A 70,663-nucleotide genomic window follows, 5' to 3' on the forward strand; every position below is an offset into this window, starting at 1 on the left:
AGCCTGCTCTCTGCCTCTGAGTGAAATTTGAGCCGGTGGAAACTTTTGGAGGAAAGTATCACTGTCAGAAAGAGGCCAGCTGAGGTCTTTTAAAGAGCATTTTGCAAGAAAACACAACTGCTTTGCGGGACTCGCACCCCTCCAGCCTCATTTCCCCTGACAAGACAGCGGCGGCAGCAGGGTTGTTGGACCAGTGGAGTGGTGACTCTTTTCTTTCCCTTCCTGTAGACATTAACAACTGCTCTTTCCCTTTTAAACAAATCCACACAATAGAAGACAAGTTGTCAAGGAAGATTTATTCAGTCCTTCTGTAAAGTGTCCAAAGTGCAGACTTGGCTTCTGCATCTGAGAGGCCAAAATCTTCCCCAAGATGGTTTGTGCCATCACCCGAGGTGGTGGGGTCATGGTGCTGGGATGGGAGGAGAAGGTGTCCCCCTTGGGTAGCAGGCCATAGGTGGCCTCAGCACACCTCAGTTGGGATCCCGTGATGTGTTTTGGGGTGCCATCTCCCAGTGTTTAGTGGAGGTTTCTTCTCTTCCCAGTGGCATTGTCCACACTGGGACTCGGTAGTCCCAAGGCATTTGCCCCAGTGCTGCTTCCAACAAGTTGTATTGAAGCAAAACCGGTCAACATCACAACTCCAGAGGTTACTGAGACCTGCTGGGCAGGCAATTGATGCAGGGAGTGAAGTTGTGTCAGGTCTGGAAAGATCAATGTGCAGGAAGGGGAAGCGCTCTACAAATCTGGTGACTTTTCACTTTGCCTTTGCTTGTCCCGGAGACTGATCATATTGAAGGGGCCTAAGTCTGGAAAAAACAGGTTAAAACAGTTATCCGAGTTAAATATTTAACTCTTTGTTGAATTTTTAATCAGTAGATGACAAATGTGTTACAAAAGCTTCTGGTGTCACTGTCACGTTACAGGTGAACCTAACAAAACCTTTCTCCTGGTACTTTTGGGACCAGAAGGTCTGTGCGGGGAAGCCTGGCCCCATTGCGGCGAGGGCAGAGAGCGGGGCTCCGGCACGGTCCCTGGGTCACAGTCTGAGTTTGTCACTCTTTGCACCCCTCTGACGCACATGTCCCAGGCCATCGCTTTCCTTTTCTGCTCTCGTTTCTTCACTGACCCTCTGCAAACATGAAGCCATAACGGTAAGCATTAGTCTTACGGCATTGTGCACAGGCTTTACTGGGACATTTGCTTTTTATTCTTGCAGCGCAATTTTCTTGCTTCTTCCCCTTCTAATAAGAGCTGTGATGGATAGATAAGCAGTTAAAATAAACCAACCAAGAGTGGTTGACTGGTTGGCTTTGTCGTAACAAGCCAGGAGGGACCAAGCTTGGTGGTGCGAGGTGCGGAGCAGCAAGCGGGAGCTTCTCTGCGAGCGGTTTGGATGTGAAGTGTGTGACAGGAGAGCGATCAGTGGGTAGCATGAACTGGTGGCAAGATGGGGTGGGAGAAGAGGAGGCGCAGTTTAATAAGCCGTGTCCCCCAAGGGCAAAACAGTCTGCAAAACCAGCTGAGTCTCCCAGATTGTTTCTCAGGAGGGTGTTTGTGGGATAGGGACAATCTCCAGACCCACGCAGGTGGTGCAGAGAAACCTCCCTGTGCCTGAAGAGCCAGGGTGTCTCCACGTGGGGTTAACCTGTGGTGGAGAGCCAGTGAAGCTGTTCCCAAAGCCACATGGTGCACATTCACTGCTGCCAAAGAGGACTGGAGGACATGGCAAACAGGCCAGCGTGCTGGCTGGCTGGAAGCTGGCTTTCTCCCCGGAGAGGCTGCAAGCTGCCTCCTTAGCAGGGAGGGCTGGCCCGGTGCCTGGTCGCTGCCATCCCTCCTCCGAGGGCTCCTGGGCCACTGTGACAAGGTCCTTCTGAAGAAGGATGCCCATGTGCGTGACGTCCCCACACCCCACTCTGTCTGTCCCAAATCGGTGCCTGATTGCCACCGCGTGCTACCTGCTTAGTGTTCATCAGAGCAGCCGTGTCTCTAGGCTGTAGAAAAAGATGATTTTGTAGCACAGCGATGAGTCTGTGGGAAGCGTGGCCTGAACCAGACAGTCAAAAACTCAGCAGAGGGATGTGTGTGGGCAGTCTCTTTTGGATCCGTGTATCACCTCCTGATGTGTGCCCCTGCCCTGCTGTGGCAGATGCTTCTGTCCCATGTGCCACCTCAGCGATTTGGGCTGCATCGGCTGCCGCAGCGTGAGTGAAGGCACGGTCTGAGTTGGCTGGAGCACGCTGAGGCTCCTGCGGGCTTATCTGATCGGCAGCGGCTCAACAGGGATCCTGTGATAACAAGGATGCTCTGATCTGCCACTCCTGCTGCTGGATGTCAGCGTATTTTTAATGCCTCAAGGAGAGTATTTGATTAGGGAGAGAATTCCAGAAATGGCAGATTGTCCTCAATGGGTGATGTAATTAGTAATGTAATTATAAATTGCCTAATGCCAGAAGTATATCGTGGCTAATAACAGCCTGTGCCATAAGAACACGTTTGGATCCCAGCTCTGACCCTGGGTCATGTGCTGGCTGCTTGCACGGCTCCACCCGCGGGTAAAAAAGCCCAAATCCTGGTGGACCCTCTACTCGAAGGAGACCCTGGCTGGGTGCATGGCTGCGGGTGTAATTCCTGCAGCACTCCGGCAGCGCCAGCTGGCTCCGCGTTACAACGCTCTCCTTGTTTCTTCCTTTTCCTCCTTGAAATCCCAGCTGCACGGCACACTGCCATCATCCTCCTTCCCCTCCTTTAGATCATAGGCACTCTGCAAGAGGGAATGTTACTGACTCTGGGGCTGTGTTGCATGGGTGGGGTTTTAAGCCTTAAAACCTGTGAACGTTCCTATTTCTACGTGGTACATTGCAGAGATGGCACCAACCGGCTGGTCTCCACCATTAGTATAATGAGCGGTGGCAAAGGTGTGACAACCTTCCTGGAGGTGCTTGGGGCAGAAGAGGAGGGAGCGAGGGGCCCAATAACTGGAGGGTGCACCTAATCGTGTGACTTGGGCATCTTTCAGCACCGTGATTTTACGGCAGGAGATTTACGCTGGTATGGGCGCCCACCGAAATGAATGAGAGTTTGGCCATATGCCTCCAGTTACAGGATTAAGGTCTTGGATGAAAATTCTGGCATGAAGAATACTCCTGTTTTATGTAGCTCTAAGAAAGAAAATATTTTTGACCGTATGAGGAGAGATTAAGTGAGCAAAGATGGCACTTTCTTGCATAATTATTAAATTATCATTATCTCATAAGGGCAAGCCTCTAAATAGCTTAGTTGGTGTCTTTTTAAAGCAAACATTTGTTATAACTTACTCCAGAGTTTCCAGCACATGGCTTTAGATTTCTGTAGCTTCATATTCTTCCGCCAGTCAGCTGAATAATTAAATGGCTAGGCTGCAGATTTTATTATCCAGAAAATCTGCAATTGAGCATTTGTTGAACAGAAAATGGACACATTTCTTTTCCGGATACATTTGGACACAGTAGGGATCTGAATCTCCAGCGATTTCATTTATAGAAGTTTTCCAAGTGTTAAGTGATATTAAGTTAAGTGAAATGAAACACTTTGAGTCTAAATATTTCACATCTCTCTATAAATGGCTTCTTCTATTATTGAAGTATATGAGTTGCAGGCTTGCCCCTACATTTTCCGCACGGTGAGTGAGGATGTAGCCCTGGGACACCTATTAAAGGTGATGAGTGTCACTGTGCCCATGTACTTCTTTTCCACCTATGCAAGGTGAAATGCAGGCAAATAGACTTTTCATTTCTTCACCTTCACAAAATGCCTGGCAGTTTGTTTTCTTCTGGCCTATCTGGAGTTCTGTGATGTTGACACTATAGAATAATTTTTCTTTCAAAAATTATTTGTACTACGGGGCCTGGCACCATATCTTCAATAATCCAGTGAGTAACACACCGCAACAGGAGCTGATTTCGCAGAACGGGTTTGACACAACCCCATGGCCTTTGGCTTCAGAGGTGGACATGCACTGATGGCAGGGCAGGGAATAAGTGCTGCCCAAGGCAGGGATGGGATGAAGGGCTTTCACTCAAGCTTTGGGTTTTATTTTAAAAGCTGCCTCAGGTGAAGCTTATCACAGGCTGCAATATGGAAACGAATGACTAGAATTTGAGGAGCAGCAGGTACAACTGTTCCCCCTGAGCTAATGCCTGTGTCTGGGAGGAGGTTTACAAAAATTAGTACTTGCTGGTTTGCATGTTAGAGAAGCCTTTAATATTTGGCCCTCAAAGCCTGAACTCTGGCATTAGCAGGGGCTTATGGAGGCTGCAGTGAAGTAAATCTTGTTACTTTGCAAAGTTGATTGAATTTGTCTTGATTTTAAATGGCTTGATCCATAGCCTATTAAAGTCACTAAAAGACTTCTGTGGATGTCAGGCTTTCAACGTGATAGTGGTGCCTTTTTAGCCCACTGTCATCATTCAGAACCTGTTTGTTGCCAAAACCCAACAGATTTCTAGGATATGTAACTGGCTCTTGCCATTCTATTAACTGTAACGTTTGGGGAGTTACCCACAAACAGTGAAACAGATGGGGAACAGCGTACTGAGAACAGTATATCCACAATGTAAGCGTTGCTTCAACACACAATGACTGAACGTAAAAATATCTGTCTTGGTTTGGTTAAACCCTTGTCATTTAAATTACTCTTCACTGACTACTGAGCAGTCTCTTGAGAAGGATGCTCATTTTTGAGTCCAAGCTGAGCTTTGCTTCATGTTGGTTTACAAAGCAGGCTTCCTTAGCAAGGCTTGCTGGGATGTCTTTTGAACAAACACCAACAAAATGGTGCTAACCAGAGGCCCATGGGTTTCTTCAGTGGTTGGAGTCTTTGAAGCCACTCATGACACAGGCCGGTGCTGGTTGCTCTCGGCTGGGAGAGAAGGGCCTGTCGGCACTTGACCCTCTCTGGTTTGAGGCAGATTTCCTTGCAGATGGAAGAGAGCATTGCCTGGGACTTGCTGGAGCATCCACCACATGTCCTACCTGCTCTTGGCCTTCCCTGCCTCCAGGGCAGTGGTGGCCATCCTCCGCCATGTCTGCAGTCTGAGCCAGCGCTCTGGGGACCTTGCTCCTTCACAGAAATGCTCTTCATGACTCAGCCCCTCTTTTGCATCCTCTTTTCACTTGCCAAAGGTCACGTAACTGTGACGTGCTCTTCTCAAAAGCTTTGGGTTGTCCCCATACATAAGATAGTTGGGGTGAAAACAAGCAGTCTTAAAGTTTCCATAAACGAATCGCTCTGGCCTGCAGTGAGGCGAGGAAACGCACTGACAGAGCCAGAGCCATGCTTGTGCAAACTTCTGTGAAGTGTTTTCTTCACCACTCTGGAGCATTTTTTGCACTTAAGTCCATGTCCTAGGAGGATTCCCAGTCCCTGGTATATTTTTTCCTCTGAATAATTAATCTCTCCTCCCCTTGTGTACACAGGCCTCTTCAGTTGATCCAGCTGTTAAGCATGGTCTATCTGCTATAAGAGCATACCTTTTGTCTCTGTTCAGATGTCTGAGTCCCTGGAAATCTCTTGTGTCTACACCCTTTAGGGTTTGGTGGTTTCCAAACCTCCTCCTTCACCCCGATTTCAGTGTTCTGTGCTTTGGGCAATCCCTACCTTGGCCATCCTGCTTCAAAAGACACGCAGGAGAAAATTTGCTTCTTAGAAACCACTGACCTGTGGTTTCCTCCTTTGAGTGGGAGTCACCAAGATTTAATAATCATGTGTTGTCACTGTTTTGAGAGATACACGGCACAACCTCATGAGCAAACACTGACCCAGCCACATTGCCAGTGAAGGAGCTGAAAAAAGTCCTCAAGTAATTAACTATTTGTATTGAAATATTATTTACCCATCTCAGAAGAAAATCAGGAGGGAGAAATCAGGGTGCTTCCCTGCAAGCAGGGTGGGGACAGGGCAGCCACGTGTCCGAGAGAGCCCGAAGGTGGTCTGGGGTAGCACTGGACCCCAAACTTGGTGCCCTGCCTCCCACCACGCTGCCTGCCTACTTACAGCCCGGCTGCCTTTCAGAGAGTGCTGGAAACAGCATTTATTTCATTCCAGCACATTTAAGTGACTGAGAAGTCTCCAAAGACAGTTAAACTATTTCATGGGTCTCACAGGACCTGTTGGTGGGTTTTTGCAGTCTCTCCTTGGGAAGTTGTGGCTGCTGAGGGACTGAGGAGGCTGCTGGCGGGTGCCAGACCAGGGGTTTTGGCAGCACCAGGAACGCCAGCTCCGCTCCCCGCGGTGCCACCACCAGCCGCTGCTCGGGAACAAGAGGTGAGTCTGGCTTCGTCCCCATGCTTTTGCCATGGCACCTACTGTTTTTCTTGTCTTGTTTGAAATTATCATATTTGCATAGAGAACGCTGGCTGCGTTGGATAATTTTAGAGTGATAAAACCATAGAGATGAACTGGGACAATGAATTGAATCAAGGGAGTGGCTTCCAGCTCCTGTTCCCTTGCAAAAATCTCCTGCTTTATTTATAGCTGCATGTATGTGCGTGTATTGCTACGTGTTCACCTCTTTCCGAAAATCAGATCAAATCTTCCTGGCACAGATGATTCCTGGTCCATGTTTCCTTATTCATCAAAGAACAATTGCGTCATGTTTCATGTCTAAGTCATACCTAGAAATGCATGAAGCGCAGCTTTTTTGAGCTGAATTAAGATCAAATGAGTAGGAGGTGCAGCTACAAGTCTTTGATGTAGACAAACCAGGAAAGCTCCCTCCATGGCGAGGAGCTAGGAGCCACTCTCTCCCTCCCAGCACAACTCAACTCCCTATTCTTATAAATTGCTTAAATAACTAATAGCTAAAAAGGTGCTCCCATGAGCGCTCATCGGCTTTCTGATCACTTCCGAGCTGTCCATTCGACTTGTAACGAGATCTTTGTGCTCTGTCTCCGTAATGCTGCTAAAGGAGTTGTAATAATAATTAATAACATTACAACCAGTCGTGTTTTACGACCACTGCCAAGGCTGGCCAGGGAGAGAATTGTATTTGGATTTCGGCCCACTTGTTTTAATCAGGTTTCCGAAGCACTTTTAACTTGTTTAAATACCTGTGAGCCTTCGTCTAAAGTCATTGTTTCTATTAGTCATGAGGATGTATTGCAGTCAGTGATTGATCTTTAGAGCAAGTTGTATGGCTGGGGAAACGGGTTGAGCTGTAAATACCCGTCCCGCGGTGGTCAGTGATGGGCCTTGAAGGGGCTCTGCAGGGCAGACATTTTGCCGGTTACAGGACTGCCTGCAACGTTTCTGAGTGTTTTATACAGAACCGGGAAAAGAAAAGGGAAGAGAAGCCCACGGTGGCAGGGATGGAGGGGAGCAGCTCAGCGTTCGCTTTGCTTTGCAGGATTTCAGGTCAGGGCTGCTCTGCAAGGGAGGTGGGAGACAGCGCTGTAAGTTTTGTCAGTCACAAATCTCTTTGCCATTCCAAAGTAATGCAGACATATTAAAAAAAAAAACCAAACCCAAATGCTTCCCCGACTCATGCTGGCTGAGGAGCTGCTTATCCGTGAGTATCAGGTTGAGAACCTTCATCTGCCAATGTGCAGATGAAGCAGGTCGGCAGAGTCTCTCTCTTTGGACTCCTTCAGAAGCAAAACAAACAAAGCAATGTGCTCTGACCTGCAAAAAGTGGGCTTTTTTGCCATTTTATCTCTTTCTTAGAAGAGGTGTCCTTGCCCGTTTGCAGTGCTCACGTGCCTTCCTCACCAGCTTTCCTGCCCCTCTTTGCCTCTTCTCTTTTTGCTCCTCTTGTAAAGCAACCGGGGCTGGGTAAATGCCAGCAGAAAGGCAAGGCAGCCTTATTTATATGGTGTTTCTGTGTTTCAGTTGCCCAGAGCACTGTGCAATTATAGAACTCAGACACTTAAAATAACATCTGGGTAAAGAAACAAAATAAAGTGTAACTTACAGTTCACAATCAGTTCCCCAAAAAAGAAAAAAAGATTAGCAGTTAATGGCTTGTCTAAAGAAATCCATCTCTTTAATGGCTTTGAGACCTCAAAAAGGCTAGGCTAGGCAAATGCCCTGAGATGACTGCTTCTACTAGCAATGCTGCAGTTCTGATGTATCTTGAATTTATTCCTTTAAATGTTTGGTTTTTGGTTTGGTTTTTTTTTTTTTAAATCATGAAATTAAGAGATGTCTTTGGTATGTCTTTTAGTCCAGTGCAACTTTCCCCGAAACGGAAAGGCATGATCTCTTGCAGGCTGGCTATCACAGCTAGGTTTGGAGAGGAAAAATTCAGGGGAGATTTTGATGAAGAAAGAGGCAGATCTTTTGCACAATGCTAAAGGCCATTGCCCAGAGTCTGTCCTCTGCCTGCCTGCAACTTCCCTGGGGGCGAGGGGACAACAGCAGAGAATAAACTTTATGGAGACAGAAAACAAGTTTTCTGGTCTGACCTATGTGTTTGTCTTTCCTCTCTGCCAAACGCCTGTTTGGTCAAATGGTGGCAAAGAAATAGGGAAGATGAAGATTGGTGGTGGGCACAAAGAGCCTGGACTCTCCCAGCAGCAATTTCTGCTGGAGATCCATGTGCCAGACATGGTAAATGTTGCCTAAAGGGTATGGTCTGATTTCAATCCCCACCGTGCTGCAAGGTGGGGAGAGCGTGGTGGGTCGGGCACCCCAACCACCTGGTGGGACCAGTGCTGCCCGGAGTCTCTGCGACTTTGCCTCTCGTCTGCGGGGTGTCCGTGCAGGGTGGAGCGGGGAGGCTGCGGCTGGGGAGTGCCGATAGCACCTGGTTAGTCGGGGAAGCACAAGGCTGTAAGAAAATAGCCCTGGAGGGAAAATGTTAAAGGGTGAGGACTGAGAGTCTAAAGGGAGGGTGGAAATGGCTCTTTCTGCTCTAGCTGGTGGGCAGGTCTGAAGCCAGGAAGAACCAGAAAAGAGTTCCAGGCTGAAAATCAGCTGTGAAAAGAGCTGGAAGAGCTTTAGGAAGGTAGCAATGACTGCAGAGAGTGCAGGCCAACATTTCTTGTCCAGGAAACTAAAATGAGTACCTTAACTGCTCTGCAGGCAACCCACTGTATAGAAGAGATGTCAGCTCCATAGATGTCAAGATCTGGTGGGCAGCTTACAGACTTGAGACACAATTTCAGAAGTTTAAGATGCTTCAACTGGTGGCAAGTCAGTGGGATGTGTGTCTTAATTTTTTAGGATAGAACAAAGCCCATTTACCTATCTTACCCTACCATATCTTTTTCCTACTGTCAGCATTTGCAGTAATTTTTACCACACGGATAGAAGATAAAGACGACTATTCACCAGATTCAAAAAATGGGCCCCATTTAATTTCCCTAAAAGTGACAAATAGTTGTCACACCTTACTCAGGTCAGCAGTACAACGAGCTGAGAAATATCATATTTTCATGTTCTTACTTTGATAAAATAGCTTTTGTACTGTTTAATGGGGAGGATGGGTTGCCAAAGCAAGTGTGAAGATAAATTTGGCATAAACCCACATTGATTGGTTTTGGGCAGAGGGCAAGCCCAAATAACAAACATGAAATCTCAGTTTTAACCAACACAGTGTCTCTGATCGTTCTGGTCCAGGGTGCTGCAGCACTGGTTCAGGCCAACCACAAAAATATGGATCCAGTCCTTTCTGTAAGGTTTGGGTTCACCTATATTTCTAAGCTCTGGCTGCTTCAATCCTACCATAGAGGACGATGATCCAGTCAAAGCTGCCTAGTGAAAGAGCTCTCTGTACCTTTTTATCAGCAAAAATTTCCTTGACCACCACGTTCCTGCTCTTTCTCAGGCTCTGATAGTAACAGCATGAGTTGCCTGTAAAGTAACGTGAGATAGGGCAACACCACAGCATCTCTCTTCTCATCTGAGCAGCCCTTCCAGACTCCTCTACTTTATTTCTAGGAAGATCTGGGTGCAGTGCCACTTGAAATGACAAATTAAAAAATAAGTAACTTTTTCAAACTTTAGATGCTGCAACAATTCAACATAAACAAATGCAATGAAAATAATTGAAGTTCAAATAGAAACTTGGTATCATTAAAGATCTGCCATCGTATCCACAGACCCATAGTAATTACGATGCATGCACAGTAATAGAAGCCTAATGGTTGCAAAATGTTCTTTGGATTAATTGGCTTTGGCAGCTTACACATTCACATGATTTTCTACATTTTTGCCCATCCTGACAATCATTCTGTGCTCTAGGCAATCTTTGCCTGAGCTGTCTGTCTTTATAACCATCACATTATTCTGGGTTTTTGAACATCATAGTGCAGCAGTTTGCCTCCCAGCACCCAGTATGGTTTAATCATGTCCTTATTTGTGCACTATTGTGCAGAGGATGGCTGTTTCTTTCCTTCAGAGAGAAGGCAGTTTGCACAGGGAGGGCAACGGCGTTCCTGGAGCCATGAAAAGTGAGTGGTGGGGCCTGTGGACAGTGACTCTGATCTTGCTTCGTGGGGGGACCAACACTCGGGGATCACCGCAGAAATATCGGGAGACCTTAGCATTGGTTAGGGAATGAACACCAAACCATGGCTATTTCTGTGTGAATAATATTCAGTCCAAACAAACATGGAGCAAGGGCTAGGAGCACGGGCCTCCAAGCCCACTTCAGTTTGACAGACTCATTCCAGAGTTTGCAGAAACGTGGTTCCAGCTAGGAAGCATCGTTCCCCCTGATTCCCCAGACAGCCAGTGTGCTCAGCTGGGCAGCTCCAGGTCAGCGAGACCATGACCCAGAGACACCACGTACCCCGTGGAGTGGGCACCATGCCACATACAGTCCCGTCCGCACGGCAGTAGAGGATTTTACAGTGTTATAACTGTGACTCGGCAAGACCTAACCTCCTTGCATTGAATTAGATGACACTTAAGCATGTACTTAAGTGCCTTGCTGCGTCAGGGTCTAAATTGCTTGGAATAAGGAAAGACGACTTGCAGCAGACAGGCCCCAGTACGGTAGATTAAGCCTGCCTTCAAACGTTAGAGTTATCTCAGTAAATTGGCACCAGTGGCAGCACTAAAGTAAGCCTGTAGTAGGATGAAGTGTTTCAAATGACTGGTGGAAGCATTGCTTTTTCGAGTCCTAGCTGTGAGTTTTGCAAATGCTGCGATACGGTCCTACCAGTGAGAGGCTACCGCTTCAGAAAAGAATGACGGTGTTGCTGGTATCTTACAAAACATCTTGAGAGAAATGAGGAAAATGTCCCCAAACCCATGTACGTGCTTATATGTCAGCTCGGCTTCTGCAGGTGATGTAGTTTTATTTATGTTGCTATTAAGCTCCACAGTACGTCAGGCAGGGAGTAGCGGGGGCTGAGCACTGCTGGAAGGTGCAGGGAAATCCTTCGCCCTGCATGGTCTGCATGCAGAGCAACAGGCGCGCGCGTGCGCGCTGGTGGACCCATCTAAACTTTGAAATCTCGGCTTGTTTGAAGCTGAAACTTGAAAGCAAACCTCCAGGGAGGAAGCAATGTGAACCTTTTTTTTTTTCTTTTTTTTTTCTTTCTGGAAAACCCTGCAAACTAAGAGCAATGTCTGCTCGCAGCTTCAGGTAAAGTCTAGTAGATGGGCAAATCTCAGAAAAGTCTCTTGACGAAGCATCAGTTCACGCATTTGGGTCTGCTTCTGCACCCAAATACAGGGGTACACATGGAACTGCACCATCCCTTTGTGGTTCCAGACTTGAACCAAATCAAGGGCTGGGGGAGAAGATCCTGCAGCGGGTGCTGTTCCCAGAGCGGGGAGAAGAACGCATCTGCGGCAAGCAAAAGCCCTGGATGGTGGGACTGGAGGTGGGACGGGGCCAGTCTCCAGCGCAGTGACCTCCAGGTACCAAACAGCCTCACCCCAGCCCTCCTTCTGGCATTGCTAACATTTGTAGAAACTTCTTAAAGTTTTCTGGTCCAGAATTTGGGCTGGAATACTCCAGAGTATCCTGTCCTGCACTGTTTGGGCTTCTTCCAGCTTTCCTGCAGTCACTAGGACAGCACAGACAGCTTTAGGAAGGTGATGCTGTAGCCCCTGTCAGCGTGCAGGCGCGGTGTGAGCGTGCTGTAGCTCTACCGCATCTCCCTCTGCAACAGCTCATGGCTGGAACGGGCCACAGAGGGCACTGACACTCTGTCTTTTGAGTGGCAAAGACCAACCGTGGGCTGATGCTCTCCTACGCAAGCTTTGCGCGGCCAGGGGAGCACGGGGAGCTTTAGTCTGCGCTTGCTGTGCTCATTCGTGCAAAGCCCATCAGCAGGGCTCTGGGCACAGACCAAAGAGTGTGTCCAGCCTGCGCCGTGGTGGGGACCATAACGGCACAGACCACCACGGACCCCAGCCCCATCACCGGCCTGAGCCGCTCCTGCGCTGGGGATCAGCGGTGGGCACCAGCGACAGGGAGGGATGCGAGTTTTGAAGCGGGTGCTGTTTTGGGTCGTGAGTAGCACAAGCCAACGGGGCCTCACTACCTGGAAACCTCTAGGCTGCGATCCAAATCACTAATCAACTTGCCTGGCGAAATTCAGATACCTTCTAAGAAATGCATTTGTTTTCAAAAACCGGCGCTGAAGCCAAGGTCACATTTCTGACGCACCCAGACAGTACGGCGTGTTGTCTTTTCGTGACAGTCCTTTAAAGAATGATTAAACAAACGTAATAGGCAGGCACGGGTACCGAGGTCCCATCTGTCTGAGTAAGAGTCAGAAGTTAATTTAAGTGACTTCTACAACATGTCGCCTAATTCCAGTGGCAGCAAAGCTAATTAAGATGGAGTTGGTCCAAGAGCGCAGTGGTGTGTCAGTGGTACGGAGAAAACACTGCCACAAAGGCACAATCAAATTGCAGTTACGCTAACGAGCCAGTCGGCACTGGGTATTCAGAGCCTGCGAGGAAGTGCTAAGCAACATAATTAACTAGATATCTTGGTGCCATTGATAACTTCATGAATATTTCATGCTCTTTTCCCACCAATCTGTACTGACAACTTGTGACACAGAACTAGCTGGAGTAAAATGCATTTAATATGCAGTTGCTGTAGCTGTAAATTTATCATCAGACGTTATTTTCTTAAGGATGCTCCTCCAGGAGCCTGACCAGCTACTCAGCAACTCAGCTGAGCTCCACAGGCCAAAGAGCAAACGGAGCCCTTCTCTAATGAGTGTTTTAATGGTCCTGATAACATAGAGCAAGTCAGCAGCGTAGGTCTGTAGCCCTCGTTAGGGAATGCTAAATTAGCAGGTCCCTGAGGACATGAGCTCTAGCTCGAAGGGGTCGTGCCGGGAGAGCAGATGCACCAGTGGCTTCTTTAGCTCTGACAGGAATTAGTAACTTTGTGCAAAATTTGCTTGCTTTTGTAGGGGGATGATGTGAGGGAGGTTGTATGTACAGGTGCAGGGTTTGGGGTTGTTTTCTTTTGTTTTCTTAATATCTAGTTCACTAAAACTCCCCTTTTAAAACCGCCCCAGGTGGGGAGGGCAAGGTGTGGCAGGGCAGCAGGGGCCCCGCTGCAATGATCTCTCAGCAATAAAGCTACCTCGGAGGCTGCTGCAGCCTCTTCCAGGAAAACCAGCCATGGAAGATGGAAGTATCTGAGGTACTTGGTCTAGAGGCAGTTGCAGGGACCTCGTTTTTACACCGGCCTGTGTTGAATGAAGAAATGAAGTCTGTATCTGGGTGTTTTACTGTTAACTCCCAGCAAAAGTGAAGCAAAGGCTGTTTTACTTGGATAAAATGTGTAAGAAGACACTGAAACAGCGAGGAGCGGGGAGATGGGGCGTTGTCTGTGTTGCCGGCGGTACAGCAGGAGCCTGTGCACCCCGCCGTGGCAGGGGTAAAGCAAGGTCAGTTCAGGGGAAGAAAGCTGAAAACTTGCTGGGAAAACTTGCCGCAGCTCCGTAGAGGAGAGTGCCAGGCGAGCCAAAGGCTCGCTCCGTGTCCCGGCTGTTTCCCCGGCACCAGGGCGGGCTGGGAGCCAGCGCGGTTATGGTACCTGCGGGTGACACAGACGGCCTGGCTGGCCACTGGACGGTGGCTGTGGGTGGCGGGGAGCCCGCTGACACAGCGGCTCCCACCTGCGGGTGTGAGTCAGAGCCCGCGGCCCCCGTCTGCGCCTGTCTCGGGATGCTCCGGCTGTGCTGCCTGCGGTCGTGCGAACCAACGCACCCGCGGCGGCACAGCCCCACTGCCCTGGGAGTGAGTAATAGGATAGCTTTTCCCCTCCTTTCGTTTGTTTTCATAAGTCGAACATGAGACTGAACTTTGCTTTGGAGAGGCTGCGCCGCGTCCCCGGGCTCCCCGCCGGCCACGGCTCCCGGGGGCTGCTGCTGCAGGCGGCATTGGGATCTCCTCTGGGATTGCAGGACCATGCTTGCCCAGAGAAACGCTGAAGCCATGGGGTCCGAGACCCACACAATCGCAGGCACTGACAGGACAGGGGATTTTGGCACCAGTCTCCCAGCGACGGTTTTTCCTTTATTTCCCCCAATCCTAACTCCAAAAACCGGTCGTCCCTGTGCCAGGCAAGCTCCAGGTCTGGGAGTCGCACGGAAAAAAAACCCACAACCTTTTGGTAGAGAAGAAGGAATTGTAGCTTCAAATTGAAAGCAAGCTATATGTTTATATAAACCTCTTATTTTTAAGCCAAGCCTGTGATTCAAGGGGAGGGTCTGGGTTAGCGGGAGTGAAAGCGGATACTGTCTCGTCTGAGCTCCCGGGTTCATCCGTCCGGTAAACACGCCACGGGAGGTTGGCACATCCCATTACACCTCTTGCAGCCTGCAGTGGAGTAAGTGGTAGTGATCTCAGCCCCGTCTGGGACGGCTCCGGAAGGGCACTGTCCCCTCTTTTTCCCTCATTGGATTTACACCCAGTGCAAAGGGGCTGGGAGCAGAAATGATGTGCGTGAGTCCCGGGAGCCCATGAACCTGGGTGGCTCCATTTAATGCCCCCTATTCGTAGTCTTTGTACTGCTCTCTTCAACGATTTAGGGGGCTCAGGCGTTAGTTATGTTGTTGTTTCCAGCACACAAAATGGGTTACTAAGGAACACAGAGAAAAAAAACACATCTGAAGTGTTCTGCATCACTGCTTCCCTGTGTGCCTATATCAAAATTGTTGCTGCGGAGGAGCTGGTGCTCCTCAGGCTTGGCTGTGGAGCTGGCGAAGGGCTGGCAGGAACGGGCGGCAGGAAGGATGCGGATGGGGTGTCAGAATTGTGTATTCCCAGGGATCTATGATACGCTGGGAAGATGAGCACGGTGTTTTGCAGGGGCGGCGTGGGGTCGGTGTGGTGTGAAGGGGAGGGATGCTGCCTGCACGTCTGCAGCGTAGCCAGGGACAAGTGGCCTCACACAAGCCTCTTGTTTCCACTGGCAGGTTTGGAGGCTTGGGTGACCCACAAATTTCCATTTTACAGCAAAACTGCCCAGGGTTGTGCCCTCACATGGCTCCCCGGGGGCTGCCTTGGCGTGTGGAGGCTGAGCCAGCTCCTGGACGGGCAGAGGACCAAGGGGATGGTGTCCGACCAAGCGTGACCCACAAGAGATGTTGTGGTGGGAGCTGGGGACATGGCTGGCAAGCATGCTTGCGTTTTCGAGACAAATTTGAACCATCTTGATTGGCATGTACTTTACCTTTCTGTACAATGCAATTGATTTAGAATTGATGCATGTTTAATCAGAAGGGTCAAATGTTAATACTATATATTTTATTTCATCTTAGTTAACTTTCAAGAGAGAAAGATTAATTTTGCATATCTTTGTATTGCCTGTGCAACAGGAGGAGCAGCAGCAGCAGCAGCATTGCCACAGATATTGCAAGTATCTTCTTACATTTTGTTCAATTGAGTTCATTTTTATCTCTTTAATCATAAAACTATAAAAACAAGATGATATCGCCACTGGTAATCACGTAACAAGCCACTGGGCAAGAAAGAGCACATTTAAAGTTGTGGTATAAGCAAAGGATATTTTGGGGGTATTAACGACCTTGAGTATTGAAGCTGAGAGAGTGAAACAAATGTATGGGGTTACAATGCATTTAAAATACAGGAGGGAAATAATAAATCAGCTGAATAGTTGTAAGGAAATTGAAAATTGTGGAGAGAGAGTAACAAAACTACGTGGAGATTGAAGGACTTATGCCTGTTGCTAAGAATGGTAATGAGAATATGCAATTTGAATAGGTCTAAACTGCCCTTGAAATATCATTATAACTTATTTGAAAAGACATTTACCATTTGTATGATTTTCCCAAATGTGATACATTTCCTTGCATCTTTGTTCATTCAAAGCATCTGAAATATGTCTGAAATAAACCCATACTGGACTTGAAAATAACATAATGTTCCAGGAAATCAAATCAAAAGCATTTTTTAATCGGTAGGGCTTCCACAAGAAAGTATCACAGTGTAGAGACACTGTAGCAGCATCCAGGTTAATTTTCTTTTCTTTTCTTCCTCCTATAAATAAATGACGAAAGGGAATGAAAAGCATCAGTCGCTTTGCAAAGCGAACCATCGCAGCAGTGCTCTACTGAACATCGAAATGCCGAGTAGTAACTTTGATAGTGCCACTTATTTCTCTCTTTATTGCAGTTAGCTGTGACCAAATATCCAGACACACGTATTGCTGTATCTGCTGCCATTGCCCATGAAGAGTGTCAGTGCGGTAACTGGGAACGCTGGAAAGGCAGCGGGGAAGCCAAAGAGGCGAAGCGATTTAGGACTCAGTCCAAGGGTTATCAAAGTCATTGGGAACCATCACAGGGGCTCCCACAGCCTTCGTGAAGACACGGCCCCTTCACAGTCACCACATCTGAGCAAGTGCAACAGGCGTTACTTAATAAGCTTGAGCCGAGAAACAGAAGAAGAAATTTTCTTTGAAAGTATGTGCCGATCTCCCAAATACTATTTCCAGCAAAAAGGCCACTTAGCAGGTACTACCACTGCAGGCAGAAGAGGAAAATGAAGTCTTCCTCACCTCTCAATGCCACAGTGCTGGTAAATGGCTCTGAAATAGGGGCTCCGGCTTGCTCCATGGCTTGCTCCTTTTATAAATAACGGTTCCATTTTGATAAACTTTGAACCGATGTTGTAAGCACGTTCCAGACAGGGATAGCTGTGTCTTAGAGATTGTTGCAAGTCAGCCACAAGAAAGTGGTAGAGTTTATTTTAAAAGGTGGCTGCAAGCAATATTTTAGTAATGAAAACTTAGTAATGAAAACTAGAAGGCTTTATTGTTTTTAATGCAGCCTCCCCAACAAGGTCCCGTATAGACTGGGACTGTACAGGAAGATGTTGCCTCTTCCAAAGAAGTCACAAGTTGCTTCTTTTTAACAACTATTCCTCTTTGCGTGTGTAAAGTCCACACTTTTAACTGGCTGTGAAGAGGCAGAGGACCGGAAAAGAAAGTGGAAGTAAAGGCAGCGAGAGACACGTTTGCTACCATCCAAACGAGTGGGTTTTTTTTTTCCTTTCTTAAAGATTCAATGCCCAAAAGTCAGGAAAATCAAACTTATGGTTCCCCCAACAGCCATAACTCTGCTCCTGGTAGAGAAAGAGCACGACATAAATATAACCTCATACCCAGCAGTACATGCGACATATGTGCAAGGAGGTAAGTTATGGGTGCTACGGGAACCATGATTTTGAATGTCATGACTTGTGAGTTTAAATTCTCAAGTCCAATATTCTGGGTAGTTTCTTTCTTTCCTTTTTGCACCCTGTAGTTATAAAATGTATTACAGCTCGTGCTCTCCTTTATGCTGGCACAGCAATTTGGATCCTGCAAGTGGCTGAAGACTCTGTTCTTCATGAGAAAGTGATCACAGTAATTATTCATAGATTTTCAAGGCTGAATCCATCTTTCTTTGTATCACAAACCTTTACGCTGATCTGTGTCATTTGCCTCTAAAATGAAAGGTGAGACAGGGCAGCACATGTCGTTAATCTGCATGGGAGCCTTTGATGGCCTTCAGCCCACGCTCCCTGGACATGTGCGTGTGCTGCAGCTGAACCGACCCATGCGTGGGCACGTGTGTGGAGGTGACGGTCCTCCATCAGCTGGATGACTATGTGCCGGTGAATCAAAAGGCATAATAGGAGATCACGGTGCCCGTTTCCTTTAAATTTTAGCGCATGTACCTTCAGCAGGGCAGAGGTGGCTTTAGTTATGTCCTGCCAATTTGCTCTGTCATCTTCATGCCAATAAATTTGCACATAGCTTTTAAACTCCTACTTTATTTTCCCAGATGAGGCTTTCAGACATTTGGAAGGTTTTCACTAAGTGTCATTAAAAGAGAAAGTCTACTGTGCTTCGCATTTCAATTGGACTTGGTATCCTGAGGAGTATGTATTGAAGACTCCAAAATTCCTCACATAGCTACCCTGTTCCCTTATTAGTGATACTGATCTACCATTAAAATAATTTTCACAGAAATTGTAATTAAAAAACTAGTATAAAATAATGACTGCCTGGCTGTCCTTTAAAATAAATTTGTTAAACTGTTGGGAAAACTGTCAACCCTGGGTGCAAAATTTGCTGTCTCCCTTCCCGCCGTGGGCATCTGGCACTGAGAAGGGCAGGGGGAGGAGGATGAAATCCAGGGGAGAGGCTGCTCAGCGGCTGGGATGTAGGTAGGATTTTGCAGACCTGTTTTGGCAGCCCCATGGTGCATAAGTGGTGATCCTGCCCACGCAGTAGGTGTATATATACGATGGCAGAATACAACCCTAAATGCCTCAATCATTTCCTTCTGCTGTTGTTCGGATTACCAGCTGAGTCTCTCCTGTGGATAACTAGATATATTCTGGTTGTGGAGGTAAAACCCAGGCTCATACTGCATCTAAGGAAACATCTGCGTTATTCTATCAGGTCAAAGTTTGTCTTTTTTAGTTTGTTTCTGGTTTCAGGACTGCTTCAGCCACCTCTCTGCTGCATATCCACTTCTAGCCAGAGCCCAGTAGAGGTTACAGAACTTTTGCGTTAATGCATGTTTTGAAAAAAATTAAGTTTCTGTTGAAGCTGGAAGCTCTTTAATTACATTAAAATTCATCCCCGAGAAGGCCAGTGTCTCAGATCCACATGCGTAAGTGCTTTGCTGACTAGAGATAGGCTCAGATATGCTCTTAAAGGCTCTGTTGATTTGCAAGCAGAGTTTGTAAAGTTGAGCTTGTGCTATATCACCCGGGTAAAAATATATCCGAATGGCCGGCCATCTTTTATATGTCCTGTCCGACTGCAAATCTTCAGTGCTGAACTCTGCGAATATTTAACCGTACCAGACTTACCGAAGGCCTACGTAAGAAGGAATAATGCGGTGTAAATAAGCTCCATCTGACTTTTCTTGCAACGCTTTGCGCAAATTTAACATGCAAGTCAGGTGTCACGGTAGCTGTTGGAAATATGTAATGCTGACAGTATTTGGTAATAAAATAATAATCGCTCCGTGTATCTCTGATGGAAAGAGATTCACATCCTTTTGAATCCCTAATTGTGTGCCACACTACATTAGAGACAGATAGTTCATTGTCTCCACCTTTCAGAGATGGGAAATTCAGAGCAATACGCAAGACGTTCCAGAAATAAGCCGGTTTAATGAAGCAGCAAATTAGACCCTTCTATCTCTTTATTTAACATGTAGTCCCTTGAATTTATCAGAGTTCATTACAGAGGTGCAAAATAGAAAAGAAGCTGCAAAATTCATTTGTGATTAGAGCTAATGATTTTGAAAATGGCTTTTCATATTTTTCTAGATAACGGCTATTATTTATTATTAAATTTATGTCACGTTTGCTCTAATGAAATTACATTATCTCCCTTCCCTTGTTTCTATTGTTTATGGTTTGGGTTTTATAAAAGGAAGAATCATAAACATGCTATACGTTTCTTACCAACTACAGTGCCTTTGACATGGCTTCTGGTAGCTTACTCCTGACTCATGTCAGAAGAATGGTTTTAAAATTTCCTTCCCAATTTAATCCTTCTATAACACTTGACAGATAATGAATCCAAGTAAATGCACTGATGCCTTTTTCCCCCATAATTTCAATTTCAGACATGGCCTGAGTAATGGACTCAAGGCTGTAAAGTTAAGGGAGGCAAAAAAACATTTAAACAGCAAAATAAAAACATTGAGAGCTCCTGCCTCTTTCCAAGGTCTGCTCTCCATCCTGCTCCTGGCAGGCGAAGAGGTGCAAACTGAGGGAGGTTTACGTCCACCCCTGCTGCACGTCCCAGCACGTCCCTGACAGCGCTAATCCTGCTCCTGGCTGAAATGAGGGAACTGGGGGATGGCGACATTAATTTTGCTGTTGTTTGTCAAATGTTATCGCGTGTGGGGCTGCAGGAGCCGGCGTCGAGCACCTGGCTGCAGCTGGAGGTGGGATGGGGACCTCTTGTGAGTCCCCTTCCAGTGCATGAAGAGCTGTTACAGTTCTCCTGATTTTGTCGGTTTTGTCTTTGGTACTATCACAGCTTCCTGAAGGAGGGTTTGTGTCTTGGTATGAGTTTGATAAAGTGCTTTTAAAATGCTTAATAATAATCAGAGTTGCTTAAGATAATGTAATGTCAGCCCGTTAGTTCACTTACCCATGCAATATCTTTTCTCTGCTTTCTTTGATATTTGCATATATTATTAATAGTTAATGGTCCTTATTCTAGAATACCAGACATGGAATCACCGTTTCTGACGTAGGATGTTAAGTAAGCTGCTTGTGTTATTTTTGAAAAGGATCTCCTGAAATGTTATTTATAATGACTAATGTTACTTTGCTCTGCTCTTTCTTTCCAGCCTCTCTCTTGTTACAGTGTTTCTTCTCTGTCTTCTTAATGTGATGAAACCCGAGTATGAATGGGAAAAATTCATTCGTAATGTGGCCAGTCCTGTGGTGTCAAGCCGAGAAAGTTTGTGGTTATTATTTCCTCCTACGGGGAGTTTGTGGACGACCATTTCAGCTTTGAGAGAAACAGTTTCTTTGGCAGACCACGTGCAGTCTCTGGGCAGTCGAGCCCAGAATTTCCCCAAGTTTACCCTGTTAACCAGCAGTGCCCTGGGTCAGACGGCCGCTCCATCCCCGGGAGATGAGGGATTACAGCATTTATTCCGCAGGCTCTTTCTGGCTGGGTTTCTGATGAACTCAGAGATCGGTGCTTGTGCTTTTTTGCTTCTAATTCTCTTTGCACAAAGGACACATGGGGCTCCCGTACCTGATATGTGACCAAGTGACCTTGCTTGTAAGTTTGTTAAATACATGACTAGGAATCAGCTGTAGCAATCTCCCCACAGAGCTCAAGCAACACAAGGAAAAACTCATTATTCAATACCTTATTTCATGCTTTGGAAACAAAAGCAACAACCTTAGCACTTCCTCCTCTTACAGCCACGCGGTTTCCGTCAGTCTTTTCAACTCGTAATGAGATTTAGTGTTGGAGAGAGATGGTTGTGCCAGAAAGACCAAGGTGGGACCTTTCTGATAAAAAAAAAAAAGTATTGAAGTTTGTAAAAAAGCTCCGCTTATGTATGGAAGAACAAAGCTAACGCCACCTTTGTAAAGGTCTTTGGCGTCGTCCCCCGACTCCTGCTACATCAGGAATATGTTTGTGGAAAGTCTGCGAGATCTTACTGAGCGAACTTGCCAGAGATTCGCTTTACGCCAAAAGCAACGTCGTCCCATGGATGCTTGCAGCAGCCTCGGTTAACTGAGGGATTAGGTCGGGCTGGAGACGCCGGGAACACGCAGCTATTCTCCTTCCCTGCGTCACCGGGTAGAATTGCTGCTGCCTACGGGCCAGCAGAGAGGAATGGCTTTTTTCAGAGTGATCAGTATAATATCGCAAAGAAAAGAGCAAAAAAAGTCTGTGGCTGTGCACCTCCTGCAGTAGATTAAATGTGGAGGCAGGAGTGCGGTAAAAGTATGTTTTCTGCTAATAAATTGAGCAAAAGTGACAGGGAAGTCAGCGCAACATGGAGCATGCACCTTACTTTTTGCCATTTTCCTGATGATCTTGTCTTACCCAAGGCATTTTGCAGACGAGTGCAGTTATTTCTTATCCTTGGAACGATGCAACGTGAAATACAAATACTTGAAAGGTTGGGTTGCTGTAGAGCTGTAATTACTCGCAGACTTTGCAGCTATGCAGGAATATAATAGTAAAAAATCTTTAAGTTTATTATACAGCAATCTTAAAAATACCTTGAAATTTTTTTTTTTATTCAGAAAACTTCAAAATGTGAATTAGTTCCTCCCAGCTATGACTAGATACCATGTCAGGAAGGGCCGGTATGTGGCTCGGGGTGCAGAGATGGTCATGTACTGTATCCAGCATGCAGCATCCCGCAGCCCAGACCTGGACCTGCTCCCGCCTGTGTGCGACCCACATCGAAGGCAGCAGCTACTCCTGCCGCAGTCCAGTATCCTCAAGACCTGATCTCTGCAGCTCACCAGGCCAGAGCATCCTACCCGCTGCCTCACTGATCCCATCCCGGCCGTTACAAACGGAGAAGCACCAGCTGTGGGGATTGGGACCAAAAATACCAGCATGCAAGATTACAGCAGCAGTAGCAGCGGTTCAATGCTCTCCTTTTAATTTAGCTGCTTCGGTCACTGCTAAAACACCACAAGGGCTGGGGCAGGAGCAGACAAATACCTCGGGGCTTGCTCACTCCCAGCGCTGCACTGCTGAGCGATGGGGCCCAGGACCGCTTTCTCCCTCCTCCTGCCCCAGCAAGCCGAGCTTGCGGTTGGGATTTCCAGCGCCCTTGGCTATCGCATCGGCGGCAGAGCGAGTTCCTGCTGCAGGCTGGAGCTGGCCGGGCCGTGCTGAGCACTAGCGCCTTCATGTCACCCAAGGGCTAGCCTGCGCAGCCTCACGGGAACCACCATCAAAGCTCAGCCATGCGTCTTAAAATGATTAATTTCCATACTAACGCAGCCCTCATGAATACACCCAGGGCTCTAATCTTAATGAATCATATAAAGTGTTATGCCCTTTGGAAAGGCAAATACAATCCGAGTAATTATGAGCCGCTTGCTTTTTTTCCTTGACGTCCAGCTCTGCCTATTCAATTTGCTGTCTCTACATGCAAATTTTCTTAACACACCTTTGCCTTTGGAGCCGCAGCAGACCGCCAAGCGAGCTCTGACGCTAAGGTCACCCCCCACGCCTGGAGCACCAGCACATGTCTGGAAGCGTAGGAGCAGATGCTGGAGGTACAAAGCGGAGAAGGCAATTACTCACTCATTTCCCAAACGAGCATACGAGAGGTGGCACTGACCCGAACCCAGCACTGCCGTGAGAGTAACCCCAAAGGGGAGAAATCCTGTTGGGCAGAGCCGGGGAATGAGGCCTCCTTCCCTTGGAGGTCTGGGGGTGCGGGTGGGCAGCAGCCTGACCAGGGGAGCTGGACCAGCTTGGGGGTCCCGTGGTGCTGAGCAAAGAGCCGTGGCGTGGCCCGGCGTGCAAAGGGCTCGAGCAGCAGGCGAGGCACTGGGGCGGCCCCGCTCCCCCCTGCGGGACCTCCACGGCATAGCCCAGCCTTTGAAGCTGCAGCGGTTGGGGCTGACGCTGGGGGAAAGAACTGAGGATTTGGTTTGTTCTTTTTCAAAGGGTTTATTCCTCTGACAGCTGAGTTGGAGTCAAACCCGACTGTCCGCTGAATCCAGCCCTTTTATTTCTCCCTCTTTAAGTTTCGAGTTTGCACTTTAAATACAGCGAGGGCAGGCTTAAGCTTGACTGTTAGAATAAAAACCTTTTCTTTTTATATTGCTTCCTCTCCGCAGTTCAAAACACCTCCAACCCAAGTGATATCAACTTCAAAGGCTTCCCGGCACTGCAGCCACAGCTCTCGCCTGCTGCAGCCTATTTCGGTGTCTCTTGATGGCCCGTGGATCTGAGGAGGATCTGTGGGCTTTCAGTTGTTTAAACGGAGAGCTGTTAGGGCACAGCAAAGAGGGGGCTGCAGATAACAGCAGGCATCCAGCGTGCTGGGAGCTGCGGTGGGGAAGCCGAGGCGAAGGGAGCTGGTGTTTCTTCTGCAGGGCATTGCTCTGTCCTGCACTGAGAGGAATATGTCCTTGTACATAGAAACCTCAAGAGCTTCTCTGGCTTCTGTTGGATTAGAGGAAGAAGCATAAACAACGATAGCCCTCCCAAGGCCAAAGGAAAGCCCCAGCTCCCTGGGGACGAGGAGTTAATTCCTGGATGCTGCTGGTTGCACTCAAGTTAGGGTTTGGCTGTGGCAAAGCTTGCTCTTCCCGTCCTCGTTCTGGGCAACTTTTCTGGTAGAGGAAGTTGTTTAAGATGCCGCTAAAGATGATAATGTATGGAGTGATTTCTTTAAGTTCCTGATTTATTGAAACACACGCTTTATTTTGTTTTCCCCTAAGTTTGTGTTTAATGTTAAGCAAACCGGACTATTCAGATGGAGAAAATTACATGCATGATTGAATATGTTGCTCCATTATTTTCAACAGAATATCCTATTTATGCAGTTAAGGAAAAGTAAAATCCATGTCCATGAAAATTGCTCCTGCTTTTTTTAAAATCCATGCAAATTGCTGGCCATGTCACACCGAGCTGTAATCGGGAAGGGCAGAACAAGGAGCAGACATGGGGAAGTTTCAGCTAATAACATTCATTCACACAGGAGGAAGAAACAGCAGGAAAAGGTCAGCGTAGGCTAACAGTTATGCATTTTCTTCAATGGAAGATACACTCCTCTATCTTTTCTCCTAGGCAATTATCGTAATTACGTGAACAAGCCATTTAGCAGATTTCTGACTGAACAAGCTATCAGCATTGGCTACGAGAGGTAAGTCACTTGACATTACGCCAGTTAAACACAAAGCACTTGCTGCTTAAAATGTCATCTCCGACAAGACAATGAAATGAGCTGGAAGTGTCCCAGCTCTGACTATTAACCTTGGCAGGATGAAGCGATGGCAGATGTGAAAGGGCGCTGGAACAGGCAGAACAGGTAAGGTTTTACTGGGGGATTTAAATACCCGACGAATGCGTTGAGAACTGATGCGTTCCCGCTCTTTACTGCGTTTGGCGATGAAAAACTAAGGGATTGCTGGTTACATCACTCGCTGGAATTTAGGGTAAACTGAAGGAAATATTTCATCATCTGTAGTGTAATCGCTCTGCCTTGCCGCAGGAAGTTGAGTAACTGGGTTTAGAAAGAGTTGGATTTAGAAAGAGCTGGAGCAGTACCTGCCCGTTCCGCTCTCGATGCATCCGACAGGTCTGAAGACAGTCGGTTGTTCATGCAACCGCGCGTTGAGGGACCTTGGGCAGATGTCTCAATACTTCTCAGAAACAGGACTCTTGAACCTCCAGCACTGCAGGACAATCCTGGCTGGGCGATGATGGTCATAAGAAAGCCCATTTCTGATTTATTCATGGAGCTGCTACATGGAGTGATCAAGGGAGGAGTCGCTTTAGGAAACGGTGCTGTTCCCTGGAGACCAAGTAATGGACTGAGCTTAGGAAACCATGTTTAACTGGTTTCTCACTGCTGCACGCTGCTGTCATGGCACTGAAATGTATTGGTCACTGAGGAATTTCTAAATTAGATGTGCCATGATTGGAATTAATAGCAATGTAAGAGAAACAGCACTCTGCAAAACATGAATTATAGCTCTCTGTAAGCAACAACCTGCTGGTTATACAGCCCTGAAGCCCGTGGAAGTTGGCTGCAAGTCATCTTCGGACTCAGCAGTTTTTGCATGAGGCTCTAGGTAAAGAACATGAGCGTTTTGAACATTTGGGGTTATTTTTGTATTTTCAAGCCCTATTTTCAAAAAATAGTGGTGTACTGGGAAGGAATTTGCTATATAGTACTTGAAAATTTAGCCTTTAGGGTGAGAGACTGGAGACTCTTCCCGGGCAAACAGCCAGCCCCTCTCCAGGGGCAAAAGCCCACTTATCCTAATGATCCTACCACATGTGTGAAAACTTGGTTTTGCGAGTCTAATCGCTTGCCTTGTTTCCAGCAGGGTTTCATCAGCTGGTATTACCCCAGCACAGGGTTAAAATAGATCTCTTGAGCTGGAGCGTATTGTCAAGGCAACAAGAAACAATGTTATGGTCTTATTCAGCCGTTCACCACAACCCTCCTACCCTCCGGCAAAGCTGTTTCTGCAGGACCCTGGGAGGGAGGCTCCTTCGGCGACAGGAGACGTTGGCTTTTGGGGAAACGGAAAATGTCATTGTCATGTGTCCCTGGGCTGGCTTTGCTGTTTTGGCATAGTCAGTAGAAGGGGAAAATGCACTGTGTGAATGTGGGCAGCGAAATAAGTGGTGCAGGTCCACGTGCTCAGCGTGGGGACGTTGGCTGAGCAAGGCTGGCCTGTGGTAGGGAGAGACGAGCCCAACCCAGGTGTGCATGGCCCGAACCCCCGTGCCATGCCCCAAGGCGACCCAGGATACAGAATTAAGACAACACTCAGCACCCGGCAAAGCAGTGCCCAGCAGAGCTGCTACCGGGCTGCATGGCCGAGCATGGACAACCTCCGCCGCACCTTTCGCCTCTCACACCCCAACCACGCTCCTTTTTGCTGCTTCCTTTCCCTCGTCCCCGCGCCATCCTCGTCCTCCTCTCCCTCCATTCCTCCCCATCTGTGGTCTAGCTGCTTCTACCCAGATAACGAGCTGTTCAGAGGATGAAATGCATCTTCCCAGCACTCGGCTAGCCGCAGAGGCAGGCAGCCAACACCAGCCCGCATTGCCGGGGGTTTGTTTTTGTTTGATCTTTGCCATAAAAGCAACCAATTTGAATTCCTGGAATAATTAGCTGCCCTTTGCACTAGTGGCTCTTGAACAGTGAGCTGGCAGAAGAACAGAGTGGGGAGTAGGAGGGCGAGGTGAATAATTTGTCCTTTGTAGCAGCTCGTCTTTAGGAGGTGATGCAGTAGGTCACACACTTCCCTCGAAAGCCAGGGCTTGGCGGGCGCGTTGAGCTGCAGAGGCAGCCGGGGCTTCCCTGCCCGCCTCCTGCCCGCAGCCACCTCCTCCCACCCTGACCTGGGGTCTGCGTGAACCTCTCGGTCAGCCTAACCCAGCCAAGCCAGCGGTTAAAGGGTTTGCAGGGCTGCAGCCCAAGGCAGCACCCTCACCTGCCTGTGCAGGACTCGCCCTAGTGACTGCTCTTTGTCGGGGCCCCCCATGTTCGGCTAAAAGATAAAACCAAGATGCTGACTTCTTGGTGATGCTAAACGCCATGGCTTTTCCTGAGAATAGCTCAAATAGATCTAAGCTCCACATTAGCACTTTATTTTCTGCATCCTAAGGAAAAAAAAAGACCAAACCCCCCACCACCACCAAGCCATGGGGTGGGGTTCTTTTTCTTTTCTAGTCCAGACTTGTTCTTTAATGTGGGCATGTGAAGTGAAGTGGTTGCCAGTTGTCACCCCAGATCTGGTGCTACCCCAGCCACAGTTAAAGTAATTCAGGAGAATGTGATTTACTAAGTGCTTTGGGATTCTCAGAAATGTAAGTCACTAGAGAGACATTATAATTTTCTAAGTTCGTACTTAAGAGAGTAGTAAGTGAAGTTTCCATGTTGGAGGTGGCTCTGGTGAGGGGAAGCATTTTGCAGCCATCCCCACAGGGGTTTTAACGCATGCTTTTCGCTAACGTGCCATTTCACTGGAATTTTCACCTTTCTGAGCAATCTTGCATACGGATGAAAGGGAGAAAAAGGAATTCAGTGGTACTCCAGGTCCTGGAGGCACCTCAGCTGTGCTGTGCTGGGAATGCCCACCTTTTTGTGGCAGTGAAGGACGAAGCAGCACAAAGTACAGGGGAGAGAAAAAAAAAACCAAACATGAGAACAGTGGGAGAGAAAGTAAGAGAAAAAAACCTCATGGGTGACCTGCAGGCCAAGACAGATCGGAAAGCGGATGAGATCCTTCTGTGTATGCGTGCTCCGTGTTTTTGCCTTGGTTGACCAACGTTCAGAGCATCAGGGAAGGCTGGGGAGCCATGAAGCTGCTAATCCCTCATTAGCAGAACGCCCCATCCAGCGGGACGTACAGAAAAGTGGTCCCACCTGCACTATTGCCTCTACTTCCCTCCCTGCAGATCACACCCCCACACCCTGCCACACGCCTCAGCCCTGCCATAAATACCCCAAATTAACAGGAGAAAAGCTACGTGCCTCATGAAGACAGCAGGACAGAATGAAGGAGGAGGACAAGGGATTTTAGGGGTGAAATTCCCATTTGATTCTGGGAATTTGCAACACCCAAGATGTAAAAAGCAAACAGCTGACTGTTGTTTCTGAGCGTTGCCTCCGAGGGTAATTCTTTCCTGACCTAATATGCTAATAGGGGCAGGAGCACAACCCGCCCTGTATCCTCTGGCTGGCGAAGGGCTGGAAAAGCAAAGCAACAAAACCAAAACAGAAACTCAACTGTGTGTTAAGGAGAAATAAAAATTTCTGCCTGCTTGCTGCAGGCAATCCAAGGAAGCCATGCAGCACGGGTACAGTACAGTAAATAAAAAGTGAACAAGTGACCTCTTCTTGGTCCCCTTGGAGATAGTGGGAAGCCAGGTATTAGCAGCATTCATAGTGCTACTGCTGGTTTCCGTGATGAGGGGCACAGAGGAGACTTGTGTGGTGCCTGGGGAGGTGCGGGAGGCAGGGACACGTACGCGGGCAGCGTGCAGCCACCAAGGTGGGCTGCAGGCATGGACCCACTGAGGGTACAGGCAGAACTGGCAGGGACCAGAGGGACCTGTGAGGGAGGAAAGGTGGGCTGGTTTATTTATTAAATACAAAAACATGCTCAGCGTGGGTCTAGCCAGCTCCCATTGAGGCATACGATAAATCGCCTGTCTGCAGGGGGAGCAGAGCTACAATGATGCCCTCCTGAATAACCCGCCTGCAGTTCTTGCATTTGGTAGATTTCTATGGCTACGGAAGCATTTCCATCTCCTTTCCCCATGGTCCAGCAAGTCCCATCTCAATGAAAAACTACCTCACTTGGTAGGTTCAAGTGTGCAGGGACAGAGCATGGCTCCACCAGCTGGTCCCCTACCCACAGCTTGCAGCTATTAACCCATTTTGGCGTGCAGAGGAAAGATGTTTCCTACCAAAAGCAACTAGTAGGAAGAAAAAAGGTTGAAAGACTGTTTCCCCGAAGTCCAGCTAACTCCCCAAACCAGTACTGCATCTTCTTGGCAAAAAGTCTGCATTTTTTTAAAGACATATCAGAAAATTACGGAAAGGCATTGAGTCCCTGCCCATCACATAAATCCCTCTGAATCATTCAGAATTGTGCTGCCCTGGACTTTGCAAATGCAGTCACACAGATGTGTAGAAGTCTAAATAAAATCTCTGTATAAGTCAAAGGAGTCATTTTTCAAGAGCAACTAGAAATTGTTAGTTTTGTTTGTAGGTTTGCAGCTTTTTCTTCTTCTACCGCTGTTTCATGAGTAGACTCTGTAATATTCCACTTCAATCCTTCTGAGCTGACGGGAGAACGTGTACTTTGCAATGAAAATGTTTCATCCGGTTACATGATCCAGTGCAGAGTAAGGGAGTAAGAATCCCTGATCTAAAACATTAGCACTTATCTGTTAAATGCTCTTTTTTAACATACTGCAGAACCATCATCTTTTTCCTTACATAAGGTTCTTCATGGACTACTATGACAACGGCAGCACTGAAAAGCAGCGTAATGAGACACAAGGAGCAGCAGGAACATACCGCTAGAACAGCAGCTCGTTACAACTATTCTTATCTGACCTCAGAAATAAAAACACTTTGAGATGCTGTTTTGTGGCTGAAGATTTTTGCAAATCTATTTCATTTTTTATTAGTGTATTCACAAGGCTGTTTCTGTTTATACGCTGATAGTTGACTCGGTCTGCAAGAATACATAACTAAGAACAGAGCTGTGTGGCTAATTGCATGGGGTGAGAATATTCCTGAAATCATGCCAGAAACTTTACAAAGTTTGTTGATCTATTGGAAAGGGCTTGGGGATGAGCTACCAGAATAATTTGACGGTGACAAAAATGTTGCTTCATAGCGAGAGAGTAAGAGGGCTCAATGTTAATAAACAGGTGTCGTGGAATTTGTTCCCGGCTTATAATTACATGCAGAAGGTGAAAATTCCTGATATTAGAGGGCATAATATCATCTGCTGGTCCAAATCAGTGAAATTCGAACAGGAAACGAGGTTTTAAGAGTTGAAGCAGTTTGCTGAGAGAAGTGGTGAATCCTTCGTTGTTTTAAGTCAATGCTTGATTTCTCTTGAGATATGTGCTAGTTTAAAACACAACTTATCTCTCTATATTTAGGATTCACTAATGAAATTTATGGCTTGATTTAGTAGGAATTCAGACTACAGTCTCTTCTAATCCTAAAATCTGGACATCTCTTAAGACTTTTTAAAAATTAATTAGTTTATTTGATGTCAGAAGAGGCTGGACATGAGCCTGGGGTGTGGTAATCATGAAGAAAGACCATTGTGGCTCGCTCTGAGCTGTGGATGGCAAGCTGTCCCCTTCACGGTAAGCGGTTCCTTGTTTCTTGTACAACTGGCTGCTGCGTGGCAGCGGGTGGACGTGCTGCTGCTGCTGCGGCTCTGCACGCTGCCTCCTTGCATGCCGGGCAGATACGTGCTGACCTCTCAGGCTCGCCTACAAGTTCATGCAAGCAGCAGCCTCACGGACATCTCCGAAGGCAACTACAAGTGTGAGACTTGCGTATAGCCGTCGAAATCACCTTTCATTTTCTCTACATCACCCAATTACGCAAACTGCTGTCTATACGATCTAGAATCATACCGGTGGGTGCCCAGACTTGCTGAGCCCTTTACACGTCAGATCCCAGCTGGGTTTTACAGTCTCAGTGAGAGTTGCAGGTACGAAGCCTCCGTTTCTCAGCCAGCCCGCTGCTGGTAGCTTCTGAAGACACTGGCCAACTTCAGCCACATCAGAGAGAGAGGTAGAAAACTTAGAAGTAATTTACAAAAATCTTTGCAACTTAAAAAACCATAAATGGTAGTTGGGTAAATGCTGGGGACCCAAATTAATGCAAATACAAGCAGAAAGGACCTCTTCTGCCTTCCGTACAATCCCCAAGACAGAGGACGAGAGATCGAGAAGTGTCTTGGGTTGGTTGCCTGTGAAGAGGATGATTTGGGCCAGCCCCTGCTTCACTGAATGCTAATTATTGACATAAAGAAGAAATGTTGGGTGAGAGAAGGATGGCATCCCAACCCAGGTTGCAGCTTAGAAATTTGGATATTTTTGCACGAATCGTGTGCTCAGGTTATTCCAGGCACTAAAGACAAGTGATTTGAGGTCTTCCATACCATGGGTGAACTTCCACACCTAGCCTATAAATCTATATAGGCATCTGATATAGATAAGTATATTCTTCCTGTATGAGAGTCAGCAAACTTGCACCACTTTGCTGAATTCACACGGTTGTTGGATACATAGTGTGAAAGATTAAACAAATTAGATACTGTCGTTATTAAGAGAGTTTTCAGGACAAAAAGTTAATTCTCCTGTCTCACATTATATGCTTTTTCTCATTTCTTTTATGATCAAATTATCTTTTAGCTGATGTATTCACATTCTTAGTCTTCAAAAATCTGTAAACTCTGTAGTGCATTATCACTTGAATAGGCCAAATAATGATTTGAATGCCTACTCATAGACAGTTAGCTTTCAGTAAAATTGAGGCTTTGAGAAGAACCAGAGAGAGCTACCAACTGCACTGAAAGCTAAAAATAGATATTTCACTCTGGGTTCTTAAAGCAGCTGAGGACTTTTGGATGATCGTTAACTGTGTCAAATCTAAAGTATCGTGATTAATTTGGAGTCGTATTTCCTAATTCTGATATTAGAGTTTTTATGGTAGAAGATATTCAGTGGATTTGTGAAGGCGATCTGAAAATGGGACTTCTTGGGTTCTCTCTTGGGGAAAAGCCTAACCCTACCCAAGCATAGCCAAAGCTGTAACTCCGCTGAAGCCTTGCCTACAGGGTCACCACGCTGGATCCTACTGCTGGGTGCTTTCATATGGAAGGAAAAAAGTTCTTATGAGGTAGATTCATTTACCCTGGGACTACATTTACCCAACTATGCAAAAAAACCCTTTTAAACTGAGAAAACTAATATGAGGCTATCCTTCAAAGTGGATCAAAAGAAATAAAAGAACTTCTGAAATTCTGGTGCATTTGTGAGACGGGCAATATGAAGATTTACATTTAAGACACTTTGTGGATTTTTACTCCTTTTGTAGTTGAACAATTATCTAGGAGGTAATGACTGAAATTCAGAGATTCACCTCCTCAACTTTCACTTTTTTTAAGAACAGCAATAAATTAATTGGATGTAATTAATGTTTCATTACAATTTCATAATCACCTAAAGGCCATATAGATGTGTAAGATCTCTTCTAAGAGCAAACCAGTTTTAGCACAAGTTGGTAGTAAGAATATTGGCATTAGTGTGGATGCTAGTAACTCTATAGCATACCCATCTTAATGTATAATACGGCCCTTCCAGGCTGATGACTGGCAACCTTTCATAAATGATACCTTTTATGTAAAATGGCTTTTACAAGAAATGACTGAGCCTACATAAAACTGCACAAAATTCTTCCCTTCCCCCTTTTTATTTCCCCTCAATTCAGTAGTGTTTTTGAAGGATCAGGAGGTTTAGAGCTGAAGATGATAATTTGTTTTTTAAAGTTCTGGGCAGCTGGGGGTTGTGAAAATAATCATCCCTGGTTTACATTCATTTTTAGTTTCTAGGATACAAATAAAATTTAAAACAAACTAATCCCTTTATCTGGTTTAAACTGGTGATGGTTCAGGCCAGCCATGTGGGTTTACAACAGCTAAGGATCTGTCACAGTTATTTTTAATACTTTCATGTCAAAATTGGCTTATCCCAATTTGCTTTTAAAGCATCCTTGGAGTAAAGCTCTATTTACTCAGCCCATATTTGTCTTGAGTGCACTTTTACAAAATAGCCATAAGCACCCAAAAAGGCCACGTTTGTAATGAAAACACCTCCAGACAGACTGAGCCCCCGAGGGGATGCCGCTAACGAATCGATTCGACAGCTCCTGACCAGGACTGAACCAAGCGGGAGCGTGCCGAGACACTCGGTGCGTGTTATGCTCCCCCTCAGCTGCGCTTAAACTCGCCCCAGCCGAAGAATGAGACTATTTGAGGACCCAGGGCTCTGTAAAGGCTCAGCCTTCCTGTTTGGAAAAAGAGAATTTGAAAAATCTGAGAAAACCAGGACCTACATGTGAGAACGGGACACACCGGAGGGGGTGGGGAGCATAGAGGGACGGGAGAGATCGAAGTGGCGACGGAGTGGCAGGAAAAGGGACAAAAAGGGAGTTAGGAGGGAGAGGAAAGGTAAAAAGAAGCGTAACGAGCTGGAAAAGTAAGGAAAAGAAAATAGAGAAGAAAAGCAGTGAGAGAGAGGCAGGGAAGGAAACTCTGCATGTGTTTGACTGACTGTCACTGTTCTCTGATGTCCTCCCTCCACAGGGGACGGAGGTGCCCGAAGGTAGCACCATTAGTCGTTAAACCTTGGCTTGTGTGAAATTTAAGCGGTGTACATCTAGAAAGAGGAGCTCACTGAGACAAGCAGACCATGGCCTTGGCGTTAGGGCTGGAAGGGGCTAGTGGTGCGCTGCCTCTGAAACGGGGGTCCCTGCTCCCCCTGCCCCTTCTTCCCACCAGCTTCGCCCCAGATCTTCGGGTGGGAGCCAGCCCTGCCGAAGGAGAGAGCTGTTTTCCTCCCTGTGCCCTTGGGTGCTGCGGGAGCCGGGAGGGCTCAGGCAGGGGCAGGGGCTGCCCGCGGCAGGGGGAGTGAAGCGCAGGCAGGAGGGGGAGCAGGAAAACATGAGTTCAAAGGGGTTTTGGGCTCCAGGGTGCCCGAATGCTCAGACAGGTCCACAAAGGAGTAAGATGAGGAAGTATACGTGAACATTACTTTTTTACTCAGCATTGGCACTTCTTGGACTAAGTGCAGTAAGGGGGAACCGGGGTTGATTCAATTCTTACGGGACCTGTGGGATAAATTTGCTTTGATGCTCCTCTGCCCCAAGGTGAGGTGCAGCCTGTGTGTCCCCCCACCATGGCCATGCCCACAGCACTGCTAGGGCTCAGCAGAGGCTGGGTCAGGGGCTGCAGGCAGTTCCCGTTCATAGAGGGGAGTGGGGGGAACATCAGGGCTGGGGCTGGCAGGAGAACTGCTGGGGCTGCTGCACGCCAGGAAGCTTGAGGAGCACAAGCAGAGGGGACATGGGCGCTGGAGCCGAGACAGGCCTCCAGGCTGGCTCCAGTGGCTGTGGGCTGCCCCTGACCCACTGCGGGATGTGCCCTAACTTGCAGTGGGATCCCCCCCAACTGCTGGGGGATCCCCCTGGACCTGCTGTGTGCTGCCCCTGACCAGCTGCAGGGTGTCCCCCAGCCAGCCCTGGGATGTCCCCCTAGACCTGCTGTGGGATGTCCCCCAGACCCGCTGAGGGATGTCCCCAACATGCTGGGGGATGTTCCCCAGACCCGCTGAGGGATGTCCCCAACATGCTGGAGGGTGTTCCCCTAGACCTGCTGTGAGATGTTCCCCAGACCTGCTGAGGGATGTCCCCAACATGCTGCGGGATGTCACCCAGACCTCCTGCGGGATGTCCCCAACGTGCTGCGGGATGTCCCCCCAGACCTGCAGTGGCATGCCCCCTACATTCGCGGGACATCCCCTGGACTGCCGTGGGATGTCCCCCGGACCTGCTGCGGGATGCCCCCCACCACCGTGGGCTGCCCCCCCCCGCGGCCCCCGCAGCCGCGGAGGCTCGTCCCGCGGCCGCGCACCTGGGCGCGGTGGGGTGCGCGCGGCGGTCCGCGGCCGCGGCGCTGCCAGGGCGGGGGTGACTCACGCTGCCGCCAACGGCAGCCCCCGGCTTTATAACGGCTGGGGCGGCCGTCGCGACCGGCTCCGCTGCGCCGCGCTACGCCCGCGGGGAGCGCAGGGGCCGCGGCCGCGGGACGGCACCATGCGGAGCTTGCGCGGCGCTCCGCCGCCGCCAGTGCTGCTGCTGCTGCTGCTGCTGCTGCTGCTGCTGGCCGCGGGGCACGGCGCCGTCATCACCGGGGTGAGCGCCGCCGCACGGCACCGCGCCGGCCGGCCGGCACCGACGGCACCGACGGGACCCGCCGCGTCGGCACCGGCAGCCGCGGGCGGGCTGGAGCCGGGCGGGGGCTCGGCGGGGGGCTAGGGGGGCTCCGCCGGGGGAGCGGGGACAGAACTTGGGGGTCTGCCTGCGGTGAGTGAGAGCGGGACGTGGGGGGGCTGCCCGGGGTAAGTGATGCCAGGATATAGGGGAGCTCTCTCCGTCGTGAGGGGTGGCCGGAGCTGGGGTGAGCACTGCCGGGACTCGGGGGTCTGTACGGGATAAGTGATGCCAGGACGTGGGGGCCTCTCTGGAGTGAGGGGTGCTCGGAGCTGGGGGTCTCTCTAGAGTGAGGGGTGGCCGGAGCTGGGGGTCTCTCTGGGATAAGTGATAACCAAGACGGGGAAGGGAGGGCTGTGCTAGGGGATGAGAGATGCCAGGGCTTGGGGGCCTGTCTGGGATAAGTGATCCCAGGACATGGGGGTCTCTCTGGGGTGAGGGATGCCCGGAGCTGGGGGTCTCTCTGGACTAAGCTATACCAGAGCTTGGGGTTCTCTCTAGGGTGAGTGATGCCAGGATATGGGGCGTCTCTCTGCGGTGGGTGATGCCAGGACTGGCGGGTCTCTGGGGTGAGGGATGCCACGGTGGGGGGTCTGTCCCTTTGGGGTGAGGGATGCCTGGACCCGGCGGGGGGTGTCTCCAGGCTGGGCCGTGAGTGTGCAGAGGCTCCCGCTGCTTCTCCAGGGCTGATGGCTGCCCCCCCCAGGCAGCCCCCAGCCCCGGCTGCCCCCAAACTGCCCCGGGAGGGCCGGGCTCGGGGCACCGCACCTCCTGCTTGTGCACCCTCAGTTCCTCCAGTCCTACCGCATACAGGGCAGGCACCGGTATTGCAATCATCGCAAAACGCTGTTGTGTTTTTTTTTTTTTTGAGTATGACTGTGCTGCTTTTTTTCCTCAACAGCCACCCATTGCAAATGAGTCCTCTATTGTTGTTGTTGTTGTTTTGGGGCTTGAGATTTACTTTGGTTGTGAAAATATTTTTTTTCCAAAGACGTTATTTAACCCAAAGCATTGCATCACTCTTAAGTAAAATAATTTTTTTAGTGTTTGCTTTGGATTAATAACCCAGTGCTTGCATTCCTTCGAGAGCTGACATGTCTTTTGTAACCATCAGAAGTTGTACTCACAGCAGCGGATTACTCCGTGGCTGTCCAGACTCCTCGTCCGAACTTCACTGAAGTCCGTGAAACGGCTCATAGGCATTTCTCGGATGTCAGATCAGTTCCCAGGACTGATTAATGTTCAGAGCAGAGAGTGTGAAGGAATTCTTTAATATTTGACAATTGCAAGTTCTTTTTAAGTAGAAATATTTCCAGCAATGGAGGACCAGTTTATATAAGTCTGTTATTCAAGTTGTGGCTGCACCTTTAAAGCATAATTAGTCCGTTAAATAAAGTAATTGTGAAGCACTGAATAATAGATCAAGGTCAAAGCGGATTCAAAAAGTAAAAATAGATTAGAACTAGAAAATGTTACTTTATTAACTCTTGCAGAGTGTTTCTGCTGAAACCGCTTTGATGCATTTTTGGCTTCTGATGAATGGGCAAATCTCAGACGAGAGCTGATGTGGGTGTTCCCGTCCCCGTCCTCTGAGCCTGAAAGGTGCTTTTCCTTTGCGATTTAAAGACTTGATTCAAACCTTCCTCACTTCAGTGGTGGTTCATGTGCTGACTTCAGTTGGCTTTGGAGCTGACATTTCACCTGGGACTTTTTGCTCGAGCTGAATTTTCCACAAAGCTGTGTTTAAATGGGGTGCTGAAGAGGAATGTCCTTCCTGTTATGTCCTGTGAATATCAGGGGTATTGGTATGAATTACACATTGGAGATAAGGTGTGGGCAGGAGCATTTGGGTTGAATACTTTCAAAACTTGTCATACATTTTTGGAAGGGGAGTCTTAAAAGTTCTGCCAGATGTATATATGTGTGTGCATGAGTTTTAAAAAGAAATTGTTCAGCACAGCGTACGCTGGCTAGGACGTACTCAGATCTGTTTTGTGGCTGAGTGGTACTTCACTGCAGGACCAGTCCCACGGAGATGGATGGGGTTTGCGATACAGCTGAGAAAAAAAGGGGGTCAGGAGCTGACCGGTGAGGAACAGCAGAGCCTGTGACTCCAGTGGAGCAGTGGATGCCGGCGTACTGGGGGCAGCCAAAATCACTGGACCTGCAGTTTTTGTGACTAGAGCAAAATTAGACCATTAGAGCACTTTTTTTTTTTTTTTTTTCCCTTCCCCCTGAGAGAGAGGGGTTAGAAAGTAAACCTTATCTACCTGGCAGGCTGTAGTGGTAGTTTTATGGCCATATTAGTCTTACAAGTAAATACTCTGTCTGTTTGGGCTCACCTGTAGCATAGAGCTCTCTGCTTCATTAAATGTGTGTTTAGGAGGAGCGCTAGCCGTTTGGGTTACACACACCACTTAGTGGCTTGACCCTAATGCAACAGCTTTTTCCGAAATGACTAGCTGATCTGTAAATACGTATTTTGATCTGGCTTCTGCTGGTTGAACTAGTGTAATATTTACCCAGTAAAGAACTGCCTCATGGCATTTATCATGTAAATCCCAAGGTAAGATCCGTAAAGTTTCTTCCTCCCGTGAATGTTTGCTCTGATACGCAGTCTTCCCCAGAGCCATTATCATCTTTTATGTACATTTTTACAAATTGCCTGTTTAGGTACTGCTGACCGGTGCCTTTGGTCTATCACCACTGTTGTCAGACATTAAAAGAGAAGTGAGTTAATTAAGCTTACCTTTGGGGTGTAATCAGAACCTTTAACTAATGGAATTTCTCATCAGAGAAAGGAGATTGGCTTTTGCATTAAATTCATATAATAAAAAGTCTGATAAGGTTTTGGTTAAAAAATAGGCAAAAGAAGTGCAGTAACCTGTTTCCAAACCCTAACATGCCAATTGATCTTCATGGTTTCTGGTTTTTAAAACATGCCCAATAGTTTGCATTTTGGTTTGTGCTTATTTAAGCTGTATTGGGTAAGTGGCTGAAATACTTCCCCCCCTGCCTAGCAGGGGGGATGCTACCACAGTAGCATTTTCTTGGATGTGGACACTTATGCAAAGTTTTTTCTATTACACATTTAAGACCTCTTTTAGTTACATGTAATTCTAGATAGCAACCACAGAAGCCATATTTCAACTTCTATTTTAGCTACTTCCACTTGGACTTCTCTACTAAAACTATCATGCAGTCTTGCATTTGCAAAGGCACTCCACCGAAAGATATCATCATAAGAAACTAGAAGGGATAGTTACATAAAAGTCTTTAAATTAACAGATAAGTTCCTATCTTAGCTTCTCCATAAGCCAGGATTCCTGACTGTTCGGTGCGCTTGGTCCTTGCACCTGCCTGGGCTCACTCAGGCTCCGATCTGGGAAAGCAGAGTGGGACGTGCCACGGTCCATCAGCGCTCAGAAGCTGGGACTGTAAATCACTGGCAGTCCTGGATTCGACCCTGAGCAGCTCCGTATGTGGTCGTGGCTTTAAACATCCTGGGCTCAACTCTGAAATGTGCCGGGAGCCTGTATGTTCAGATCCATGGGAGATATAAGTATTGCAGATCAGCCTTAAATCTCGTTATTCAGCCTTAATGAGCCATGATAACTTCTGGGGTGTCAGAGGCAGTTCTTGAGTACTTGATCTGTCCTATTTATGGAATATATTTATTATTCATTTTATTTGCCTCATGCTGTATTGAACTCCAGGCCTGCGATCGAGACCAGCAGTGCGGGAGAGGGATGTGCTGTGCAGTTAGCCTCTGGATCCGCAGCCTGCGAATGTGCACGCCGATGGGAAATCTGGGAGAGGAGTGCCATCCTTTGAGTCACCGAGTGAGTACGTCGCTGGGGCGCCTGTGGGACCAGAGCTGGCAGGGCAGAAAGAAACAGGAATATACTGCACTGTACGTCACATTGCAGAAAAACTATATGTGGTGAAGAGGCGGGGAAACATCCCGTGCATTACAATACCCAGCCATTTGCATCTGTATGGAAATAGCGCTGAAGGTACCTACGTCAGGAAATACATTACTGTCAGAATTATGCTGAACAGAATCCGAGGATGAAAGTAATACACACTTTTCAGTTTGTTTTCTTATTAGTTTGTTGTTGCTGTTCTGCTTCATTACACGATCCGAAACAGCCTTAGCAGTTCCCAAGCCCAACCCTGCCAATGCTTACGCATGTGAGCAGGAGCGTAGCAAACACCACTGACCTCAGTGGAACTGCACAAGATCCCATCACGAGCCTAAAAACGTCACCAGCCGGTGTTGGAACACCTGGTGCATCACTGCAGCACGGTCCCTGCCATCAAACAGCAATGTCCAGTTGCGCTCCAGAGGCTGAGCACCACTGGTGCCTTCAGAAGCCACGGAGAAAGTGTTGGCACACACTTGTGCTTGAGAAAACTCACTGCAGGGTCTCTTTGCTTCTAGTCTACCCATTAATTTCGAATATATATGTATGCATACATATATACACACACACATCTATAACACTAGTTACATATTAGTACATTATTATACTATACTATTAATATAATGATATCAACAAATACATTTATTTAAGGATATGTAATTATGTATATTATATGTACTATGAAAAAGGCTGTTTATTTATCAATAATACAATCTGTATACAAAAGGTTGAATGGGATGTTACCAAGGAGCTTGAGAACCTGGTGGTCTTCAGAGCCATCCTCAGGGAAGAGCATGGCCCAAGAGTCATCGCATGTGAAAGATATCATGGCAATAAATTCAGATCATAAATGTGCAGCTAGTTAGCTGCCTCTCTCACTGTCTCATCTAATGCCTGGCTTCTCAGCTCAGGATCTAGGGTTTATTTTCTCAGTTTTAGGAAGTGCAAGGCTCTGTTCTATTACAGTTAAATTTTTAAATCTTCTGCTGTGATATTGGGGACCAAATTATCTTTTTTACTATGTAATGTAGCAGGTTTTTCTTGTAAGGGCTCTTTACATTAACAGGAGTCTCAGGATAGGAGAAATTGTCTTCTAGGTTTTTTATGAGCTTATTGCTATTGGGTAATTTAGCTAATTGCCCACATAATTACAATCAGAGAAGACGCCTGCCCACCCCAGACTTGCGGTCACAGTCACTGATGATTATAAGCTTTATGAGGTTAATTTTAGATTTAGATTCCTCACCCCACTGCTCTTCATGTCAAACACAAAGCAAATTGATTTACTGTAGTATGTGAAATTAGGTATTTTTAAGGATGGAGAGTTTGCTCAATGGTTCCTCTCCCCTAAATATTTGGGTAGGGGACAGCTGGGAGACCAATTGCCCCCAGCACCAAAACCTTTCATTTGCCTGCAGGTCAGGTACAAAGCAGGCACCACCATGGCCATGCCACCGCCTCGGGGACCTCCAGAGGAGTCTGGAGATACCCAGGAGGAGATGGCTTGTGGTTGGGTTTCCAACCAGTTTCCTTCTCAGCAACTAGATGGCGTTGGCTTGATGCCGTTAACAATCTCCGTTGGCATTGCAGAGGCAGGGTTTGCAGGCAGGGCCAGGCAGGTGAGGTTTGGCAGGGCAGCAGACAGAGCTGGCAGCACGGGGGTGGCTTCGCTGCCACTGTGCACCTTGGACATAACCCTCACGTCTCTCCCAGGAGCTCCCTTGTTTCCTTTTCACCTCCAAACTCCCGTCGCCCCATGCTCATTAAAACCTGGTGCTGGGCACACGGCGTGGCAAAGCATGCACCGGCTCAGCCGGCATCGCCAGCACCGGCTCCAGGCACGTGGGCTCTGCCTGTGCAGGCAGAAGCTGCACGCCCCGGCAAAGCGCCCGTCCTGCAGAGCTGTCACCCGCTGCCTGTCCCCAGCCAGGTGTGTTATTAAGCCACATCTTCAGCGTGGGAGTCCTGCTGAAACGAATGTTTCCTTGCAGTGAATGTAACGTCTTGAATAAATCACTTGAGCTGTTGGAGGGCTGAGAGGTACCTCTGAGTCAGCCTTAACAGCCCGAGGAGCTCAGATTTTAGGTTTTTCTGCAGTGCTGTGCGTGGGCACCCGAGAGATGTGATTCCCGCAGGGAGTCCCCGGCACCCACGGTCGGTGGCCTCTCTGCTCACGGGGCCGTGGCGGATGGCGTGGGAAAGCCCACAGCGTCCCTTGCTCTGAGGCTGCTCTTCAGATGGTGCTGGGCAGGGGGCTGGCGCTGGCCCAAGGCATCACAGGCGATGTGAGCCCCTGGCTCGCCCCCCGTGCCCAGCGGGGTGTCACTGGAGTCGGGCAGTCCTTGGCGTGACACACAGGGGAACGTGTGGGACTTTCTCCCTTTGACTTTCTTAAAGAGAAAAATTGCACGCTGACACAAAGCAATCTTGGAATATTAAAATTGCAGGCTCAAAATGCCCAGAAATCAGGAAATGAGGGAATTAGGGCTGCCTGCCCGGCTGGCAGCAGCAGCTTTGTACCTCTGTGCTTCCCTCACTGCATCCCGACGGATGATCAGTGCATGCTGCTGGCCGGCAGCACCGTGGCTCCCAGCCGTGCCGTCCCACCGGGCTGCCCCGCTCGGCTCATGTGCTGGCGAAGGCACGGCTCCTGTAAAAGACAGAGCTCGTAATCAAGTTGTTTAAAGAGTGTCAGTGCACGTGCACGTCGTGGCGCAATGACATGTGTTTAATGCAATCTGTACGTGTGCTCCCTGCGACACAGCGTGGCTGGAGGAGGGTGGGATGAAATGAGAAACCTCTGCCCTGTGGCGAGGGGATCCTGCTTAAAGGGAGGACAGGGGAGATGACCTCCAGAAATCCCTTCCAGCCTGAATTACCACGGGATCCTGCGGTTCCCGGGTCCTGCTACGCGGCTGACAGGCTGCTCTGTGCCGTATGGCAATGCGGGAATCGGGGCAAGCAGAAACCCCTGCACAGCAAACGCGATGCTAAAGGCCAGTGTAGTTTCACAACAGATGCCTTTATGAAACTGGAGTAAATGGAGAACATGTGTCACAGATGTAGATTTACACAGCAACACGGACCATTACATTTTGCTCTTAACTGTGGCTTGACTGGGAAGTGCAATAGAATTGACTTTGCCATCTGCTCCCTGGCCCCTATGCTGCAGCTCGTGGGGATCTCCTGCCGTGGAGGGAGGCAGGCAGCGTTCCCCGTATCCCTGCTGTTCATCCAAATCCGTCAATCCCAAGCACCATCGCCTGTGCTCCCTGTCCCTGATGTCTGTGCTCTTTGTCCCCAGGTTCCCTTCTCCGGGCGGCGGATGCACCACACCTGCCCGTGTCTCCCCAGCCTGGTCTGCCTACGGACTTCTCCCAGCAAATTCAAGTGTTTACCAGACTTCAGAAAAGAAGATGTCTTTTTTTAGCAGGAGCTATTCTGCGCTAGAAAGAGCCACTCGATGTATTCTTTTTCTTGTTATTGTGATGAACAAGGTACTTGCCAGGGGAAACCTTTACCATCCTTTCCTGCCTCACCAACATTAAAACTGAAGATGAGATACTGTGCTGTGGTGGCCAAGGTTTTCAGGAGGGACTCGCGGTGGAGGATGCTTTCATTTTGGGGTGAGCAAAATGAGATTTGCTAAGGCAACACTGCTTTCTGAGGGCAGGAGCTTAATGATTTCTGAACCGTTTCGCGGTCTTCATGGTTCCAGCTTAACCCCAGAATGAAAACATCCAAGATTATTGTCAGTTTTGGAAAATTTTGGCCACGTTTTTACATTTTGGAATGCCTGAATTGAACTGAGAGTTGAATAATTGCATAGTGTGAAGCATATGGCGATTGCCAAAAAACTGTATTTACATTTCATTTCGTATCTTTATTAATATAACTGTATTTGTAAGTTAGGCGCATCTCTAGGGTAAAAGTTTAACCAATAGATGTAGTTTTTACACTTTTTAAAAGTGGCAGGTGGAACCAAAGCATTTCAATATTCAAAGCATCAAAAGATTTTGTTATTTTAGTATTCTACGATGAGAAGTTGTTGTTACTTGAGTTGGTGTAAAACTACCTGATCATCTCAAACTATGTATTAAGATGTAGTTTATATTAAAAAAGGAACCCTGAAGTTTATTGTAATGGGCTGCCTGACTTCTTGTATATGATCAAATTTGCTGTGTAAAAATTCTGTATCAGAATAATGGCAGTATATGATTTGATTTATTTTAATATTATAACATTATTTTGTCATTGTGGTTTTCCATCTTTATTCAGTGTAATCTGTTATCACACACTTGATTCACCCAAGCTAGCAGAGCTCCTTATGGATAGCTTAGCAAAAGATTATATGCCTCTGGCTGCTTTTAGGGAAACTCAGCAGTTTACAAGGCATGAACTCCTCAACCAAGCTGCAGTCTTAGATGATGGAGGAATCTTGGTGTAGCTAATACGAGAGGTTTTTCTTGGCACATGCCTCAAAAGGATCAACTTTAACCCTGCAAACATACAATTTGTGGGTTTTCTATGAAATACCATGCAACTTCATATTTACTTGTCAGTCCCTGGAGCTGGAATTCCAATAGTTTGTGTGAGTTTCACACATTTCTTGTTCTCAGACATGCAAACATATGCTAGAACTGGAAAAGTGAAGTTATTCATCATTCAACAATCAGTGCTTTGCTGCTGATGACAACGGGGGGTTGAGAGAAGTTAGCACACTTGTATTAAAGCAAACACCTGTATTAGAGAAGATGAGAAATGTCCCAGCAAGTTTAACGGGTACCTTCCGCTGGGCTCCACAGCCTCCCTGGAGAGACAGAAAGGAACAACTGGATCTGCTATTTGGCCAGATCCTTATGGATCCTGCACACGTTAGAAGAGTAAGTGTCTTGAGAGAGAGGATTACATCCTCCCAACTCTAAACAGCCCAACCCCAGGGCTCTTGCTCCAAAGCCTATATATTTTGCTTCACCCTTTGCAGTGGTGATACAGCAGCTGTGCAAGTGACAACGGACTCAGGTCCTGTAGGGAAAAAAAAAAAAAGAAAGCCTGAGGTGCCACCAAATGGTAATTTTATATGCGGTTTGCATTAATGTGATCAGGTACAAAGTGCCTGTATTAGATCTGAAGCCTTTGAGGACCTCAATTCTAACCCAAAGGGCTGGATTGTGCTGGTGAAAGAGCAGCTCATTCCCATGCTGATGCAGTGACCCGTGAGCACTGCAGAAATTCCCACAACCTGGATTTAAAAACAACCCCCAAACATGTCACTTAGTAGTGGGGCTCCCCAAACAGCCCGTGCACCCACACAGTCTGAGTCTGCAGAGGAGGAACGCACTGGGAGCCTGGGGGTTGCTTTTCTGTCCGTGTCTATCAATATAAAATTAGCTTAATACCATGGACTTGAATTTACACTCAAAGGGAAAATCGAGAAGGAAAATAGAAGCAGCCCAAATGGGTATGTGTCCCATCTCTCGCTCCATTCATTTTTACCAAAGCACATTGTCATGGTCCACAAAACGATGAACCATAGCAGGAAACGTGAGCCCTGCTTCTCATCTCCCACTGGCATAAATCACCAGTGACTCCACTGAAGGTAATAATCCTGGTTTATATCATTGTAAGTGAGTGGAAAATTATATCTGATGACTGCCTTAGACCTGCCAAACTGAACTCCTAGGAGAGTTTATCAGACAAGAATAGAGCAACTTTGTAGTTGTAATTTGTGCCAATTAACTTGTGGGGTTAGGCATTTATCTGGGTAATGAGAACAGCCCCAATTACATGACTGCAAAGTTCACACCATGTATAGGAGGTCGAAACACTCGTGTCCTGCAGACACTCCTGGACAGGGCATTAGGAAGGTGCTTCTGTGAGAGAGACGTTATCCTGTTCTTGCCCTCGAGGGGCTTCTCCACACCTTCCCGGCTGCCGCCGGAGCACGGCTGCAGGCATAGAAGAGCTAAAGGCAAAACCTCACTGTCCTACATCCCCACTATATTCACTTGGCAATCATTATTACCACGATTCCCCTTTTAGTAATTTAATTCTCATTAATTGACACTCACAATGAAGGTTAGTTGATTTGAGAGATCATTTTGGAAGGAAGATTAAGCTTTTGCATCCCAATTCTTTCCTAAACTCTGTCCTAATCAATTATCTTTTCTCCCACCCTAAGGGAGATTTCCTAACCCAAGCACACCTGCAAAGTCTCTTTAATTTCTTTCTGCAGTGGAAGGCAGGGGGGAACCCCTTTACCTTTGCTTTACAGTGATAATAGGTAAACCAGTGACCACAAGAAGTATTTCAAAACATAAATATCCATGCATGCCCCTCTGCTTCTCCCTTCAGCCAGCTTTTGACTTGAGGGGCACAGCAAACTTGACTCAATGTGACCGATGGAAAAGGTGGCCAGCCTCGAGCCAGCTCTGCCATGGAAGGTTTGCTGCATACCCCTGTGCTGCCCAGTTTGCCATAATCCCAGGCCAGGAGGAGCTTCCCCGCCTGCCTGGGAGGAAGGGAAGGGGACAGGCCCTTGGGGAGAAATCAGACGAGAAAAGAGAACAAAACTCTTGCAGCCCTGGAAACACCTTCGTGAAAGGGAGAAGTCTCATTCTCCAGTACGCGTACATTGTGAAGAAAGAGCCTGGTTAAACACTTTCCTTTATTCGCTCCACTTAGGAGTTCTGTGCCAACATTTGGTTTAGTTTTATTAATATTGAAGTAATATTATTAAATATTAATAGAAATGTGTGCATTAATTTTTAATATTATATTAATATTGATATTACAGATATGCTATAGAATAATGATGGTATCACACTAAACTGTAGGAGTTTCCATGTTTATTACCAGATTTTGGGTTAGCAGAGAGCCATTTCAGGAAAGGACACCACCACGTATAATGAGTTGCTGCCTTGATTTGATTACATGTTTATTAGGAAAGGTGAAGCAAGGTGTTTGGGGTTTGCTGGTGCAGGGCTGGCTGAGCAAGCACACACCTGCAAGCCTGGGGGGCTGGAGGGAAAGCTCTGCTACCGAGCAGGAGAAAACCCAGCTGAAGCTCAGCTTCATCTGCATTCTCTGCCCACAATTCCCCCCTGGGAAATTTTGTCATTTTTAAAAAAAATGTTACAAAATCTTTGAGCAAGGGGGGGGTGACACAAAGTAAGTTCTCCTGGTTGTGTGGCAAGTGGGATTCAGATCTGCATGGGTGCTTGCCTAGGAGACAGGTCACCCTAACCACAACCCTGGTTTTATAGGAGGAGTAGCTGAAGTGAGGCAAGTTACTGTGAGGGTAAGGATCATCTTGGTTGTTGAAAGAGTGGTATGGAGTGATGTATATCTATATGGTAGAGCTCCAAGGTAAGAGTTAAGGCTAGAGTGGGTTTTATTTCTGTGTAGGTGGGGTGGAAACTTTAGACTACTTGTTGTCTTGAAACTGTGGTGTGCTAGAAGATCTTTTAGCGTACCTTGTCAAGAGGTACTTTGCTGATTTGTCTCATCAGCATAATGTGCTGTGATGGTATATAACAGCAAGTATGACCAGAGACTGAGGTCCTTTCTGATGCCTCCCCCACCCCAGTAGCTCTCTGATTTGTTATTACTGTACAGACAGATATTCAAAAGAAACAAAAGGTGCTAAGAATTCCTTGATTTAAACAAGATGCCTCAGGAATTTGATCTTGACAATGTGTAACATGTTTTCCAGAAGGAATTAGAAAATTGCAGGAAGAGAAAAGACTGCAAATACAAGAGATTTTGATAATAGCAAAATCAATGTGCCTTTCTCTATTACATAGATATGAAATGCCAAACCAGCAGGCGTACAGCTCTTAGACTAATCAATAATTCTGAGCACAGGAATGGAGATGAGTTTAATGCACATCAAACATACAGCAAATCACCTATCATCTCTCAAGGAGAGTCTTGAGTGTGGGCAGACCCAGCCCAGTGCGGTAGGATACATCTCAATGATTTGGCAGGGGATTCCCCTGTATGATCCAGCCGCCTTGGAGGATGGTGGTAGCCTTTGGGCCACCTGCGCGGTCACTAGGGCTGGGAAAGGCTGAGTGTGAAGGGCTGAAGCCGAGGAAGCCTGGTGTGCCGAAGGGAGAGTGGATGGTGGCACGTTTTGTGGCAAGGAGTACAGCGCAGGGGAACGGCAAAGTGTGCAGGAAAGGAGGAATGAGCAACGTAACCATGTAGCACACTTGTAAACACCCCCGTGGCGGGGGTTTCCCAAAGGTCTGAGTACTAAGACAGCTTAGTACGAGGGGGGGAAATGAATTCATGCGCAGTGTAACAATGATGGAAAGTCTCCTCTGCAAACCCCAATTTCCCCGGGAAAATGGGTACAAGTTAATTGTGTGCCAGGAGTGCCCAGAGCATCCCAGCTCGATGCTCCTTTGTACCATGGCACCAGATATCAGCATGTTACGGACATGTCCCTGTCCTCAGAAGGTGATGAATCTCATCGACCAGATAAAGCACGTGTCTGTGCTGTACGCAGCGTGTACCCACACCGCTGCAGCCTGAGCTATCCTGGGATGCATAACTGCCCCTGCGCCGTGTCCCAGCAGGCGGCATGGGAAGGATGGGCTGTAGCTGTGTCCCTGCCAGCGCCCCGCAGACGCGAGCGCCGCGACCCCGCGGGGCTCTGCGTTGCACCGCGTGGGCAGCGTATCTCTTCCCGGGCTGGGAATCCCACCCAGGCCTCCAGAACCCCAGCGCCGTGCCTCTGCCACAGCATTGCAACACGTGGAAGGGATTAAATCTGGTTTTAAATGTAATGCGGCCTTGTAAATCCCAAGGCCGTAACGCAGTTCAGAAGCAGACTGAAAATATGGCCTGGTTCCAGCCAAGCGAGTAGGGCTGAGCCTTCGTTATTTACTTTTGCCCTTGTACATGTGAGAGCACTCGTGTCATTTCATGCAGACGTTTGTGGGCTCTTTCAGCGCGAATGGGCAGCTGCGGCTCTCGCTGCAGAGAGTTCACAAACTGGCAAAGCTGCTATTAATTTCGGGGGGGGGGGCGACGCTGGGCCCACCCTTTATTTACTGCTCTAGGCTACACTGGCGCCCGGCAGCAGAGCACATCTCTAACCGCTTTCGTGGGGCCTGCCAGAAAGGCCGGCTCGGGGAGAGGCGCTGGCGAGGCAGCTGCAAGCATGCTCGCTCCTTCCAAAAATTTCACCGCATCCTGTCAAATTAGTAGATTATTTTTTTCTTCCCCTCCCTAATTTCATCTCTCACAGGGGTGAAACCTTGACAGGAAAGTCCCCCACCCCTTCAAATTCAATGGCAAAACTTCCTGACTGCGGTGGTGTCATAATTTCACCTCCCTCCCCGCCCCGGTTTCATTAAACTCCCCAAAGTCGCTAACAAACCTTTCACACATTGCAACAGAGCCTTCAACTATTTGGATTTGGTTTACATCAGCACTTACGCTCAGACAGATATTGCACAAACGGAGAGTAAGAAAAAGTCTGCCTGGCTGAGAGTTTAGGAAAATTAGGACCGAGACCTCCGTCCCCACTGCGGGCAGGTCCTGCAGAGCCCGGCTTCTGCAGCATCCTTCATCACCCTGCCGGGAAGCACCTTGGTTATGCTCAGCCTAAACGTGTCCCTCCTTGCTTTTCCATGGCTCCAAGCTTTACCTCTGCCTGCGATTCTGCTGGCTCCTTGGCTCGGGTGCCCACGTTCTCCCCCTTTAGTCACACTGCAGCTTGGCTGAACATATTGCACGTTCATCTGCCTTCCTCCACACCCAGATGTCTTCTGCGGCTCTGCCGGAGCTCGCTCCCCAGGGCAGCTCGGCCCCCGCGGGCACCCGGAGCTGGTCCCTCTGCCCCGGGGCCACTGCAGCCCCGTGGCACCCAGGGGACCGTCCCCTCTCCTCCCTCGGCGCAGCGCGCTGGGGGACCTGCTGCGTAGTGTGAGTGTGCAAGGCCTAATGAGGGAGGAGAAGGAAAAAGCCCAGTTGATTTACTCGACTATCAAGCTACTCAACGGTTTCCTTTCCATCACCCTCCTGCAAGCACTCGGTGACAGATGGGGACAGATTGAGTGGTTCGACGGAGTGAGGTAATATTCCACTAAATCATTCCTCTTTCTCTCACTGTCAGAAAGCACCCAGGCTTCAGCCCGCCCTTCCGAATCTTCCTGTGTTTCCCTCTGTGGATTTTTTTTTAATGACAAAGCCATTTTAGCTCTACGTCTGCTAAAATTTCTGAGAGGAGCAAGCACTGGTATTTATAAGGTATGATAAAATGGGTGTTGTAGAACAGTTAGCAAAAGGAAGGAGTGAATCACCGCGAGACGGAGGGTTCTGGTGCTGTTTACTGGTGTTTCTGATTTCTTTTCTCCCTGCGTGCTGGGGCTGAGCCCCAGCGCCCGGCGCAGGGACCCCGGCGGGGCAGGCAGCAGGCTCCCGGGCAGGTGCGCCGTGGGCAGGCGCGCAGGCTCACGCTGCACGTCTCACAGATGGAGGATCCATTTTTTTTCCTGGATGATTTGTTCCAATGGTTAATCATCCTCTCACAAACACAGGATTATTTTTTTTAATGACACACCAGTAAATAACATTCAGAAACTTTAAGATGGGCTTTCTCTTCACCGGGCGATCTCTTGATTTCTGCCTACTCTATTAGCGCTGTCATGACTGCCTAAAACTAACTGGGACTTCACAGCTTCCCTGCGCCCTTGCAAGACTAGCTTTGAACTTGAAAGCCTCCTACACAAAGTGCTTTGCGCTATCAACCTGGTCACGGTAGAGGTGAAAAATGTGGCACTGAAGAAAGTGGCTTTCCGATAAATACATCCATAGTACAACCATGCATGACTCAAGATCAAAGACAGAGTGCAAGCACCGAGGTCATTAAACATGAATAGAAATACAGAAATGCAACAGCTTGCATTAAAGGCTTAGCTTGACTTTAAAGTTAAGTGATGAAAGCTTATATAGTCAGCGATTGTTCACCCGTGATAATGCTCTGCTCTTGCCATCAGTAGTTCTGTGCTTTACAAAGGTCAGTAAGAATAATTAATCATTTTTCAGATAAAGTACTGAGGTGTGAGGCAGTTAATGACTTGCACCGAGTGAAAATAGGCTCGGAGATGCTCAGCATCATCAGCTTTAGGGAAAGCCAAAGCACTGCAGACGTCAGGCCTGTTGGAAATTCAGCTCTTCGTCACCAGTTCTACAACCGATGGATGAGTAAGGATTTACCCGGCACAAGGTCCTTCATGAATGACACGGCATCAGAGGTCACCAGCATAAAAGGAGGTTTGGGGTAAGATTTCCACTGGCACAGCCCCAGCCCAGTACAACTCTGCGCCAGCTTTTAAGAGACCATCTTCACTGATGGTCCTTCTCTGATGGCTCCATTTCTTCAAGATGTTGTATACTTTACAATATTCTGAAGCTTAAGAACAGCATAGCATGGGAGGTGCTTCCTGGTTCACATCACTAATTGTAGCCTGTGCAGTGTTTTGAGCAACTATAAAGGAAACTGTGCTAAAATTGAGGATTTTAGGGGGCCTCTATTAGAAAACAGCCCCCCTGCTGTGTTTCTAATAATTTTATTTGCAGCATAACTGTCTAATACTGTTTCTGGAGTATTCTGATAATGTCACAGCATCATCTAATCTGCAGCCCAAGTTAATGAAGTGCCTTGAGATACTTAACGTTGCATTCTGCCAATATGGGGCTGTTACTCTGTCCAGAGCCACTTCTCTCGGGGTGGTTTGTTGGCAATTCTGAGCAAGTGCAGGTGCTACACGGGAGCAAGGTGACTGTGCTTAACCATGTGGGGCAAGTGGCCGAGATCCAGCCAAACTCCATGCATCCTTTGCTGGGAAGGGAGGGAAAATGCCAGCTTTGCTCTCCTCTGAGCTCAGCACAACGTGTCCCAGGGCAGTCCCGCAGCATATGGCAGAGCAGCCTTCTGGAGGTGTAGCTGTATCACATCCAGGTACAGCCCCAGGAAAGAATTGTTGCTATCAGACTAAGCCAAATTCCTGCCCTTTTCCTCAAAGCTATTGACTTCACACCATTCTGGGAGGCAGCTTTGTTTCTCCCGGTGCAGACCTGGTACTGGAAAAGCACATGATGACAGCTTGTGGGCTGTGCATCCCCCTGCTCATCCTTCACCTCTAGCATGACCACTGAATAAGACCTGTACCCAACAACACAATTTGGCTGGGGCCAAACATTTCAGCCCCTTTCCTAGCAAACTCTTTCCAAATCTAACAGCAGAGCCAGCAGCACCCCACAGTACTCCAACCTTTGAGTGTGGTAAAGCAAGAGATGGCCACAGCCGGTACTTGTTGAGATTTCAGACCAGGGTCATTTTTCAAGCTGGCCTGACATTTAAGTTTACGCTAAAAACCTCCACTGACTTCAGCACAGCAAGATTTTGACTGGGAACTTTTGCAAGGAACGTGTTAAATACCTGGCGAGTGAGTGAAGATGCCAGCAGCAATCAAGATTTTTCCAGAGCAGCGCAGCTCTCTGCAACTGCAATTCTTCACCACAGATATGCAAAAGCAAGCGCGCTGTGACCGCTGAGCCAGGCTGCGGAGAATCTCTGGGGGAGATGATGTTGGTATTTCCTGTGATACTCAGCACTCGTATTGCCCAGAATATGGAAAACTATCATACATATGCCTGGAGGGGTATAGAGAGGACTCGATCTATATTCTGGTCAAACACAGGTAGATGGAGAGCCCCGCTGCCATGCACCTCACCAGTACTTTGCACCTCCAGTACTTTGCATTTTGGTTAGTGGGGATGGGGAAAGGGGTTCAGACCATCTGAGTTTTTGCAAGTGAGCCCAGGACTTGCACAACAAGCTGCAATAGCTTCTCACGTGGATGTGGGAGGTAATTATTAACACCCAGCTCTCACCAAGTCTCAGCCGTTAGCACTTCTGAGCGAGACCAGCAGCACTCTGGTTTTTGGCTGGGCAACTGGGGTCATGGAGGCTTACAGCCGCTCCTCACGGGTCCCAACAGCATCAGAGATGGGCTCCCTGTGCTCAGCCCATTCTCTTAACATTATTTGTCTACTTTTGTTATCCAGAGCAGGTTTTCATCCTCTCTGACACCCCTTCTCTGATCTTGGTCAAAGCATTTAACCTCTGTGACCCACTTTCCCCATATGCAGACTAAAGGATGCTGTGAGAACACGTAAATACTTTTTTTTTTGCAACTTTTTTATCTTTTCTCAGATTTTAGAAGGAATATTTGTCCTCTGGTGTCTCTCCAGCCCTTTCTGGTTTTTCATACTGTCTTGGTGCACCCTCAGCCAGCCGGATAGACTTGCAAAGTGGTGTTTGTTGGTGTGCGGGCACCGAGTACTGTTTCATTTTTCTGCCCTGTGTCTGTCCTTGATATCTAGTTTCACATTTTCTGTAATGAAGCCCTATTGTACAACACCTATCTAAACCCTGAATTAAAGCTACTGGAGTTCCTTCTCTTTTGTACTAGCATGGCCAGGATTGTAATCTGCCTGATATTACTAGTACCTAAAATATAAAATTAATTTCAAACAGTGCTGATTCTGCCCTCAGAGTACGTGACAGTCCTGAGACAGCCCTGGAAGCTACATGCAAGCAAAAGGCACAGTATACCTTTTTTAAAACTTTTTTGTACCCTTTTGCTGTAGCAAGGCTGGATCTAGTTGCCGCTGATGGGTGACAGCAAAGCATCCGTTATCTTCAGTGGGTAAGAACTGGACTTGCCCACCTAGCGAGGGCATCGCTGAGATGGGGGATGCCTATGCCCAGAGATTGGCAGTCAATACAGCAGCACGGCTTGATAAGCTAAGTCTAAATAAAACCATCAGGTCACCCAAAGGTGATTTGTTCATCCCCTGCATATACGATTGACTATACAACTTGTGCTTAATTTTTCTAGAAGTGAAAAATTTGGTCCTTGCAGCTTTTAAGGAGGTTTTAAAGTAACTATTCTCCCATCTCTGTGGTTTAAATAGAATCATAACCATACTACTTATAGCCTGGAAGAGAGATAGGATGCCAAAATATCAGGCATTTTTAATAGAGCAAGAGAAAGAAAACATTGGCTTGGGTACCAGCAGGATTAGGAAAAAGAAGGGAAGATTTGAGCTAAAGATCACAGTTCTAGGCCCCTACATAGGAAGTTTCTTAAGTTTTAAGGAAATATGATTCTGCAAAAATTAGAACCCCACTGAAAAGACCTAACGGTAAAACAGGCGTGTAAGGTATACTTGGAATACAATTCCCAGCAACAGCATCGACGCCTTGCCCCTAAGTCTTTGTAACACAACTCTACCTGATTACTCACCAAGATTCACTAAGCAATGATCTGATATTCCAGGATGAAAATATAATTAGCACTGATAACCAACTTCTGCTGTCATCTGAAGTTCTTGACAGCTTTCCTTTTGTACCCAGATGCATTTTCAAACAGCTTTGGAAATGATCATTAAGTCTCACTGTTTTCAAGAGACTCCATCCACAGTCATATTTCTTAGCCCAGCTCTGGCAGTATCAAGACAGCTCCACCTTCCCCCTGCCTGCCTTCTCTGCGGTTATACTGAAAGCCCGAATTGCAAACTTCTCAGTATGCACTTCAAGAAATGTTGCCTCTCAGGTGTTCAAATCTGACCTGGGGGTGGAAAGCAAGACATAAAACCAAACCAGAGGCCTCCCCTAGTTTCATTCCCTGCCTAAATCTGGAGCTGCCACCTTCGCCCTCTTCTGATCTGTCACACGTCTCTTCTGTGCTCACTTCACAGTCAGGACAACTATTTCTCAGTTGTTATCTACCAACTTTGGACTACTCTCTACAGAAATACTCTTAGCACAGATGCAGATTTCTTCGTGGAAATTGAGCTTATCTCTGTCATTTTGTGTGCAACTTGCCGCAGCACTGCAATGATCAATGTTTGTTAAATGTTTGTTAAGTCAGAAAGAAAGCACGTCAGGCACAGCTTCCTCGGAGACGGCTAAAAAGTTGTGTCAGGATCCTGCCATCAGGCTGACAGTTTAAATACTTCAGAGGAGTTTTTGTAGAACAATAAAGCAGGTTACAATGCCACGCTTAATAAATGTAAATTACCCGTCAAGAATATAGTTTACAAATGAGTACAGTATTAACCAAGCCACCATGTTAAAAACCTGCTTTGCCAACTAAAATTAGCGACCCACACGCACGTACTCTTTTCTATCATTAACAGAGGAGCTATCAGCCAAAACAGAAATTTGGTTTCAGTAGACACAAAGATTTCTGCTATTTAAACCTGTTGCCCATCATGAACTTAAGTCTTCTTAAAAATAGCTTTAGTCACTTTTATTGGTATAAACACCTAAATTGAGATCTAACAGCAAATAAGGATTGTGCTTGTCCATAATAACCTCAGCTGTGAAATCTACTCAGACACAAGACATACAACCTTCCACATACACAAGTTATTTGTCAGCAAAGCAGAATGCTGCCATTCTGAAACAATTACATACAGTAAAGGTTTTCAATATTTTATTAAAGAAAACAGTCAAAATGTACAAGTATTACCCAGGTTTGTAGATAACTTCCTATAAAGGCAGTAAAATATGAATTTCAATCTAGGTTTTAAAAACTGCTATAGTTGATTATTTTTAAAGTTGATATTTTAAAATCACGTTTCACAAATAGTTCTGAAATATTACCAAATGAATAGTGCAACAAGAAAATTGAAATTAGTTCTACACTGACTGCATGTCAAGCAAAAGTTATAAGTAACTGCTTCAAATACTCAAACCATTTGAGAATGAATGAACCCAACAGCTCCCACCAAAAACTGACTTCTGACCATATTAGGAACGTCCTCTTCTTGTTCTTCACTTAAAATCAAATAATAATAAAACAACACCTCTTGAGGTCATCAAAAATAACTTTAGTATAAAATTGTCTTGGCCCTTATCAAATATTACATGAGTAAAATTGTTAAGCCTTTATCAAAACAGACAGGAATAGGAAAACAAAAAAATGTCATGGCCTTAATCCGTATCTGTTGGAATCACGTCTAGAAACGTTAGAAGCAAGACCAGAAACTCGGAGCCCTGTTTTGTTTTTAAAAACCACACAATCACAAAGAAAAACAGCTTCTTACTGCCTAAGGTGTGGGGGTGTTCTGCTCAAGTACCTGTTCCCATAGACAGCAACCTTTTATGTTCTGAAGAGAGCATACGCAAAATATAGAAAAATAAATAAAATAGCTTCTTACAGCCTAAGGTTTGGGTGCTGGGTGGTGGTTTAGTATGTCCCCCACAGGTCACACTCTCTTGAGATCACATGCAGAAACATGGAAAATGATATCCATCTTTCTTTTTTAGAAAAAGAAAAGCCCCCCTACATCCCAAAGCTCTTGAGATCGCAAAGGATGGTGCCCTGGGTGCTCTGGATGCTTTGGCAGCATGGGAAGTGGGCTCGGAGACAGACCCTGAGCTCCTTATTGAAGATGAAGCAGAGGATGGGGTTGACCCCTGCCTGGGCAAACGTCATCCAGACGGAGGTGGTCAGGTAGACCTGGGGGATGGAGCTGGCCTTAATGAAGACCCGCAGGTAGCAGGCCACGATGTAGGGGGACCAGAGGAGCAGGAAGAGCAAGGTGATCATGTAGAACATCTTGCAGAGCCTCTTCTCCATTTTAAACTCCTCCAGCACCAGCAGCCTCTTGATTTGGCTGTGGGTGGCCTGCCTTATGCCCACGAGGGTGGGCGGCGTGGGCCCCCTGCCAAAGCCGGCCGTCCAGTTTGCAGCTGCTTGGCCAGTGGCTCCTGGCCCGTGGAAAGTCCAGTTTTGGCTGATGGCCGGTACCAGCTGGGCCGGCTTCATCTTGCGGTGGCCGTGGATGAAGAAGAGCAGCTTAATGTAGACCAAGTGGGTGGCGGCGATGACGGCCGCCAGCATGAGCATGAAGCCCAGCGTGTCGTTGGCCTTGACGTAGCGGTGCTCGAAGATGCACTGCTCCTCCTCCCGAATGAACTTGTAGGTGCCCACATCGAAGACGGGGGGGAAGGCCATGGCCATGGAGAGGGTCCACACCATGCACACCACAGCCAGGCAGGTCCAGCCCGTCATGCGCTTGGCGTAGAAGCGGTGGTGGGCGATGGCCATGTAGCGTGTGACCCCCACGCAGAAGAGCAGGAAGGCAGCGTGGAAGCAGAAGAGCACGGCCAGGAAGGCCAGCACCTTGCAGCTGAGGGGCCCGTGGGGCCAGGCGGCCCCGCTGCGCACCGACAGCATGACGAAGGGGAAGCAGGCCAGCGAGCGGAGCCCGTCGGCCAGGCAGAGGTCCAGCAGCAGGTAGTACGGGGCGCGGTGCAGGTGCCGGTCCTTGAGGATGAGCCAGGCGAAGAGCACGTTGCCCGCCAGGCTCACGCAGAGGATCAAGCCCAGGGTGGCCAGCTTCAGCCCGGAGGCGCTCAGCAGGCCGCCGGCGCTGGGCAGGTGCGGGCTGCTGCTGCTCCCCAGCTCGCTGCTGTTCGCCATCGGGTCCCTCCTCCTCCTCCTCGGCGGGGCCGCGCAGGCAGGGCCGGGGTCTCAGCGCCGGGGCAGCGCGCCGGGGCCGAGGGCCGCGCCGCCCGGTGCCCCCATGCCCGCCGCCGCCGTCCTCCCCCCGCCGCCGCCGCCAACGCCGCCGCCGCCGCCCCGGCCGCTCCGGCGACGCGGGGCGCTGCCGGCGCGCTCCCCGCGGGCCATGCGGCTCCCCCGCCCCGCGGCCGCGCTAGGGCCGCGCCCGGCGCCGCCGCCGCCCCATGGGGATGGGGGATGCGCTGGGTGGGGGGGGCGAGGCGCGGAGCGGCGCGGAGCCACCCCCTTACCGCCGGCGAGCTGCTCCTCCGCGCCGGGCGAGGGGCCGGCCGAGCCTGCGCACAGCGGCGGCGGCTCTGCCCAGCTCCCGCCGAGGACAATGGGGTAAATCCCCCTCGCTCCTTCTTCCCTTCCCTTCCCTCCTCCTCCTCCTTCCCTCCGCCCTGCCTCCGCCCCCCGCGCAGCCCGGCCCCTGCGGAGCGCGGGGCTGAGTCACGCGCGCAGCGTCGCGGAGCGGCGCGGAGGTCCCGCTGCCGCAGCGGGGCTGGGAGCGGAGCCGGGGGCCCCGCCGGCCCCCGCCCTTCTCCCGCCGCCGCGGGGCGGAGCGGGGGGGATGCGGCGGCGGGGGTGGGTGCCGGGATGGGGCTCGGGGGCACCCGGGGTGAGCGCGGGCATCCCTGCGGCGCCGGGGTGGGCTGGGGTGCGGTGTCCGGCCGCTGCTGCCGTCCCGCTGCGGTGTGGCGGGGAGAGCCCCCGCGTCCCCTCCTGGAGGCGGAGGGGTGAAGCCGTTTATAGCTTATGGAGCTGATGTATGTGTGCGCATGACACAGGTGTATATATGCCCATATACACGCGTATTGATACCTACCGCATGCATGTATTGATCCAGTATATCCATACATTAGTGATAAACCTGTGTCACGCTCACCAGTGTGCTTTTGCTAGATTTACCTGTACCAAATAGCCACTTAACTCTCTCTGCACGCAGGGGAGGCAAGTCCAGTAGCGCCTGTTGCAGCGGCGCGTCCGGGCGCGGTCCCTTGCTGAGCAGGGAGGTTGGCAGGGGAAGGAGGTTTGCAGCAAGCTCGCATGGCAGATGTTTCAGTGTGAACATCAAGGAAAAGCTGCCTCTGCAAGTCAGGAGCCAGAGATTTGGGGTCTGACATGGGGTTCCTAAGAAGACAGAAGGGGAAGGGAGATGGCAAAAGGTCCCTAACCCACATGGATGCTTTCTGCGTTCCTGCGTTGTGCAGGGGCTTACCCAGCTCCCAGGCTCAGTTACACAGAGCCCACAGAGGGCTGGCCAGGTTTTTGTGAGCTAGGTAAAACACCTTTGGCCTAACTAGCACAGAGCTGCTGCTGATGAACCCGTAGCGTTGGTGCGGGTTTATAACGGGCAGTTTAATTAACGTAGGCTGGTGAGACGCCGATCCTTGTGCTCTTCCACTTTGCCATCCTTGTGTATGTAGGGCAAGGCCTCTCTGTGTGCCTTGTAAGGCACGCACCACCGTGCGGCCCTGGGCTCGCTGGAGATGCTAATGCAATTATCATACTATTACTGAGTTTCCTTGATGGCCTCTTGTGAAGGACACATCTGAAATCCTTTTTGAGCATTCTATTAAAAGCCATCAGTAAATTCAGCGTTATTCCAGAAACGATAGCAATTAAATTGTCTGCATCAGCCCCAAAAGCTGATGTCGGAGGAGCAGCTTTTGAGCAGATCTTTCTGGCTGGTTTCGGAAAGTCTCACTGCATCTGGCGGGGGCCAGGCGCTGACCTCAATCGTGCCACCAGCCATCCAGAGCAGCTCTGCTGAACTCCTGCCATTTAAACAGTGGTGGAACCAAAACCAGGCTTTGGCTGAAAGATGTGTTGAGGGAAATCTGTATCACACGCAGGATTTCATTTGCCTGTGGATCTGGTTTGTATCTGTTATTTATTGCTAGCATTAGGAGAGCAAAGAAATCCAGAGAGGGAGGAAAAAAGTGGCAGATAATTGAGGCTGCTTTTTGCTTCCTACCAGTACATCTGAGCTGTTTTCAGTTGTTAGGTTTCTCATTTGCACCGAAGTTTTACTGTGACAGAGAATTGCCCACGGGTTGTTCAGTGCTTTGTGCAATTTTCAAGGCGTTTCTCACATTCGTGCAGTGACTTGAGCGCCGGGTGCTCGGTGTCCCCTCAGCAGTCCTGTCACCGGCGTCAGGAGCGGTGTCTTTTGGAGGAGCTGGGGACACTGCGTACCTCGCTTGCCCCCAGTGCAGCACGGGACTGCGTTGACAGAGTCTCCCACGGCAGGGTGCCAGCAGCCACAGCGCTTTGCCAAGCATGAGTACGAGGATCGGTTGTCCTTGGGGTGCGTGGGTTTTCGGAAGAGCAGAGGAGACCTTATGGCCCGTGTTAGCTCTGTGATCTCTGCCACCAAGTGAGCAAAAGGGAATAACACACCTGCTTCCCTCCTCCGTGCCTGCGGGTAGGGTTTCTCCTCTCCCTGAACGCTCGCCAGCGCAGCTGAGCTGGCTCAGGAGCTGCCGTAATTCACTGCTGTCTTGCCAGGCCAGCAGCAAATTGCTAGCTCATCTTTCTCCCACCTGTAGTGAGGGGAGAGCAGGCAGGGAATGGTGTTTCATCCATCTTCCCAGGCCTGCTTCCCTGCGGGGGCTGCTATGTAGTGCTATGGATGGAGTCAGCCAGGAATTTGGGGCCAGCTTCCTTGCGGGGCTGGCTGAGAGGTGCAATGCTAAAGGACCAGCTAAAAGGAATGGGGAAAACAAGGGGCAGGGGGTTAACAGTCTTCATACAAGCAGGCTCCTCGCCTCCCAAAGGGGCTGACATGGGGTTAGACCCACCAGGATAACTCTGCCTGTTAGTTACACCCCAGCACTTGTTCTTATCTCCCTGCCTGCTCCCTGCCAGGGGAAGAGCCCCAGCCAGGTGCCCCGTGGAGGCAGGGCATGCCTGCACCTCGGGGTCCTTCACCTCCTCTTTGCATCAGACTCATCAGGTTCAACCAAGTTCCTCACCCAGTCTCAGTCTCAGTTTGGGCGTTAGGACAGTGCCACATTTACAGTATTTGACTAAAAAAGTGAGAAATAGGGTATATAGTAACCTCTCTGCTGTTGCAGAGCTGCTCCGGGAGCTCTTCCAGCCCGCAGGGACTGCGGTGCCTGGGGAGGTGTCCACTGTTAAGAGTCAAAGGAGCTGCAGGGGCTGCCCCGACATCCCCACAGCGAAGCCTTCGCCCTCGGTGCTGCTCGGCTCTGCCAGGCATCCAACCCCCAGCCAAGCGGGAGCACCTTTGTGCAGGGGTGTATCCCTGGACACGGCACGGCACTGGAACACCGGGCTGCTGCCCCCGGTGCCCAGGCAGAGGCTGAAAACACTGGGTGTATATTGATTTGGGCATAGCCGGACAAAAGCCAGATCCATCGCAGCAGTCGTGGGGAACAGGTAATTTCCAGAGATTGTAATGAGTGCGTTAAGCTATTTCCCTTTCTCACTTCAATCACTTTCACAAAATGAGTTTAATGAAGAGCTATTCTGTGCTTACAAAATGGTGCTGCACAAGCTAGATGGATTCCTCTGACCTTTCAGTGTGCTTTACTTGAATTGGCTGCCTCTTCACGTTCTCTGCTCGCTGCCTCGAGCGGGAAAGACAGCTGAAATACCAACTCTTACAGAAAATACTGTGGCATATTGCCTTCTTTCCACCAGTCACCGGTATTTTTCCCGAAGCCTTAGCTGTTTATTATTGGTGGTGTCATTTGTGTTCTTGTGTCTGGGAGCTCTGCACAATGTTTCTGGAAGGAGAAGTGTCCGGTATCCTTGGTACTACTGTAGTAGAAATCAGTGTTATCTCTGGTGTGACATAAGGGAAGAAGTAGGAAATGTCTGGACATGCCCGAAGGACAAACCCAGAGCCCCTCCATGGCCGAGATGCCACTGGGAAGCAGGACAGGTAAGAGCAGTCAGCCAAAACAGTTTTGCCATCACACATAATTCAGGCAAGCAGAAGTTTTCAGGCTTAGTAATCAAGGAGATGCAAAGGTCAGTCTGGAACAGAAAGGGATAACGGAGGCTTGAGTCGGATGCTGGCACAAGGAAGATTTGGATCCTCCTTCCCAGCTTCCTGTAATTCCCAGGCAGCTCTCCGGATGACATTCATTATTTGTGTTATCTTTGCACCTAACGGAGTGAGTCAGGGACCAGGGTGCTACATAAGCAAAACAAAAAGCTGTCCCTTTTCCAAGGGAACTTAAAATCCAACTGTGAGATGGGAGAGAGAGCCGATATGAACCCTAGAGAGCGAACAGCGAGGCTGCAGCCTAGGGAATGGCATCGGTGTAACTGTGGCCATCGCTCATCCCTGCAAAGGGAGGAGGGAGTGCAGAGAGAGAATGAGGTAGGTTTGTGGGTGTTTACAAGGATCATGATAATACTTTGTGACAACGACAGAACAGCAGATGACACATTAAGGTAATGTTTGGGCACCGGCTAACATGAAAAACAGTGTGAGAAGTTTTAAGTCTGCAAAATTTACAGTACTACCCAAATTAACTGCTTTGCACAGAGTCATGCTTGCCCTCTGTAACTGGGGCGCAGCCATGGTACATGCCAGTGAAATGAAGACAGATTTAAACCAACGCTGGAAAACCCCCACCCTACCTCTCGCTTGCAGAGGGTCCAGATGTCAGGTTGGGGATGGGGCACTGGGGACTGCCATCAGGTCGGGAAGAGCGCGGGCAAGCAGAGGCTGGATCTGTGTTCAGCAGAACACTAATGAAACATTTTGGATGTGTTTTTGTTCACGGAAGTATTAGCACGGTCGTGCAAAATGTGCAGATGACACCGAAGCGGATGAGAGTACGAATGCCACTGCTGAATCCCGATTTCCTGGATGGCAGCAGAGGATCTGCAGGCGAACAGTCACATAGCTGCAGCTATCTGGCAGGGAGGTATCTGACAGCTAGCTATCACATCTTTCAAGGGCTTATTCCTGGCTGTTTAATACTTCATCTGCTCTCTTGGGGAGGGAGGAGAGAAGAACGGAGGAGTATATTTGGCACAGCAGGGAAGTGGACTCGGGTCTTTTCGATCCCTTAGTGCTGTGCTGTTGCAGAGGGAGAGAAAACCTCCTTCCACAGCGGTACTAATCCTCCTCCACAGCGAGCTGAACGTTTTGAACTTGAACAACTCCTCTCATTTTTCCCCCATGTGACTGTGAGTCAGGCTGAGCTTCTCTATTCTTCTCCATAATTGAGTAGGAGATTATTTTGACTGGAAATAACCAGACACAGGTATCATGGCTGTGAATGCCTCCATGCATGCCACTTGCTAAAAGTTCTGTAGCCTTCTGCAAAGGGAGCTGGTCTTTAAAGACCTTGCTCAATAGAGAGAGAAGAAAAGCAGAGGGGAAGAATAGCTCCTTCCTGCTCACTTCTGTCGCTGGCTCTGCTAAACTGAACCCACTGAATTGTTGGTGACATGCCGTTCTTCAGAAGCAGCTCTTTTGTGGAAGAGCTTCCCTGTGACATGGGGAATAGCCGCAGTGAGATAGGAAATATCCCTGACATGATGGCTTTCTACAGGAGCTTGTAGCTGCGATTCCAGTCCCACGGACATGCCGAGAAAGCTACAAAAAGCCATTCCTCTAAAATCTCCGGGGGAACCTCCCCAGGCACAGCTTTTCCTGTTCCTTCTCTTCCTCTCTCCATAGTTCTCTCTCACGGGATACAGACCATCTCCTTGGGTTGCACTTCCCACCCTCTGCCCTGGAGGCAGGGAGTGACCCGAGGAGCGCAGGGCGAGGGAGAAGCGGATGCAATGTGAAGCCGTGTCAGGGCGCATGGCTTGCTCCGCTGCCGTGGCAGGTGATGCTGGAGATGCCATGCCCTGCTGGTTTCGGCTCTCGGTGGGTACCAGGGAGGTGGCTGCAGCCCTCCTCAGGGCTGAGTTTTAGCTACGCGCTCTCCTACTAGCAAAGCTGGATACTAAGAAGCATTTCACAAGATCAGGCTTTCTCCACTTTATACGTAAGTGGGATTGCTTCAGGCTGTTGAACCGGCCTGCTGCAGACTAGCCAACCCCAGAAGTTTTATCTGTGCTGTAGCAACCTCAAGCCACTGCTGTTCTGCTTGTGCATCTAATGTCTCAGCTGCTTACTGAGGAGCTAATGAGCTTTTGGAGATACATGGGTGCTATAAACTCCTTAGGCCGGAGATAAGCAGCTTATTGCCTTTAGGAGCCCTGCCAGCTCTTGGCTCTGCCGCTGTGCTGCTTCTCAGGCCCCAAGTTCTTCATTAGCAGGAGGGGTTATAAAGTCTTGCAATAAATAAGTGTATTCCTAATTACGTGCATACACATGTGTGCTGCAGCCGTCTCCACGGGCTGAGGTAAAACCTGGCAGCAGGACAAAAAGGCAACAACAGGCTTTACATGCTGTGTTGTCACGTCTCCCTGCGTGACTGACTTCAACCCTTGCAGACTGCCTTCCCTGCACGGGGGCTGCGCATCTCGTTGGTACAGGATGAAACCACCACCCTCGTCATGGTGAAATGGCCTTTGGCACCCAACAGCAAATTCACCATGGACGGCGTGGGCAGCTTCAGAACAAAAGGTGGCTGTTTTGATTATGAAACAACTTATTTCCATTGCTATCCTTTCTCTGCTTTTGGATAGACCTACTATGAACGCCTGTCTAGAAAATTCGCTGGGTTAAAAAAAAAAAAAAAGTAGTAATGCACAACTGAAAGTTCATTTTCAAAGTCACTGTGAAAGCAGGTTTTTATTTCCTTAGTATGAATTCAGCCCTTGCTGTTCTCCACTCGCTGTCTACAGTGTCTGCCATCAAAAGCAATCCTGCTGCAAATGGTCAACAGGCTGCCTTGTTACTCTTACTAAATGCTAAAGAGAGACTTCAAATAAAATCTGCTTGACTAGTCAAAGCGTCTTCATCTTCATTGTGTATTTTACTTTTCCCTCCCCCTTTTACATATTACCCAGGTATAAATTAGCCCAACAGCACTCTTTCAAGGTATAACTAGGAACATAATTTGGTATGCAACTCTCAAATTTTTGTTTAGTTCCTCTCCTTGGAGCAGTTTTGGAATTAATCTAATCATCGGGAAGTGTTATTTGAGGTGCTGGAAGTACCTTCTGATACTGTCTTTCAACTTGAGTAAATCTGAAAACTGATTTCTTTGCTGCTCTATTGTCCTTATATATTACCTTTCCTGTTGGTTTATACCTGTGCACATCTTAGACTGAAGCCAGAACTACTCTCTCATTTTGGCACTCGGTGCAAATGGATATCCCCTCCTTGCCTATGGCTCCTTCCCCCTTCACAGCTGGTTGAAATGAAAGGATGAACAATGCAAAAACCTTCAATCTGACTAAACCTGTGAGATTTAACAATATCAGAGAGTCCACGAACACTAGTCGAATGCTAAATTCTTCGTTAAAGGGGTGTTGTCTGTTTAGATAAAGCCCTTGCCAGGGTGTTGGAGCGGGATAATAATCCAGCAGCGTATTCCCGTGACTGGGAGCAGTGGTTCGGAGGTCCGCTCAACGGTCTCCACCACTGCTGCTGAAGCAGTACAAACAGTTCAGCATTACGTCTGGAATTCAAATCAAGCCATCACCGGCTTCATGTTCAAGGGCTGAAAGTCACTAACCAACCCTTCTGTATTTAAATTACTTCTTCAACACAGGCGTTCTCTCATCGTTTAATTTTGAACTATAGAAATAGCACGTAAAAAGGTTTTGCAGTTTAGAAGTGTTCATGGGTCTCAACCAACTTTGTGGGCTAAGTAAAGCATGAGAAACATTTTTTACCATGCTATCCTATCAACTGAGCTTTTAAGGCTGATGAAAAGGAATCTATTATTTTAATAGCGCTTTCTCTCTGGTAAAAGGTCTTGCTAACTTACTGAAGCAGAGCTTGAAATAACAGATAAAAACTGTCAGAAAAGCTGTGAGCTGAGTGAAAATTGTGACCAAAATCTGAGCCTACCCAAAACCTGAGTTTGGTACCAAAATGCCCCAGGACTCCTCGGATCATCATGCAAGCTGTTAAGGATAACAAACAGCTTATTTGTGTGGGGTTGGGTTGATTTTTTTCTTGCTTGTTCCTTTTGTGTGAAGGGTTTTTCTTTGGGAGGGTTGGGTGGTTTAATTTTTTATTTATTTGGCCTTTTGCTCTTGTGTTTTATCTAATAAAGTTCACTTCAGTGATGCAGGGCTGATGAGGGAAAACCTCCCAGAACTGTGTTAAACCTGAAGTCTTCATACCTGAGAGCAGCAGGGTATGGGCTTTTGGGAAGATCCAAGAGGATTTCACATTCTTTGTGATCTTGAAAAAAATTATTGTGGTTAAATAAAAACAAAGCTTAGGGAAAAAAAAAAGACATTGGTTATGCGCATAGTACAAAAGCCTTGTAGAAAGCCTCTGTATATCATTTGAATGCCAACTGAATTACCTTACAATAAGGACGTGATGATTGGGAGGACCATGGAGAGCTGTATGAATTTCATCCATGCAATGCGTGAGTCCAGCCTGGGAAACAAACCTCATCTGCCAAGTTCTGTAGGGCCATTTGCAGCTTTTCTTCTCGAAGGAGGGACCCGGCTCTGCTACCAATAAATAAAGTGGGAATTTTGATGTTGATTTTAAAGGGAGCTAATGTGACTAATTAAATGTTTGTATTTTTTAAGCACTAACTGTTTTTTGATGGTCGTTTAGAGACTTCGAGAAAGTCGATAATTTTGATGAAATAAGACTGTAGACTCCAGAACAAAGTCCACATGGAATCCGTGATGTTGCTAGGATACAGCTATTAGTATTTTCAGTGGCTGGGGTATTTTTTTGGTGTGGTTTTTTTTAATAGAGTCAGCTTAACCTTTCTTACAAACAGTAGAAGAATACGTGACTGCCTGATCCCATTTACATGACGCTCCCTCAATTTACAGTAACGAAGCCAAACTTGACCCATTACTTTCAGCCACTTTTATTTGTGAAGAAGAAACACAAAGAGTAATTCTGACCTGAGCTATAGGGAGCACATTTTATGTGAATCTTGATTTTTTAAAATAATGTGCAGGATTTTCTCCCTGTGGGTGTTACATTGCTGAAGTCAGTCTCCCTCTAGTGGTTTATTTCCAGAGGGGCCCTTGGCTTTGCTGGCTTGGATGGGCACAGAATTTGCTGGACTGTGATGCAAAAAGTTGCGTGACCCCTATGAGCTGAACCATAGAGCAGCGTTGAACTCATAATTTGGAAGATGTGAACATAAAACCTATAAAAATATTATTTTCTGTGTTTTTTTCTATTTTAGAATTTATTTATTTTTTACAATATCCATAGTAGATGAGGCTTTGAATCCCAGGCCTACTCTGCGGTACAGGCTAACATGGTTTGCTCCGTGTGTAGGATGTGACTCTTGCACATTGTTTCCTTTAGCTGTATACTGGGATGCCTGTAAAAAAAGATCAGTATTTAAGCTCATGTTCCACATCAAAGCCAATGCCAGATGCCGTGCCAATAACATTCCTTTTGGTTTAATATAACACAGAATAGCATTGTGGATAATGCTATTTTGGGATGCCCATGTTTGGGGAAGTGATATCTAAGTGAAACACACTGCAGATATTTTACTGGGAAATATGGAGAAGAAAGCTGTTTGGAGCTTGTTTCCAACATATAACTTAGATTTGAGGTCTGTCAGGTGTCTTGCATTTATGCCCCTGACCTCAACCTTTGCTGGGCATCTCTCTCTTTAGCACCTGAGATAGCTCCAGCGCCTTACAAGCATGGGGAACGGGAAGGGGGAGGGATGAAAGCAGAAGCCTAGTATCCAAAGGTAAGAAAGAAATTCAAGTCTCATAATACCCAATGCACGGATTGGATGCTCAGTCAAGCCAGTTCAGCTCCCCGAAGATGGCTAGGTAAAGAATAAAGGTCTAATCTAAAGCATATTTAAGTCAATACATGCCTTTACTTAACTGTATAGGGCTTTGGATGAGGCTCAGCCTCCCTTCACAAGCAATGGTAACCGAAGAGAGCTGTGGTTCTGCAGTGCATCAAAGATCCTGAAAGACTGATGTCGCTCCAGCTAGCGCACAACTCTGAGGTGGGTAGAGGACTGGTACTGCCTTCTTCATGTTCACACCTGGCAGAAGTCCGTCCTGTGATGTGCTTTTTCATATACCAGAGGAGCTATTTGGCCTTGGTTTTTCCTTTATAAACTGTAAAGAGAGAAAGCTTGGTGAAATTTAGGATTACCTGCCCTGGAAGTGAGCAAGCTCCCATTCAGTTTTCACAGGCCCCTGGACCCGGAGCTTATGAGATGCCATCACCTTCCTGTGAAGCACTCTACAGTGTGTTCAGTTGTGTAACAACTTTAAGGGTAAGTTTTTACTTTTGTTTGACTTCTTTTACTTAATGCTCAGCTTCTATTGGGCAATCAGGAATCTTGATCCCGTGGGAGACTGATTAAAACACTTTCCTTTGGAAGCTGCTCTGTAAAAACGCTGCAGAGTGTTTCCCAGGATAGTGATTTTGGAGCCAATTTTGTCTTTCATTTTTCTTTTCACTTCTCAGGCTGAAGTTTCCACACAGTCTCCTGGCCAAAGGCGATTTGATTTTGTTTATAGGACTATTCCATTAATTTTTTTTATATTAAAAATACGCATTTACTCCTAGCATGTCGAACAAAATTCTTGCACTTTTTAACAGCTCCACAGTTAAAAAAGCAGATGTACAAATTCAGTATGCACATCGTCCTCTCTGAGATTTGTTCTAGCATCACTCACAGACAGTAAGTTAATAGGAGTCCTATGTTTACAGAGGGGACATGGACACTTACAGGATGCCCATGAACACATGAACTGGCTTTACTTTTATGTAATTATATAGATTTTTTTTTAGACTTGCACAATGCATATGTAGGAACTTTTTTAGTAAGGAAGGAAAGGATCTACTTGAACTGCACTTCTTTTTGGACCAGTGAATGTCAATTGTACAAGCTAAGGAAAGGTTCCTCTGCCCGTTTGATTTTGGTAGGTTCATGCCTTTGAAGGAAGACTTCAGTGAAGGGGAGTTTGCAGGAACCAGCTGTGTGAGGAGCCTCTCCCATGGAGCGGTGCTCGGTACTGTGCATGAAACTTTCCGTCCCAGGCAGGACTGGACGCAAGCCTGCCAGAAAAACAGGGGCAGTGAGCCAGTTTGTTTTTAACAAAACAAAGTTATGCAATATCATTTAGTTCTGACACGTTCCCAATATGCAGCAAATGAAGAACTCACTAAATACAGTATATCTCTGGCCATATCATTTGAATATAACTTGTTTCCATGGCAACCTCTGCTTAACAGCTTGGCTGATATGAAATCATTCCTAGATGAGGGAGCTTTTGCCAAAAGCGTTGGGATTCAACACTTTTAATATCATGTTTTAGGTTTTAAAAAACATTTATTTAAGCCTCTGGAAGCAAATATCAAATAAAATCCCTTCATCCTCACCTCTGCTTCAGCTCTCGGTTGATCAGTTTATCTTCCTGGGAACCTCTCAGAAGCAGCTCTTGTGTTATTTAATATGCTTCTGAAGTGCCAGGCAGTGTTTCAAGAGCAAGCGATCGTGACACCAGCGTTTGGTAGAGAAATTACATTTCATGGCTGTTGGCTCAGCCTGCGAGGCAGCAGGGCAGCAGCAGCAGCAGCTGGGCACAGCAGCCAAGGCTTGTGCTCGAGCCATCCCTCAAGTCCGTGAAGTGCTCCAACTAGCTCTGTCTCGGAGTAAAAAAGAGGAGCTTCAGCTGGAGAGAGGTATAGCCCAACATTCCCTGCAGTTCATTTTCTATCAGGAGCACTGAACAAACAAAACCTGGTTATCTGTTGGATGTTTTCTAAGGTTTTGTACCCATCACCTCGGAAATAGCTGTGGAACACTTCCAGTGTGGAAATAAATATGACTGCTCATATGGTGCTTGTTCCCTTCCTCCCTTCCAGGTGCTACACTGCATTAGAATATAGCTAAAATAAGGCTAATGCTTTCCTAATGTTTCTCATGTACACAGGCATTGCAGTTGCCACAGTGATGGTACACAACTGCCAGTGGCGGTTTTAAGAAGCAGTCTGCCCCTCCGAACCGCCGTTGCTTTGTATCACGGGAACTCCCTGCACTAGCTGGGAGCAGGGGCTATGGGAACAGCTACTGGAACAGGCAAATAACGTTTCAAGCATATGTAACATACCCATTGCTGTCAAGATTTTGGGATCAGCAAGGATTATAAGAGTAGGGATTTAAATCTCAAGTAAAACCATGGGAAGAGTTATGAAGTATTCATTGTTTCTTCCCCCCGTAATATGCCTGCTTCAGCTCTAACTAGCCCCAACGTGGAGTGGCTTGGGCCTTTGCTGTGGCAAAGAGGTTCAGGTGCTTGAAACTGGGTGCAGAAAAGCAGTGCTAGAAGCACACAGAATGGGGCAGAACAATATTGCCCACTGCAAGGTTTTTTTTTCTCCCCCAGTCGTTACCTTGGAAATTTTCAGCTGTTACCCATCTGAAATCAGCTGAGCTAAACTACTGGCTGACTCCTGCTCTTGGCCACACAGTCCTGCTTTATAAGGCCCTAGCAGAAAATTATCTGATTACCTGGAGAATTCTGCAAGCAAAAGGAGGATGTGGCTGGGAGAAGGCATAAGGAATGGAGCCAGGAGCCCCTTCCATGATGGTGAGCTTTAAGCAACTCATCTCACCTTTTCACCATCTTGTAGCACAGGGCTGCACCATAACACAGTTTGTTTATGGTAAATCTGCTTGAGAAGGTACAAAAGCACAGGAGAAGGCATCACCGGGGTTTCTTTAAAAAGGAACCTTCCAGATATATGGCAAATATCAATAAAATACTTTTTAAAATAAAGCCATATAAATATCTCTCTGAAAATGCTATTAATTTCCTGGGATTTTTAATCTCTGAATGGATTTTGTTCAAGATGTGCTGGCAGCATGAGGTGGCTAAGCAGAATCACGGGGTTGTTCTCACCATCGTTTTTCCTTGTGAGATCCATCTCAGGAGACTGGTTTTTCCCTCTGTGTCACAACTTCTTAGAAATCTCTGTAGGCAAAGGATGTGCTAATTCAATGCATCCTGTGATTGCCCTTCCTCCACAACCAGTTTAATTTATTGTTAGTTGAGATTCTCACAATATACCTTGTGCCACTGTGAAGCCTGTTATTGACTGATGTAAACAAGAAATAAATGGAGGCTTTACGTGTCTCATTTGGAATAACGATACAGGCTCTGCCGCCTGGTACTCGCTCCATGTCTCGGAGGTGTGGGCGTTGTACTTCTATATTGTTCCTTGCAGCTCAGATTGTTTATAACAGAATAATTTGTTTTTAACCTGAGCTATAACATTTAAATGATGAGCAGCTCTCTAATAGTGGAATCTGGAGGTTTTTACTGAAGCGTGTGGTTCCCATCAGAGGCATTTGGATTCAAAGTTAGTTAGTTTTTGTAATATACTCTAGTGGGTTTGGCCTTATTTCCAGAGTGATGCTGCTACACATCCAAAAATTAATACTTCACTGGCAACCTCATCAGAGGATGCCAAAGATGTATTAGGTGTGGAGGCTGTCAACAGCAGTCATGGAGACGAGATGTGGCCCTACAGGGTCGTAAGAAATTAGCACTCTCCTCCTCTCCTCCTGTCTTCTCCAACTCTTCTGAGAAAATCTGTGCCTAGATACAGCCATTTATTGTGGGTTTTTTTCAGGATTAACATTTTTGGTGGACTCATCATTAAAATAGAGAGAGAAAGCTTGGAGTGGGCATACCAATGAATTTTTAGATTCCAAGCTCTCCCAAACGGTCATTATCTTGCCTTCTATTTAAAGGGGAGTAAATTAAATTGCAAGAGAGAGTGCAACTGGTTTTCCAGATCTTATTTAATCT

The 70,663-nt window shown here is 47.8% G+C and overlaps 2 protein-coding genes across 2 annotated transcripts; one reads left to right on the forward strand and one right to left on the reverse strand.

The window, feature by feature from the left end:
• The first annotated feature begins 34,978 nt into the window (after positions 1-34,978).
• Positions 34,979-43,408, forward strand: PROK2 (prokineticin 2). Its single transcript, XM_075158442.1, has 3 exons — positions 34,979-35,151; positions 38,946-39,071; positions 42,460-43,408. The coding sequence occupies exons 1-3, from the start codon at positions 35,053-35,055 to the stop codon at positions 42,583-42,585; spliced, it is 351 nt and encodes a 116-aa protein (XP_075014543.1). The 5' UTR covers positions 34,979-35,052; the 3' UTR covers positions 42,586-43,408.
• Positions 43,409-54,662: 11,254 nt separating this feature from the next.
• GPR27 (G protein-coupled receptor 27) lies at positions 54,663-56,764 on the reverse strand. The gene has a single exon (XM_075158443.1). It carries the CDS (start codon positions 56,672-56,674, stop codon positions 55,532-55,534), a length of 1,143 nt encoding a protein of 380 aa, XP_075014544.1. The 5' UTR covers positions 56,675-56,764; the 3' UTR covers positions 54,663-55,531.
• Between the last annotated feature and the right edge of the window lie 13,899 nt (positions 56,765-70,663).

This window comes from Calonectris borealis, chromosome 10 (assembly GCF_964195595.1).
Source record: "Calonectris borealis chromosome 10, bCalBor7.hap1.2, whole genome shotgun sequence".
Lineage (NCBI taxonomy): Eukaryota > Metazoa > Chordata > Aves > Procellariiformes > Procellariidae > Calonectris > Calonectris borealis.

Bases quoted from the DNA above. Each gene is read 5' to 3' on its own strand.
- PROK2 (XM_075158442.1), top strand. From the start codon at position 35,053: ATGCGGAGCTTGCGCGGCGCTCCGCCGCCGCCAGTGCTGCTGCTGCTG. The intron at 35,152-38,945 runs GTGAGCGCCGCC...ATTGAACTCCAG, and splicing joins ACGGCGCCGTCATCACCGGG to GCCTGCGATCGAGACCAGCA. The intron at 39,072-42,459 runs GTGAGTACGTCG...CTTTGTCCCCAG, and splicing joins GCCATCCTTTGAGTCACCGA to GTTCCCTTCTCCGGGCGGCG.
- GPR27 (XM_075158443.1), bottom strand. From the start codon at position 56,674: ATGGCGAACAGCAGCGAGCTGGGGAGCAGCAGCAGCCCGCACCTGCCC.